At 47.2% G+C, this 72089-nt stretch overlaps 1 protein-coding gene across 1 annotated transcript; it reads left to right on the top strand.

Moving 5' to 3' along the window:
- Positions 1-35102: 35102 nt before the first annotated feature.
- Positions 35103-59162, top strand: rabif (RAB interacting factor). The gene is made up of 3 exons (XM_056274588.1): positions 35103-35183; positions 35685-35845; positions 57977-59162. Exons 2-3 carry the CDS (start codon positions 35693-35695, stop codon positions 58223-58225), a joined length of 402 nt encoding a protein of 133 aa, XP_056130563.1. The 5' UTR covers positions 35103-35183; positions 35685-35692; the 3' UTR covers positions 58226-59162.
- The last annotated feature ends 12927 nt before the right edge of the window (positions 59163-72089 follow it).

Here is a 72089-nt window from a genome sequence, read left to right as displayed (position 1 = left end):
TTCATTCCTACTGCTTCAGCTGAGACCAACATAGTAGTTCACACCTGCTGCTCCAGCTGAGACCAACATAGTAGTTCACTCCTACTGCTCAAGCTGAGACCAACATAGTAGTTCACACCTACTGCTCCAGCTGAGACCAACATAGTAGTTCACACCTACTGCTCCAGCTGAGACCAACATGGTAGTTCACTCCTACTGCTGCAGCTGAGACCAACATGGTAGTTCACTCCTGCAGCTCCAGCTGAGGCCAACATAGTAGTTCACACCTACTGCTCCAGCTGAGGCCAACATAGTAGTTCACACCTACTGCTCCAGCTGAGAGCAACATAGTAGTTCACTCCTACTGCTCCAGCTGAGACCAACATAGTAGTTCACTCCTGCTGCTCCAGCTGAGACCAACATAGTAGTTCACACCTACTGCTCCAGCTGAGGCCAACATAGTAGTTCACACCTACTGCTCCAGCTGAGACCAACATAGTAGTTCACACCTACTGCTCCAGCTGAGACCAACATGGTAGGTCACTCCTACTGCTGCAGCTGAGACCAACATGGTAGTTCACTCCTGCAGCTCCAGCTGAGACCAACATAGTAGTTCACACCTACTGCTCCAGCTGAGGCCAACATAGTAGTTCACTCCTGCTGCTCCAGCTGAGACCAACATAGTAGTTCACTCCTACTGCTGCAGTCAAGACCAACATAGTAGTTCACTCCTACTACTGCTCCAGCTGAGACCAACATAGTAGTTCACTCCTACTGCTGCAGTCAAGACCAACATAGTAGTTCACTCCTACTACTGCTCCAGCTGAGGCCAACATAGTAGTTCACACCTGCTGCTACAGCTGAGACCAACATAGTAGTTCACTCCTGCTGATCCAGCTGAGGCCAACATAGTACTGCTCCAGCTGAGACCAACATAGTAGTTCACTCCTATTGCTGCAGCTGAGACCAACATAGTAGTTCACTCCTACTGCTCCAGCTGAGACCAACACAGTACTTCTCTCCTGCTGCTCCAGCTAAGGCCAACATAGTCCTGCTCCAGCTGAGACCAACATAGTAGTTCACACCTACTGCTCCAGCTGAGGCCAACATAGTAGTTCACACCTACTGCTCCAGCTTAGACCAACATAGTAGTTCACACCTACTGCTCCAGCTGAGACCAACATGGTAGTTCATTCCTACTGCTCCAGCTGAGACCAACATGGTAGTTCACTCCTGCAGCTCCAGCTGAGACCAACATAGTAGTTCACACCTACTGCTCCAGCTGAGACCAACACAGTAGTTCTCTCCTGCTGCTCCAGCTAAGGCCAACATAGTCCTGCTCCAGCTGAGACCAACATAGTAGTTCACTCCTACTGCTCAAGTGGAGACCGACATAGCAGTTCACTCCCACTGTTCCAGCTGAGACCAACATAGTAGTTGACTCCTACTGCAGCAGCTGAGACCAACATAGTAGTTCACCCCTGCTGCTCCAGCTGAGACCAACATAGTAGTTCACACCTACTGCTCCAGCTGAGACCACCATAGTAGTTCACTCCTGCTGCTCCAGCTGAGACCACCATAGTAGTTCACTCCTGCTGCTCCAGCTTAGACCAACATAGTAGTTTACTCCTACTGCTCCAGCTGAGGCCAACATAGTAGTTCACACCTACTGCTCCAGCTGAGGCCAACATAGTAGTTCACTCCTGCTGCTCCAGCTGAGGCCAATATAGTACTGCTCCAGCTGAGACCAACATAGTAGTTCACTCCTACTGCTCCAGCTGAGACCAACATAGTAGTTCACTCCTACATCTCCAGCTGAGACCAACATAGTAGTTCACTCCTACTGCTCCAGCTGAGGCCAACATAGTAGTTCACTCCTGTGCTTCAGCTGAGGCCAATATAGTACTGCTCCAGCTGAGACCAACATAGTAGTTCACTCCTACTGCTCCAGCTGAGACCAACATAGTAGTTCACTCCTACTGCTCCAGCTGAGACCAACATAGTAGTTCACTCCTGCTATTCCAGCTCAGGCCAACATAGTACTTCTCCAGCTGAGACCAACATAGTATTTCACTCCTACTGCTCCAGCTGAGACAAACATAGTAGTTCACTCCTGCTGCTCCAGCTGAGACCAACATAGTAGTTCACACCTACTGCTCCAGCTGAGGCCAAGATAGTAGTTCACACCTACTGCTCCAGCTGAGACCAACATAGTAGTTCACACCTACTGCTCCAGCTAAGACCAACATGGTAGTTCACTCCTACTGCTCCAGCTGAGACCAACATAGTAGTTCACTCATACTGCTGCAGCTGAGACCAACATAGTAGTTCACTCCTGCTGCTCCAGCTGAGACCAACATAGTAGTTCACACCTACTGCTCCAGCTGAGACCACCATAGTAGTTCACTCCTGCTGCTCCAGCTGAGACCACCATAGTAGTTCACTCCTGCTGCTCCAGCTTAGACCGACATAGTAGTTTACTCCTACTGCTCCAGCTGAGGCCAACATAGTAGTTCACACCTACTGTTCCAGCTGAGGCCAACATAGTAGTTCACTCCTGCTGCTCTAGCTGAGGACAATATAGTACTGCTTCAGCTGAGACCAACATAGTAGTTCACTCCTACATCTCCAGCTGAGACCAACATAGTAGTTCACTCCTACATCTCCAGCTGAGACCAACATAGTAGTTCACTCCTACTGCTCCAGCTGAGGCCAACATAGTAGTTCACTCCTGCTGCTCCAGCTGAGACCAACATAGTAGTTCACTCCTACTTGTCCAGCTGAGGCCAACATAGTAGTTCACTCCTACTGCTCCAGCTGAGGCCAACGTAGTAGTTCACTCCTGCTGCTCCAGCTGCGACCAACATAGTAGTTCACACCTACTGCTCCAGCTGAGGCCAACATAGTAGTTCACACCTACTGCTCCAGCTTAGACCAACATAGTAGTTCACACCTACTGCTCCAGCTGAGACCAACATGGTAGTTCATTCCTATTGCTCCAGCTGAGACCAACATGGTAGTTCACTCCTGCAGCTCCAGCTGAGACCAACATAGTAGTTCACACCTACTGCTCCAGCTGAGACCAACACAGTAGTTCTCTCCTGCTGCTCCAGCTAAGGCCAACATAGTCCTGCTCCAGCTGAGACGAACATAGTAGTTCACTCCTACTGCTCAAGTGGAGACCGACATAGCAGTTCACTCCCACTGCTCCAGCTGAGACCAACATAGTAGTTCACTCCTACTGCTGCAGCTGAGACCAACATAGTAGTTCACCCCTGCTGCTCCAGCTGAGACCAATATAGTAGTTCACACCTACTGCTCCAGCTGAGACCACCATAGTAGTTCACTCCTGCTGCTCCAGCTGAGACCACCATAGTAGTTCACTCCTGCTGCTCCAGCTTAGACCAACATAGTAGTTTACTCCTACTGCTCCAGCTGAGGCCAACATAGTAGTTCACACCTACTGCTCCAGCTGAGGCCAACATAGTAGTTCACTCCTGCTGCTCCAGCTGAGGCCAATATAGTACTGCTCCAGCTGAGACCAACATAGTAGTTCACTCCTACTGCTCCAGCTGAGACCAACATAGTAGTTCACTCCTACATCTCCAGCTGAGACCAACATAGTAGTTCACTCCTACTGCTCCAGCTGAGGCCAACATAGTAGTTCACTCCTGCTGCTTCAGCTGAGGCCAATATAGTACTGCTCCAGCTGAGACCAACATAGTAGTTCACTCCTACTGCTCCAGCTGAGACCAACATAGTAGTTCACTCCTACTGCTCCAGCTGAGACCAACATAGTAGTTCACTCCTTCTGCTCCAGCTGAGACCAACATAGTAGTTCACACCTACTGCTCCAGGTGAGACCACCATAGTAGTTAACTCCTGCTGCTCCAGCTTAGACCACCATAGTAGTTCACTCCTGCTGCTCAAGCTGAGACCAACATAGTAGTTTACTCCTGCTACTTCAGCTGTGACCAACATAGTAGTTCACTCCTACTGCTGTCAGCCAAGTCCAACATAGTAGTTCATACCTACTGCTACAGCTGAGAACAACATAGTAGTTCACTCCTACTGCTCCAGCTGAGACCAACATAGTAGTTCACTCCTGCTGCTCCAGCTGAGACCAACATAGTAGTTACCTCCTACTGCTCCAGCTGGGACCAACATAGTAGTTCATACCTACTGCTACAGCTGAGACCAACATAGTAGTTCACTCCTGCTGCTCCAGCTGAGACCAACATAGTAGTTCACACCTAATGCTCCAGCTGAGACCAACATAGTATTTCAACCCTACTGCTCCAGCTGAGACAAACATAGTAGTTCACTCCTGCTGCTCCAGCTGAGACCAACATAGTAGTTCACACCTACTGCTCCAGCTGAGACCAACATAGTAGTTCACTCCTGCTATTCCAGCTCAGGCCAACATAGTACTTCTCCAGCTGAGACCAACATAGTATTTCACTCCTACTGCTCCAGCTGAGACCAACATAGTAGTTCACTCCTACTGCTCCAGCTGAGACCAACATAGTAGTTCACTCCTAGTGCTGCAACTGAGACCAACATAGTAGTTCACTCCTTCTGCTCCAGCTGAGACCAACATAGTAGTTCACACCTACTGCTCCAGGTGAGACCACCATAGTAGTTAACTCCTGCTGCTCCAGCTTAGACCACCATAGTAGTTCACTCCTGCTGCTCAAGCTGAGACCAACATAGTAGTTTACTCCTGCTACTTCAGCTGTGACCAACATAGTAGTTCACTCCTACTGCTGCAGCCAAGTCCAACATAGTAGTTCATACCTACTGCTACAGCTGAGAACAACATAGTAGTTCACTCCTACTGCTCCAGCTGAGACCAACATAGTAGTTCACTCCTGCTGCTCCAGCTGAGACCAACATAGTAGTTACCTCCTACTGCTCCAGCTGGGACCAACATAGTAGTTCATACCTACTGCTACAGCTGAGACCAACATAGTAGTTCACTCCTGCTGCTCCAGCTGAGACCAACATAGTAGTTCACACCTAATGCTCCAGCTGAGACCAACATAGTATTTCAACCCTACTGCTCCAGCTGAGACAAACATAGTAGTTCACTCCTGCTGCTCCAGCTGAGACCAACATAGTAGTTCACACCTACTGCTCCAGCTGAGGCCAAGATAGTAGTTCACACCTACTGCTCCAGCTGAGACCAACATAGTAGTTCACACCTACTGCTCCAGCTAAGACCAACATGGTAGTTCACTCCTACTGCTCCAGCTGAGACCAACATAGTAGTTCACTCATACTGCTGCAGCTGAGACCAACATAGTAGTTCACTCCTGCTGCTCCAGCTGAGACCAACATAGTAGTTCACACCTACTGCTCCAGCTGAGACCACCATAGTAGTTCACTCCTGCTGCTCCAGCTGAGACCACCATAGTAGTTCACTCCTGCTGCTCCAGCTTAGACCGACATAGTAGTTTACTCCTACTGCTCCAGCTGAGGCCAACATAGTAGTTCACACCTACTGTTCCAGCTGAGGCCAACATAGTAGTTCACTCCTGCTGCTCTAGCTGAGGACAATATAGTACTGCTTCAGCTGAGACCAACATAGTAGTTCACTCCTACATCTCCAGCTGAGACCAACATAGTAGTTCACTCCTACATCTCCAGCTGAGACCAACATAGTAGTTCACTCCTACTGCTCCAGCTGAGGCCAACATAGTAGTTCACTCCTGCTGCTCCAGCTGAGACCAACATAGTAGTTCACTCCTACTTGTCCAGCTGAGGCCAACATAGTAGTTCACTCCTACTGCTCCAGCTGAGGCCAACGTAGTAGTTCACTCCTGCTGCTCCAGCTGCGACCAACATAGTAGTTCACACCTACTGCTCCAGCTGAGGCCAACATAGTAGTTCACACCTACTGCTCCAGCTTAGACCAACATAGTAGTTCACACCTACTGCTCCAGCTGAGACCAACATGGTAGTTCATTCCTATTGCTCCAGCTGAGACCAACATGGTAGTTCACTCCTGCAGCTCCAGCTGAGACCAACATAGTAGTTCACACCTACTGCTCCAGCTGAGACCAACACAGTAGTTCTCTCCTGCTGCTCCAGCTAAGGCCAACATAGTCCTGCTCCAGCTGAGACGAACATAGTAGTTCACTCCTACTGCTCAAGTGGAGACCGACATAGCAGTTCACTCCCACTGCTGCAGCTGAGACCAACATAGTAGTTCACCCCTGCTGCTCCAGCTGAGACCAATATAGTAGTTCACACCTACTGCTCCAGCTGAGACCACCATAGTAGTTCACTCCTGCTGCTCCAGCTGAGACCACCATAGTAGTTCACTCCTGCTGCTCCAGCTTAGACCAACATAGTAGTTTACTCCTACTGCTCCAGCTGAGGCCAACATAGTAGTTCACACCTACTGCTCCAGCTGAGGCCAACATAGTAGTTCACTCCTGCTGCTCCAGCTGAGGCCAATATAGTACTGCTCCAGCTGAGACCAACATAGTAGTTCACTCCTACTGCTCCAGCTGAGACCAACATAGTAGTTCACTCCTACATCTCCAGCTGAGACCAACATAGTAGTTCACTCCTACTGCTCCAGCTGAGGCCAACATAGTAGTTCACTCCTGCTGCTTCAGCTGAGGCCAATATAGTACTGCTCCAGCTGAGACCAACATAGTAGTTCACTCCTACTGCTCCAGCTGAGACCAACATAGTAGTTCACTCCTACTGCTCCAGCTGAGACCAACATAGTAGTTCACTCCTTCTGCTCCAGCTGAGACCAACATAGTAGTTCACACCTACTGCTCCAGGTGAGACCACCATAGTAGTTAACTCCTGCTGCTCCAGCTTAGACCACCATAGTAGTTCACTCCTGCTGCTCAAGCTGAGACCAACATAGTAGTTTACTCCTGCTACTTCAGCTGTGACCAACATAGTAGTTCACTCCTACTGCTGCAGCCAAGTCCAACATAGTAGTTCATACCTACTGCTACAGCTGAGAACAACATAGTAGTTCACTCCTACTGCTCCAGCTGAGACCAACATAGTAGTTCACTCCTGCTGCTCCAGCTGAGACCAACATAGTAGTTACCTCCTACTGCTCCAGCTGGGACCAACATAGTAGTTCATACCTACTGCTACAGCTGAGACCAACATAGTAGTTCACTCCTGCTGCTCCAGCTGAGACCAACATAGTAGTTCACACCTAATGCTCCAGCTGAGACCAACATAGTATTTCAACCCTACTGCTCCAGCTGAGACAAACATAGTAGTTCACTCCTGCTGCTCCAGCTGAGACCAACATAGTAGTTCACACCTACTGCTCCAGCTGAGGCCAACATAGTAGTTCACACCTACTGCTCCAGCTGAGACCAACATAGTAGTTCACACCTACTGCTCCAGCTAAGACCAACATGGTAGTTCACTCCTACTGCTCCAGCTGAGACCAACATAGTAGTTCACTCATACTGCTGCAGCTGAGACCAACATAGTAGTTCACTCCTGCTGCTCCAGCTGAGACCAACATAGTAGTTCACACCTACTGCTCCAGCTGAGACCACCATAGTAGTTCACTCCTGCTGCTCCAGCTGAGACCACCATAGTAGTTCACTCCTGCTGCTCCAGCTTAGACCGACATAGTAGTTTACTCCTACTGCTCCAGCTGAGGCCAACATAGTAGTTCACACCTACTGTTCCAGCTGAGGCCAACATAGTAGTTCACTCCTGCTGCTCCAGCTGAGGACAATATAGTACTGCTTCAGCTGAGACCAACATAGTAGTTCACTCCTACATCTCCAGCTGAGACCAACATAGTAGTTCACTCCTACATCTCCAGCTGAGACCAACATAGTAGTTCACTCCTACTGCTCCAGCTGAGGCCAACATAGTAGTTCACTCCTGCTGCTCCAGCTGAGACCAACATAGTAGTTCACTCCTACTTGTCCAGCTGAGGCCAACATAGTAGTTCACTCCTACTGCTCCAGCTGAGGCCAACGTAGTAGTTCACTCCTGCTGCTCCAGCTGCGACCAACATAGTAGTTCACTCCTGCTGCTCCAGCTGAGACCAACATAGTAGTTCATTCCTACTGCTCCAGCTGAGACCAACATAGTAGTTCACACCTGCTGCTCCAGCTGAGACCAACATAGTAGTTCACTCCTACTGCTCAAGCTGAGACCAACATAGTAGTTCACACCTACTGCTCCAGCTGAGACCAACACAGTAGTTCACACCTACTGCTCCAGCTGAGAGCAACATAGTAGTTCACTCCTACTGCTCCAGCTGAGACCAACATAGTAGTTCACTCCTGCTGCTCCAGCTGAGACCAACATAGTAGTTCACACCTACTGCTCCAGCTGAGGCCAACATAGTAGTTCATACCTACTGCTCCAGCTGAGACCAACATAGTAGTTCACACCTACTGCTCCAGCTGAGACCAACATGGTAGTTCACTCCTACTGCTCCAGCTGAGACCAACATGGTAGTTCACTCCTGCAGCTCCAGCTGAGACCAACATAGTAGTTCACACCTACTGCTCCAGCTGAGACCAACATAGTAGTTCACTCCTGCTGCTCCAGCTGAGACCAACATAGTAGTTCACTCCTACTGCTGCAGTCAAGACCAACATAGTAGTTCACTCCTACTACTGCTCCAGCTGAGGCCAACATAGTAGTTCACACCTGCAGCTCCAGCTGAGACCAACATAGTACTTCTCTCCTGCTGCTCCAGCTAAGGCCAACATAGTCCTGCTCCAGCTGAGACCAACATAGTAGTTCACTCCTACTGCTCCAGCGGAGACCGACATAGCAGATCACTCCTACTGCTCCAGCTGAGACCAACATAGTAGTTCACACCTACTGCTCCAGCTGAGGCCAACATAGTAGTTCACACCTACTGCTCCAGCTTAGACCAATATAGTAGTTCACACCTACTGCTCCAGCTGAGACCAACATGGTAGTTCATTCCTACTGCTCCAGCTGAGACCAACATGGTAGTTCACTCCTGCAGCTCCAGCTGAGACCAACATAGTAGTTCACACCTACTGCTCCAGCTGAGGCCAACATAGTAGTTCACTCCTGCTGCTCCAGCTGAGACCAACATAGTAGTTCACTCCTACTGCTGCAGCTGAGACCAACATAGTAGTTCACTCCTACTGCTCCAGCTGAGACCAACACAGTAGTTCTCTCCTGCTGCTCCAGCTAAGGCCAACATAGTCCTGCTCCAGCTGAGACCAACATAGTAGTTCACTCCTACTGCTCAAGTGGAGACCGACATAGCAGTTCACTCCCACTGCTCCAGCTGAGACCAACATAGTAGTTCACTCCTACTGCTGCAGCTGAGACCAACATAGTACTTCACTCCTGCTGCTCCAGCTGAGACCAACATAGTAGTTCACACCTACTGCTCCAGCTGAGACCACCATAGTAGTTCACTCCTGCTGCTCCAGCTGAGACCACCATAGTAGTTCACTCCTGCTGCTCCAGCTTAGACCAACATAGTAGTTTACTCCTACTGCTCCAGCTGAGGCCAACATAGTAGTTCACACCTACTGCTCCAGCTGAGGCCAACATAGTAGTTCACTCCATCTGCTCCAGCTGAGGCCAATATAGTACTGCTCCAGCTGAGACCAACATAGTAGTTCACTCCTACTGCTGCAGCTGAGACCAACATAGTAGTTCACTCCTACTGCTCCAGCTGAGACCAACACAGTAGTTCTCTCCTGCTGCTCCAGCTAAGGCCAACATAGTCCTGCTCCAGCTGAGACCAACATAGTAGTTCACTCCTACTGCTCAAGTGGAGACCGACATAGCAGTTCACTCCCACTGCTCCAGCTGAGGCCAACATAGTAGTTCACACCTACTGCTCCAGCTGAGGCCAACATAGTAGTTCACTCCATCTGCTCCAGCTGAGGCCAATATAGTACTGCTCCAGCTGAGACCAACATAGTAGTTCACTCCTACTGCTGCAGCTGAGACCAACATAGTAGTTCACTCCTACTGCTCCAGCTGAGACCAACACAGTAGTTCTCTCCTGCTGCTCCAGCTAAGGCCAACATAGTCCTGCTCCAGCTGAGACCAACATAGTAGTTCACTCCTACTTCTCAAGTGGAGACCGACATAGCAGTTAACTCCCACTGCTCCAGCTGAGACCAACATAGTAGTTCACTCCTACTGCTGCAGCTGAGACCAACATAGTAGTTCACTCCTGCTGCTCCAGCTGAGACCAACATAGTAGTTCACACCTACTGCTCCAGCTGAGACCACCATAGTAGTTCACTCCTGCTGCTCCAGCTGAGACCACCATAGTAGTTCACTCCTGCTGCTCCAGCTTAGACCAACATAGTAGTTTACTCCTACTGCTCCAGCTGAGGCCAACATAGTAGTTCACACCTACTGCTCCAGCTGAGGCCAACATAGTAGTTCACTCCTGCTGCTCCAGCTGAGGCCAATATAGTACTGCTCCAGCTGAGACCAACATAGTAGTTCACTCCTACTGCTCCAGCTGAGACCAACATAGTAGTTCACTCCTACATCTCCAGCTGAGACCAACATAGTAGTTCACTCCTACTGCTCCAGCTGAGGCCAACATAGTAGTTCACTCCTGCTGCTTCAGCTGAGGCCAATATAGTACTGCTCCAGCTGAGACCAACATAGTAGTTCACTCCTACTGCTCCACCTGAGACCAACATAGTAGTTCACTCCTACTGCTCCAGCTGAGACCAACATAGTAGTTCACTCCTGCTGATCCAGCTGAGGCCAACATAGTACTTCTCCAGCTGAGACCAACATAGTATTTCACTCCTACTGCTCCAGCTGAGACCAACATAGTAGTTCACTCCTACTGCTCCAGCTGAGACCAACATAGTAGTTCACTCCTAGTGCTGCAACTGAGACCAACATAGTAGTTCACTCCTTCTGCTCCAGCTGAGACCAACATAGTAGTTCACACCTACTGCTCCAGGTGAGACCACCATTGTAGTTCACTCCTGCTGCTCTAGCTTAGACCACCATAGTAGTTCACTCCTGCTGCTCAAGCTGAGACCAACATAGTAATTTACTCCTGCTACTTCAGCTGTGACCAACATAGTAGTTCACTCCTACTGCTGCAGCCAAGTCCAACATAGTAGTTCCTACCTACTGCTACAGCTGAGAACAACATAGTAGTTCACTCCTACTGCTCCAGCTGAGACCAACATAGTAGTTCACTCCTGCTGCTCCAGATGAGACCAACATAGTAGTTACCTCCTACTGCTCCAGCTGGGACCAACATAGTAGTTCACTCCTACTGCTGCAGCTGAGACCAACATAGTAGTTTACTCCTGCTACTTCAGCTGTGACCAACATAGTAGTTCACTCCTACTGCTGCAGCCAAGTCCAACATAGTAGTTCACTCCTGCTGCTCCAGCTGAGACCACCATAGTAGTTCACTCCTGCTGCTCCAGCTGAGGCCAACATAGTAGTTCACACCTACTGCTCCAGCTGAGGCCAACATAGTAGTTCACACCTACTGCTCCAGCTGAGGCCAACATAGTAGTGCACTCCTGCTGCTCCAGCTGAGGCCAATATAGTACTGCTCCAGCTGAGACCAACATAGTAGTTCACTCCTACTGCTCCAGCTGAGACCAACATAGTAGTTCACTCCTACATCTCCAGCTGAGACCAACATAGTAGTTCACTCCTACTGCTCCAGCTGAGGCCAACATAGTAGTTCACTCCTGCTGCTTCAGCTGAGGCCAATATAGTACTGCTCCAGCTGAGACCAACATAGTAGTTCACTCCTACTGCTCCAGCTGAGACCAACATAGTAGTTCACTCCTACTGCTCCAGCTGAGACCAACATAGTAGTTCACTCCTGCTGATCCAGCTCAGGCCAACATAGTACTTCTCCAGCTGAGACCAACATAGTATTTCACTCCTACTGCTCCAGCTGAGACCAACATAGTAGTTTACTCCTACTGCTCCAGCTGAGACCAACATAGTAGTTCACTCCTAGTGCTGCAACTGAGACCAACATAGTAGTTCACTCCTTCTGCTCCAGCTGAGACCAACATAGTAGTTCACACCTACTGCTCCAGGTGAGACCACCATAGTAGTTCACTCCTGCTGCTCCAGCTTAGACCACCATAGTAGTTCACTCCTGCTGCTCAAGCTGAGACCAACATAGTAGTTTACTCTTGCTACTTCAGCTGTGACCAACATAGTAGTTCACTCCTACTGCTGCAGCCAAGTCCAACATAGTAGTTCATACCTACTGCTACAGCTGAGAACAACATAGTAGTTCACTCCTACTGCTCCAGCTGAGACCAACATAGTAGTTCACTCCTGCTGCTCCAGCTGAGACCAACATAGTAGTTACCTCCTACTGCTCCAGCTGGGACCAACATAGTAGTTCATACCTACTGCTACAGCTGAGACCAACATAGTAGTTCACTCCTGCTGCTCCAGCTGAGACCAACATAGTAGTTCACACCAACTGCTCCAGCTGAGACCAACATAGTATTTCAACCCTACTGCTCCAGCTGAGACCAACATAGTAGTTCACTCCTGCTGCTCCAGCTGAGACCAACATAGTAGTTACCTCCTACTGCTCCAGCTGGGACCAACATAGTAGTTCATACCTACTGCTACAGCTGAGACCAACATAGTAGTTCACTCCTGCTGCTCCAGCTGAGACCAACATAGTAGTTCACACCAACTGCTCCAGCTGAGACCAACATAGTATTTCAACCCTACTGCTCCAGCTGAGACAAACATAGTAGTTCACTCCTGCTGCTCCAGCTGAGACCAACATAGTAGTTCACACCTACTGCTCCAGCTGAGACCAACATAGTAGTTCACTCCTGCTGATCCAGCTGAGGCCAACATAGTACTGCTCCAGCTGAGACCAACATAGTAGTTCACTCCTACTGCTGCAGCTGAGACCAACATAGTAGTTCACTCCTACTGCTCCAGCTGAGACCAACACAGTACTTCTCTCCTGCTGCTCCAGCTAAGGCCAACATAGTCCTGCTCCAGCTGGGACCAACATAGTAGTTCACTCCTACTGCTCCAGCGGAGACCGACATAGCAGTTCACTCCTACTGCTGCAGCCAAGTCCAACATAGTAGTTCCTACCTACTGCTACAGCTGAGAACAACATAGTAGTTCACTCCTACTGCTCCAGCTGAGACCAACATAGTAGTTCACTCCTGCTGCTCCAGATGAGACCAACATAGTAGTTACCTCCTACTGCTCCAGCTGGGACCAACATAGTAGTTCACTCCTACTGCTGCAGCTGAGACCAACATAGTAGTTTACTCCTGCTACTTCAGCTGTGACCAACATAGTAGTTCACTCCTACTGCTGCAGCCAAGTCCAACATAGTAGTTCACTCCTGCTGCTCCAGCTGAGACCACCATAGTAGTTCACTCCTGCTGCTCCAGCTGAGGCCAACATAGTAGTTCACACCTACTGCTCCAGCTGAGGCCAACATAGTAGTTCACACCTACTGCTCCAGCTGAGGCCAACATAGTAGTGCACTCCTGCTGCTCCAGCTGAGGCCAATATAGTACTGCTCCAGCTGAGACCAACATAGTAGTTCACTCCTACTGCTCCAGCTGAGACCAACATAGTAGTTCACTCCTACATCTCCAGCTGAGACCAACATAGTAGTTCACTCCTACTGCTCCAGCTGAGGCCAACATAGTAGTTCACTCCTGCTGCTTCAGCTGAGGCCAATATAGTACTGCTCCAGCTGAGACCAACATAGTAGTTCACTCCTACTGCTCCAGCTGAGACCAACATAGTAGTTCACTCCTACTGCTCCAGCTGAGACCAACATAGTAGTTCACTCCTGCTGATCCAGCTCAGGCCAACATAGTACTTCTCCAGCTGAGACCAACATAGTATTTCACTCCTACTGCTCCAGCTGAGACCAACATAGTAGTTCACTCCTACTGCTCCAGCTGAGACCAACATAGTAGTTCACTCCTAGTGCTGCAACTGAGACCAACATAGTAGTTCACTCCTTCTGCTCCAGCTGAGACCAACATAGTAGTTCACACCTACTGCTCCAGGTGAGACCACCATAGTAGTTCACTCCTGCTGCTCCAGCTTAGACCACCATAGTAGTTCACTCCTGCTGCTCAAGCTGAGACCAACATAGTAGTTTACTCTTGCTACTTCAGCTGTGACCAACATAGTAGTTCACTCCTACTGCTGCAGCCAAGTCCAACATAGTAGTTCATACCTACTGCTACAGCTGAGAACAACATAGTAGTTCACTTCTACTGCTCCAGCTGAGACCAACATAGTAGTTCACTCCTGCTGCTCCAGCTGAGACCAACATAGTAGTTACCTCCTACTGCTCCAGCTGGGACCAACATAGTAGTTCATACCTACTGCTACAGCTGAGACCAACATAGTAGTTCACTCCTGCTGCTCCAGCTGAGACCAACATAGTAGTTCACACCAACTGCTCCAGCTGAGACCAACATAGTATTTCAACCCTACTGCTCCAGCTGAGACCAACATAGTAGTTCACTCCTGCTGCTCCAGCTGAGACCAACATAGTAGTTACCTCCTACTGCTCCAGCTGGGACCAACATAGTAGTTCATACCTACTGCTACAGCTGAGACCAACATAGTAGTTCACACCAACTGCTCCAGCTGAGACCAACATAGTAGTTCACACCAACTGCTCCAGCTGAGACCAACATAGTATTTCAACCCTACTGCTCCAGCTGAGACAAACATAGTAGTTCACTCCTGCTGCTCCAGCTGAGACCAACATAGTAGTTCACACCTACTGCTCCAGCTGAGACCAACATAGTAGTTCACTCCTGCTGATCCAGCTGAGGCCAACATAGTACTGCTCCAGCTGAGACCAACATAGTAGTTCACTCCTACTGCTGCAGCTGAGACCAACATAGTAGTTCACTCCTACTGCTCCAGCTGAGACCAACACAGTACTTCTCTCCTGCTGCTCCAGCTAAGGCCAACATAGTCCTGCTCCAGCTGGGACCAACATAGTAGTTCACTCCTACTGCTCCAGCGGAGACCGACATAGCAGTTCACTCCTACTGCTCCAGCTGAGACCAACATAGTAGTTCACACCTACTGCTCCAGCTGAGGCCAACATAGTAGTTCACACCTACTGCTCCAGCTTAGACCAACATAGTAGTTCACACCTACTGCTCCAGCTGAGACCAACATGGTAGTTCATTCCTACTGCTCCAGCTGAGACCAACATGGTAGTTCACTCCTGCAGCTCCAGCTGAGACCAACATAGTACTTCACACCTACTGCTCCAGCTGAGGCCAACATAGCAGTTCACTCCTGCTGCTCCATCTGACACCAACATAGTAGTTCACTCCTACTGCTGCAGCTGAGACCAACATAGTAGTTCACTCCTACTGCTCCAGCTGAGACCAACACCGTAGTTCTCTCCTGCTGCTCCAGCTAAGGCCAACATAGTCCTGCTCCAGCTGAGACCAACATAGTAGTTCACTCCTACTGCTCAAGTGGAGACCGACATAGCAGTTCACTCCTACTGCTCCAGCTGAGACCAACATAGTAGTTCACTCCTACTGCTGCAGCTGAGACCAACATAGTAGTTCCCTCCTGCTGCTCCAGCTGAGACCAACATAGTAGTTCTCACCTACTGCTCCAGCTGAGACCACCATAGTAGTTCACTCCTGCTGCTCCAGCTGAGACCACCATAGTAGTTCACTCCTGCTGCTCCAGCTTAGACCAACATAGTAGTTTACTCCTACTGCTCCACCTGAGGCCAACATAGTAGTTCACACCTACTGCTCCAGCTGAGGCCAACATAGTAGTTCACTCCTACTGCTCCAGCTGAGGCCAATATAGTACTGCTCCAGCTGAGACCAACATAGTAGTTCACTCCTACTGCTCCAGCTGAGACCAACATAGTAGTTCACTCCTACTGCTCCAGCTGAGACCAACATAGTAGTTCACTCCTACTGCTCCAGCTGAGGCCAACATAGTATTTCACTCCTGCTGCTCCAGCTGAGGCCAACATAGTACTGCTCCAGCTTAGACCAACATAGTAGTTCACTCCTACTGCTGCAGCTGAGACCAACACAGTAGTTCACTCCTACTGCTCCAGCTGAGACCAACATAGTAGTTCACTCCTGCTGATCCAGCTGAGGCCAACATAGTACTGCTCCAGCTGAGGCCAACATAGTAGTTCACTCCTGCTGCTCCAGCTGAGACCAACATAGTAGTTCACTCCTGCTGCTCTAGCTGAGACCAACATAGTAGTTCACTCCTGCTGCTCCAGCTGAGACCAACATAGTAGTTCACTCCTGCTGCTCCAGCTGAGGCCAACATAGTAGTTCACTCCTACTACTGCTCCAGCTGAGGCCAACATAGTAGTTCACACCTGCTACTCCAGCTGAGACCAACATAGTAGTTCACTCCTGCTGCTCCAGCTGAGACCAACATAGGAGTTCACTCCTACTGCTCCAGCTGAGACCAACATAGTAGTTCACTCCTACTGCTCCAGCTGAGGCCAACATAGTAGTTCACTCCTGCCGCTCCAGCTGAGACCAACATAGTAGTTCACTCCTACTGCTGCAGCCAAGACCAACATAGTAGTTCACTCGTACTGCTGCTCCAGCTGAGACCAACATAGTAGTTCACACCTCCTGCTACAGCCGAGACCAACATAGTAGTTCACTCCTGCTGCTCCAGCTGATACCAACATAGTAGTTCACTGCTGCTGCTCCAGCTGATACCAACATAGTAGTTCACTGCTGCTGCTCCAGCTGAGGCCAACATAGTAGTTCACTCCTACTGCTCCAGCTGAGACCAATATAGTAGTTCACTCCTACTGCTCCAGCTGAGGCCAACATAGTAGTTCACACCTACTGCTCCAGCTGAGACCAACATAGTAGTTCACACCTACTGCTCCAGCTAAGACCAACATGGTAGTTCACTCCTACTGCTCCAGCTGAGACCAACATAGTAGTTCACTCCTACTGCTGCAGCTGAGACCAACATAGTAGTTCACTCCTGCTGCTCCAGCTGAGACCAACATAGTAGTTCACACCTATTGCTCCAGCTGAGACCACCATAGTAGTTCACTCCTGCTGCTCCAGCTGAGACCACCATAGTAGTTCACTCCTGCTGCTCCAGCTTAGACCGACATAGTAGTTTACTCCTACTGCTCCAGCTGAGGCCAACATAGTAGTTCACACCTACTGCTCCAGCTGAGGCCAACATAGTAGTTCACTCCTGCTGCTCCAGCTGAGGCCAATATAGTACTGCTTCAGCTGAGACCAACATAGTAGTTCACTCCTACTGCTCTAGCTGAGACCAACATAGTAGTTCACTCCTACATCTCCAGCTGAGACCAACATAGTAGTTCACTCCTACTGCTCCAGCTGAGGCCAACATAGTAGTTCACTCCTGCTGCTCCAGCTGAGACCAACATAGTAGTTCACTCCTACTTGTCCAGCTGAGGCCAACATAGTAGTTCACTCCTACTGCTCCAGCTGAGGCCAACGTAGTAGTTCACTCCTGCTGCTCCAGCTGCGACCAACATAGTAGTTCACTCCTGCTGCTCCAGCTGAGACCAACATAGCAGTTCATTCCTACTGCTCCAGCTGAGACCAACATAGTAGTTCACACCTGCTGCTCCAGCTGAGACCAACATAGTAGTTCACTCCTACTGCTCAAGCTGAGACCAACATAGTATTTCACTCCTGCTGCTCCAGCTGAGACCAACATAGTAGTTCACACCTACTGCTCCAGCTGAGACCACCATAGTAGTTCACTCCTGCTGCTCCAGCTGAGACCACCATAGTAGTTCACTCCTGCTGCTCCAGCTTAGACCAACATAGTAGTTTACTCCTACTGCTCCAGCTAAGGCCAACATAGTAGTTCACACCTACTGCTCCAGCTGAGGCCAACATAGTAGTTCACTCCTGCTGCTCCAGCTGAGGCCAATATAGTACTGCTCCAACTTAGACCAACATAGTAGTTCACTCCTACTGCTCCAGCTGAGACCAACATAGTAGTTCACTCCTACATCTCCAGCTGAGACCAACATAGTAGTTCACTCCTACTGCTCCAGCTGAGGCCAACATAGTAGTTCACTCCTGCTGCTTCAGCTGAGGCCAATATAGTACTGCTCCAGCTGAGACCAACATAGTAGTTCACTCCTACTGCTCCAGCTGAGACCAACATAGTAGTTCACTCCTACTGCTCCAGCTGAGACCAACATAGTAGTTCACTCCTGCTGATCCAGCTCAGGCCAACATAGTACTTCTCCAGCTGAGACCAACATAGTATTTCACTCCTACTGCTCCAGCTGAGACCAACATAGTAGTTCACTCCTACTGCTGCAGCTGAGACCAACATAGTAGTTCACTCCTACTGCTCCAGCTGAGACCAACACAGTAGTTCTCTCCTGCTGCTCCAGCTAAGGCCAACATAGTCCTGCTCCAGCTGAGACCAACATAGTAGTTCACTCCTACTGCTCATGTGGAGACCGACATAGCAGTTCACTCCTACTGCTCCAGCTGAGACCAACATAGTAGTTCACTCCTACTGCTGCAGCTGAGACCAACATAGTAATTCACTCCTGCTGCTCCAGCTGAGACCAACATAGTAGTTCACACCTACTGCTCCAGCTGAGACCACCATAGTAGTTCACTCCTGCTGCTCCAGCTGAGACCACCATAGTAGTTCACTCCTGCTGCTTCAGCTGAGGCCAATATAGTACTGCTCCAGCTGAGACCAACATAGTAGTTCACTCCTACTGCTCCAGCTGAGACCAACATAGTAGTTCACTCCTACTGCTCCAGCTGAGACCAACATAGTAGTTCACTCCTGCTGATCCAGCTCAGGCCAACATAGTACTTCTCCAGCTGAGACCAACATAGTATTTCACTCCTACTGCTCCAGCTGAGACCAACATAGTAGTTCACTCCTACTGCTCCAGCTGAGACCAACATAGTAGTTCACTCCTGCTGCTCCAGCTGAGACCAACATAGTAGTTCACTCCTGCTGCTCAAGCTGAGACCAACATAGTAGTTACCTCCTACTGCTCCAGCTGGGACCAACATAGTAGTTCATACCTACTGCTACAGCTGAGACCAACATAGTAGTTCACTCCTGCTGCTCCAGCTGAGACCAACATAGTAGTTCACACCTAATGCTCCAGCTGAGACCAACATAGTATTTCAACCCTACTGCTCCAGCTGAGACAAACATAGTAGTTCACTCCTGCTGCTCCAGCTGAGACCAACATAGTAGTTCACACCTACTGCTCCAGCTGAGGCCAACATAGTAGTTCACACCTACTGCACCAGCTGAGACCAACATAGTAGTTCACACCTACTGCTCCAGCTAAGACCAACATGGTAGTTCACTCCTACTGCTCCAGCTGAGACCAACATGGTAGTTCACTCCTGCAGCTCCAGCTGAGACCAACATAGTAGTTCACACCTACTGCTCCAGCTGAGGCCAACATAGTAGTTCACTCCTGCTGCTCCAGCTGAGACCAACATAGTAGTTCACTCCTACTGCTGCAGTCAAGACCAACATATTAGTTCACTCCTACTACTGCTCCAGCTGAGGCCAACATAGTAGTTCACACCTGCTGCTCCAGCTGAGACCAACATAGTAGTTCACTCCTGCTGATCCAGCTGAGGCCAACATAGTACTGCTCCAGCTGAGACCAACATAGTAGTTCACTCCTACTGCTGCAGCTGAGACCAACATAGTAGTTCACTCCTATTGCTCCAGCTGAGACCAACACCGTACTTCTCTCCTGCTGCTCCAGTTAAGGCCAACATAGTCCTGCTCCAGCTGAGACCAACATAGTAGTTCACTCCTACTGCTCCAGCGGAGACCGACATAGCAGTTCACTCCTACTGCTCCAGCTGAGACCAACATAGTAGTTCACACCTACTGCTCCAGCTGAGGCCAACATAGTAGTTCACACCTACTGCTCCAGCTTAGACCAACATAGTAGTTCACACCTACTGCTCCAGCTGAGACCAACATGGTAGTTCATTCCTACTGCTCCAGCTGAGACCAACATGGTAGTTCACTCCTGCAGCTCCAGCTGAGACCAACATAGTAGTTCACACCTACTGCTCCAGCTGAGGCCAACATAGCAGTTCACTCCTGCTGCTCCATCTGAGACCAACATAGTAGTTCACTCCTACTGCTGCAGCTGAGACCAACATAGTAGTTCACTCCTACTGCTCCAGCTGAGACCAACACAGTAGTTCTCTCCTGCTGCTCCAGCTAAGGCCAACATAGTCCTGCTCCAGCTGAGACCAACATAGTAGTTCACTCCTACTGCTCATGTGGAGACCGACATAGCAGTTCACTCCTACTGCTCCAGCTGAGACCAACATAGTAGTTCACTCCTACTGCTGCAGCTGAGACCAACATAGTAATTCACTCCTGCTGCTCCAGCTGAGACCAACATAGTAGTTCACACCTACTGCTCCAGCTGAGACCACCATAGTAGTTCACTCCTGCTGCTCCAGCTGAGACCACCATAGTAGTTCACTCCTGCTGCTCCAGCTTAGACCAACATAGTAGTTTACTCCTACTGCTCCACCTGAGGCCAACATAGTAGTTCACACCTACTGCTCCAGCTGAGGCCAACATAGTAGTTCACTCCTACTGCTCCAGCTGAGGCCAATATAGTACTGCTCCAGCTGAGACCAACATAGTAGTTCACTCCTACTGCTCCAGCTGAGACCAACATAGTAGTTCACTCCTACTGCTCCAGCTGAGACCAACATAGTAGTTCACTCCTACTGCTCCAGCTGAGGCCAACATAGTAGTTCACTCCTGCTGCTCCAGCTGAGGCCAACATAGTACTGCTCCAGCTTAGACCAACATAGTAGTTCACTCCTACTGCTCCAGCTGAGACCAACACAGTAGTTCACTCCTACTGCTCCAGCTGAGACCAACATAGTAGTTCACTCCTGCTGATCCAGCTGAGGCCAACATAGTACTGCTCCAGCTGAGACGAACATAGTAGTTCACTCCTTCTGCTCCAGCTGAGACCAACATAGTAGTTCACTCCTGCTGCTCTAGCTGAGACCAACATAGTAGTTCACTCCTGCTGCTCCAGCTGAGACTAACATAGTAGTTCACTCCTGCTGCTCCAGCTGAGGCCAACATAGTAGTTCACTCCTACTACTGCTCCAGCTGAGGCCAACATAGTAGTTCACACCTGCTACTCCAGCTGAGACCAACATAGTAGTTCACTCCTGCTGCTCCAGCTGAGACCAACATAGTAGTTCACTCCTACTGCTCCAGCTGAGACCAACATAGTAGTTCACTCCTACTGCTCCAGCTGAGGCCAACATAGTAGTTCACTCCTTCCGCTCCAGCTGAGACCAACATAGTAGTTCACTCCTACTGCTGCAGCCAAGACCAACATAGTAGTTCACTCGTACTGCTGCTCCAGCTGAGACCAACATAGTATTTCACACCTCCTGCTACATCCGAGACCAACATGGTAGTTCACTCCTGCTGCTCCAGCTGATACCAACATAGTAGTTCACACCTATTGCTCCAGCTGAGACCACCATAGTAGTTCACTCCTGCTGCTCCAGCTGAGACCACCATAGTAGTTCACTCCTGCTGCTCCAGCTTAGACCGACATAGTAGTTTACTCCTACTGCTCCAGCTGAGACCAACATAGTAGTTCACACCTATTGCTCCAGCTGAGACCACCATAGTAGTTCACTCCTGCTGCTCCAGCTGAGACCACCATAGTAGTTCACTCCTGCTGCTCCAGCTTAGACCGACATAGTAGTTTACTCCTACTGCTCCAGCTGAGGCCAACATAGTAGTTCAAACCTACTGCTCCAGCTGAGGCCAACATAGTAGTTCACTCCTGCTGCTCCAGCTGAGGCCAATATAGTACTGCTTCAGCTGAGACCAACATAGTAGTTCACTCCTACTGCTCTAGCTGAGACCAACATAGTAGTTCACTCCTACATCTCCAGCTGAGACCAACATAGTAGTTCACTCCTACTGCTCCAGCTGAGGCCAACATAGTAGTTCACTCCTGCTGCTCCAGCTGAGACCAACATAGTAGTTCACTCCTACTTGTCCAGCTGAGGCCAACATAGTAGTTCACTCCTACTGCTCCAGCTGAGGCCAACGTAGTAGTTCACTCCTGCTGCTCCAGCTGCGACCAACATAGTAGTTCACTCCTGCTGCTCCAGCTGAGACCAACATAGCAGTTCATTCCTACTGCTCCAGCTGAGACCAACATAGTAGTTCACACCTGCTGCTCCAGCTGAGACCAACATAGTAGTTCACTCCTACTGCTCAAGCTGAGACCAACATAGTATTTCACTCCTGCTGCTCCAGCTGAGACCAACATAGTAGTTCACACCTACTGCTCCAGCTGAGACCACCATAGTAGTTCACTCCTGCTGCTCCAGCTGAGACCACCATAGTAGTTCACTCCTGCTGCTCCAGCTTAGACCAACATAGTAGTTTACTCCTACTGCTCCAGCTAAGGCCAACATAGTAGTTCACACCTACTGCTCCAGCTGAGGCCAACATAGTAGTTCACTCCTGCTGCTCCAGCTGAGGCCAATATAGTACTGCTCCAACTTAGACCAACATAGTAGTTCACTCCTACTGCTCCAGCTGAGACCAACATAGTAGTTCACTCCTACATCTCCAGCTGAGACCAACATAGTAGTTCACTCCTACTGCTCCAGCTGAGGCCAACATAGTAGTTCACTCCTGCTGCTTCAGCTGAGGCCAATATAGTACTGCTCCAGCTGAGACCAACATAGTAGTTCACTCCTACTGCTCCAGCTGAGACCAACATAGTAGTTCACTCCTACTGCTCCAGCTGAGACCAACATAGTAGTTCACTCCTGCTGATCCAGCTCAGGCCAACATAGTACTTCTCCAGCTGAGACCAACATAGTATTTCACTCCTACTGCTCCAGCTGAGACCAACATAGTAGTTCACTCCTACTGCTGCAGCTGAGACCAACATAGTAGTTCACTCCTACTGCTCCAGCTGAGACCAACACAGTAGTTCTCTCCTGCTGCTCCAGCTAAGGCCAACATAGTCCTGCTCCAGCTGAGACCAACATAGTAGTTCACTCCTACTGCTCATGTGGAGACCGACATAGCAGTTCACTCCTACTGCTCCAGCTGAGACCAACATAGTAGTTCACTCCTACTGCTGCAGCTGAGACCAACATAGTAATTCACTCCTGCTGCTCCAGCTGAGACCAACATAGTAGTTCACACCTACTGCTCCAGCTGAGACCACCATAGTAGTTCACTCCTGCTGCTCCAGCTGAGACCACCATAGTAGTTCACTCCTGCTGCTTCAGCTGAGGCCAATATAGTACTGCTCCAGCTGAGACCAACATAGTAGTTCACTCCTACTGCTCCAGCTGAGACCAACATAGTAGTTCACTCCTACTGCTCCAGCTGAAACCAACATAGTAGTTCACTCCTGCTGATCCAGCTCAGGCCAACATAGTACTTCTCCAGCTGAGACCAACATAGTAGTTCACTCCTACTGCTCAAGCTGAGACCAACATAGTAGTTACCTCCTACTGCTCCAGCTGGGACCAACATAGTAGTTCATACCTACTGCTACAGCTGAGACCAACATAGTAGTTCACTCCTGCTGCTCCAGCTGAGACCAACATAGTAGTTCACACCTAATGCTCCAGCTGAGACCAACATAGTATTTCAACCCTACTGCTCCAGCTGAGACAAACATAGTAGTTCACTCCTGCTGCTCCAGCTGAGACCAACATAGTAGTTCACACCTACTGCTCCAGCTGAGGCCAACATAGTAGTTCACACCTACTGCACCAGCTGAGACCAACATAGTAGTTCACACCTACTGCTCCAGCTAAGACCAACATGGTAGTTCACTCCTACTGCTCCAGCTGAGACCAACATGGTAGTTCACTCCTGCAGCTCCAGCTGAGACCAACATAGTAGTTCACACCTACTGCTCCAGCTGAGGCCAACATAGTAGTTCACTCCTGCTGCTCCAGCTGAGACCAACATAGTAGTTCACTCCTACTGCTGCAGTCAAGACCAACATATTAGTTCACTCCTACTACTGCTCCAGCTGAGGCCAACATAGTAGTTCACACCTGCTGCTCCAGCTGAGACCAACATAGTAGTTCACTCCTGCTGATCCAGCTGAGGCCAACATAGTACTGCTCCAGCTGAGACCAACATAGTAGTTCACTCCTACTGCTGCAGCTGAGACCAACATAGTAGTTCACTCCTATTGCTCCAGCTGAGACCAACACCGTACTTCTCTCCTGCTGCTCCAGTTAAGGCCAACATAGTCCTGCTCCAGCTGAGACCAACATAGTAGTTCACTCCTACTGCTCCAGCGGAGACCGACATAGCAGTTCACTCCTACTGCTCCAGCTGAGACCAACATAGTAGTTCACACCTACTGCTCCAGCTGAGGCCAACATAGTAGTTCACACCTACTGCTCCAGCTTAGACCAACATAGTAGTTCACACCTACTGCTCCAGCTGAGACCAACATGGTAGTTCATTCCTACTGCTCCAGCTGAGACCAACATGGTAGTTCACTCCTGCAGCTCCAGCTGAGACCAACATAGTAGTTCACACCTACTGCTCCAGCTGAGGCCAACATAGCAGTTCACTCCTGCTGCTCCATCTGAGACCAACATAGTAGTTCACTCCTACTGCTGCAGCTGAGACCAACATAGTAGTTCACTCCTACTGCTCCAGCTGAGACCAACACAGTAGTTCTCTCCTGCTGCTCCAGCTAAGGCCAACATAGTCCTGCTCCAGCTGAGACCAACATAGTAGTTCACTCCTACTGCTCATGTGGAGACCGACATAGCAGTTCACTCCTACTGCTCCAGCTGAGACCAACATAGTAGTTCACTCCTACTGCTGCAGCTGAGACCAACATAGTAATTCACTCCTGCTGCTCCAGCTGAGACCAACATAGTAGTTCACACCTACTGCTCCAGCTGAGACCACCATAGTAGTTCACTCCTGCTGCTCCAGCTGAGACCACCATAGTAGTTCACTCCTGCTGCTCCAGCTTAGACCAACATAGTAGTTTACTCCTACTGCTCCACCTGAGGCCAACATAGTAGTTCACACCTACTGCTCCAGCTGAGGCCAACATAGTAGTTCACTCCTACTGCTCCAGCTGAGGCCAATATAGTACTGCTCCAGCTGAGACCAACATAGTAGTTCACTCCTACTGCTCCAGCTGAGACCAACATAGTAGTTCACTCCTACTGCTCCAGCTGAGACCAACATAGTAGTTCACTCCTACTGCTCCAGCTGAGGCCAACATAGTAGTTCACTCCTGCTGCTCCAGCTGAGGCCAACATAGTACTGCTCCAGCTTAGACCAACATAGTAGTTCACTCCTACTGCTCCAGCTGAGACCAACACAGTAGTTCACTCCTACTGCTCCAGCTGAGACCAACATAGTAGTTCACTCCTGCTGATCCAGCTGAGGCCAACATAGTACTGCTCCAGCTGAGACCAACATAGTAGTTCACTCCTGCTGCTCCAGCTGAGACCAACATAGTAGTTCACTCCTGCTGCTCTAGCTGAGACCAACATAGTAGTTCACTCCTGCTGCTCCAGCTGAGACTAACATAGTAGTTCACTCCTGCTGCTCCAGCTGAGGCCAACATAGTAGTTCACTCCTACTACTGCTCCAGCTGAGGCCAACATAGTAGTTCACACCTGCTACTCCAGCTGAGACCAACATAGTAGTTCACTCCTGCTGCTCCAGCTGAGACCAACATAGTAGTTCACTCCTACTGCTCCAGCTGAGACCAACATAGTAGTTCACTCCTACTGCTCCAGCTGAGGCCAACATAGTAGTTCACTCCTTCCGCTCCAGCTGAGACCAACATAGTAGTTCACTCCTACTGCTGCAGCCAAGACCAACATAGTAGTTCACTCGTACTGCTGCTCCAGCTGAGACCAACATAGTATTTCACACCTCCTGCTACATCCGAGACCAACATGGTAGTTCACTCCTGCTGCTCCAGCTGATACCAACATAGTAGTTCACACCTATTGCTCCAGCTGAGACCACCATAGTAGTTCACTCCTGCTGCTCCAGCTGAGACCACCATAGTAGTTCACTCCTGCTGCTCCAGCTTAGACCGACATAGTAGTTTACTCCTACTGCTCCAGCTGAGGCCAACATAGTAGTTCACACCTACTGCTCCAGCTGAGGCCAACATAGTAGTTCACTCCTGCTGCTCCAGCTGAGGCCAATATAGTACTGCTTCAGCTGAGACCAACATAGTAGTTCACTCCTACTGCTCTAGCTGAGACCAACATAGTAGTTCACTCCTACATCTCCAGCTGAGACCAACATAGTAGTTCACTCCTACTGCTGCAGTCAAGACCAACATATTAGTTCACTCCTACTACTGCTCCAGCTGAGGCCAACATAGTAGTTCACACCTGCTGCTCCAGCTGAGACCAACATAGTAGTTCACTCCTGCTGATCCAGCTGAGGCCAACATAGTACTGCTCCAGCTGAGACCAACATAGTAGTTCACTCCTACTGCTGCAGCTGAGACCAACATAGTAGTTCACTCCTATTGCTCCAGCTGAGACCAACACCGTACTTCTCTCCTGCTGCTCCAGTTAAGGCCAACATAGTCCTGCTCCAGCTGAGACCAACATAGTAGTTCACTCCTACTGCTCCAGCGGAGACCGACATAGCAGTTCACTCCTACTGCTCCAGCTGAGACCAACATAGTAGTTCACACCTACTGCTCCAGCTGAGGCCAACATAGTAGTTCACACCTACTGCTCCAGCTTAGACCAACATAGTAGTTCACACCTACTGCTCCAGCTGAGACCAACATGGTAGTTCATTCCTACTGCTCCAGCTGAGACCAACATGGTAGTTCACTCCTGCAGCTCCAGCTGAGACCAACATAGTAGTTCACACCTACTGCTCCAGCTGAGGCCAACATAGCAGTTCACTCCTGCTGCTCCATCTGAGACCAACATAGTAGTTCACTCCTACTGCTGCAGCTGAGACCAACATAGTAGTTCACTCCTACTGCTCCAGCTGAGACCAACACAGTAGTTCTCTCCTGCTGCTCCAGCTAAGGCCAACATAGTCCTGCTCCAGCTGAGACCAACATAGTAGTTCACTCCTACTGCTCATGTGGAGACCGACATAGCAGTTCACTCCTACTGCTCCAGCTGAGACCAACATAGTAGTTCACTCCTACTGCTGCAGCTGAGACCAACATAGTAATTCACTCCTGCTGCTCCAGCTGAGACCAACATAGTAGTTCACACCTACTGCTCCAGCTGAGACCACCATAGTAGTTCACTCCTGCTGCTCCAGCTGAGACCACCATAGTAGTTCACTCCTGCTGCTCCAGCTTAGACCAACATAGTAGTTTACTCCTACTGCTCCACCTGAGGCCAACATAGTAGTTCACACCTACTGCTCCAGCTGAGGCCAACATAGTAGTTCACTCCTACTGCTCCAGCTGAGGCCAATATAGTACTGCTCCAGCTGAGACCAACATAGTAGTTCACTCCTACTGCTCCAGCTGAGACCAACATAGTAGTTCACTCCTACTGCTCCAGCTGAGACCAACATAGTAGTTCACTCCTACTGCTCCAGCTGAGGCCAACATAGTAGTTCACTCCTGCTGCTCCAGCTGAGGCCAACATAGTACTGCTCCAGCTTAGACCAACATAGTAGTTCACTCCTACTGCTCCAGCTGAGACCAACACAGTAGTTCACTCCTACTGCTCCAGCTGAGACCAACATAGTAGTTCACTCCTGCTGATCCAGCTGAGGCCAACATAGTACTGCTCCAGCTGAGACCAACATAGTAGTTCACTCCTGCTGCTCCAGCTGAGACCAACATAGTAGTTCACTCCTGCTGCTCTAGCTGAGACCAACATAGTAGTTCACTCCTGCTGCTCCAGCTGAGACTAACATAGTAGTTCACTCCTGCTGCTCCAGCTGAGGCCAACATAGTAGTTCACTCCTACTACTGCTCCAGCTGAGGCCAACATAGTAGTTCACACCTGCTACTCCAGCTGAGACCAACATAGTAGTTCACTCCTGCTGCTCCAGCTGAGACCAACATAGTAGTTCACTCCTACTGCTCCAGCTGAGACCAACATAGTAGTTCACTCCTACTGCTCCAGCTGAGGCCAACATAGTAGTTCACTCCTTCCGCTCCAGCTGAGACCAACATAGTAGTTCACTCCTACTGCTGCAGCCAAGACCAACATAGTAGTTCACTCGTACTGCTGCTCCAGCTGAGACCAACATAGTATTTCACACCTCCTGCTACATCCGAGACCAACATGGTAGTTCACTCCTGCTGCTCCAGCTGATACCAACATAGTAGTTCACACCTATTGCTCCAGCTGAGACCACCATAGTAGTTCACTCCTGCTGCTCCAGCTGAGACCACCATAGTAGTTCACACCTGCTGCTCCAGCTTAGACCGACATAGTAGTTTACTCCTACTGCTCCAGCTGAGGCCAACATAGTAGTTCACACCTACTGCTCCAGCTGAGGCCAACATAGTAGTTCACTCCTGCTGCTCCAGCTGAGGCCAATATAGTACTGCTTCAGCTGAGACCAACATAGTAGTTCACTCCTACTGCTCTAGCTGAGACCAACATAGTAGTTCACTCCTACATCTCCAGCTGAGACCAACATAGTAGTTCACTCCTACTGCTCCAGCTGAGGCCAACATAGTAGTTCACTCCTGCTGCTCCAGCTGAGACCAACATAGTAGTTCACTCCTACTTGTCCAGCTGAGGCCAACATAGTAGTTCACTCCTACTGCTCCAGCTGAGGCCAACGTAGTAGTTCACTCCTGCTGCTCCAGCTGCGACCAACATAGTAGTTCACTCCTGCTGCTCCAGCTGAGACCAACATAGCAGTTCATTCCTACTGCTCCAGCTGAGACCAACATAGTAGTTCACACCTGCTGCTCCAGCTGAGACCAACATAGTAGTTCACTCCTACTGCTCAAGCTGAGACCAACATAGTATTTCACTCCTGCTGCTCCAGCTGAGACCAACATAGTAGTTCACACCTACTGCTCCAGCTGAGACCACCATAGTAGTTCACTCCTGCTGCTCCAGCTGAGACCACCATAGTAGTTCACTCCTGCTGCTCCAGCTTAGACCAACATAGTAGTTTACTCCTACTGCTCCAGCTAAGGCCAACATAGTAGTTCACACCTACTGCTCCAGCTGAGGCCAACATAGTAGTTCACTCCTGCTGCTCCAGCTGAGGCCAATATAGTACTGCTCCAACTTAGACCAACATAGTAGTTCACTCCTACTGCTCCAGCTGAGACCAACATAGTAGTTCACTCCTACATCTCCAGCTGAGACCAACATAGTAGTTCACTCCTACTGCTCCAGCTGAGGCCAACATAGTAGTTCACTCCTGCTGCTTCAGCTGAGGCCAATATAGTACTGCTCCAGCTGAGACCAACATAGTAGTTCACTCCTACTGCTCCAGCTGAGACCAACATAGTAGTTCACTCCTACTGCTCCAGCTGAGACCAACATAGTAGTTCACTCCTGCTGATCCAGCTCAGGCCAACATAGTACTTCTCCAGCTGAGACCAACATAGTATTTCACTCCTACTGCTCCAGCTGAGACCAACATAGTAGTTCACTCCTACTGCTGCAGCTGAGACCAACATAGTAGTTCACTCCTACTGCTCCAGCTGAGACCAACACAGTAGTTCTCTCCTGCTGCTCCAGCTAAGGCCAACATAGTCCTGCTCCAGCTGAGACCAACATAGTAGTTCACTCCTACTGCTCATGTGGAGACCGACATAGCAGTTCACTCCTACTGCTCCAGCTGAGACCAACATAGTAGTTCACTCCTACTGCTGCAGCTGAGACCAACATAGTAATTCACTCCTGCTGCTCCAGCTGAGACCAACATAGTAGTTCACACCTACTGCTCCAGCTGAGACCACCATAGTAGTTCACTCCTGCTGCTCCAGCTGAGACCACCATAGTAGTTCACTCCTGCTGCTTCAGCTGAGGCCAATATAGTACTGCTCCAGCTGAGACCAACATAGTAGTTCACTCCTACTGCTCCAGCTGAGACCAACATAGTAGTTCACTCCTACTGCTCCAGCTGAGACCAACATAGTAGTTCACTCCTGCTGATCCAGCTCAGGCCAACATAGTACTTCTCCAGCTGAGACCAACATAGTATTTCACTCCTACTGCTCCAGCTGAGACCAACATAGTAGTTCACTCCTACTGCTCCAGCTGAGACCAACATAGTAGTTCACTCCTGCTGCTCCAGCTGAGACCAACATAGTAGTTCACTCCTGCTGCTCAAGCTGAGACCAACATAGTAGTTACCTCCTACTGCTCCAGCTGGGACCAACATAGTAGTTCATACCTACTGCTACAGCTGAGACCAACATAGTAGTTCACTCCTGCTGCTCCAGCTGAGACCAACATAGTAGTTCACACCTAATGCTCCAGCTGAGACCAACATAGTATTTCAACCCTACTGCTCCAGCTGAGACAAACATAGTAGTTCACTCCTGCTGCTCCAGCTGAGACCAACATAGTAGTTCACACCTACTGCTCCAGCTGAGGCCAACATAGTAGTTCACACCTACTGCACCAGCTGAGACCAACATAGTAGTTCACACCTACTGCTCCAGCTAAGACCAACATGGTAGTTCACTCCTACTGCTCCAGCTGAGACCAACATGGTAGTTCACTCCTGCAGCTCCAGCTGAGACCAACATAGTAGTTCACACCTACTGCTCCAGCTGAGGCCAACATAGTAGTTCACTCCTGCTGCTCCAGCTGAGACCAACATAGTTGTTCACTCCTACTGCTGCAGTCAAGACCAACATATTAGTTCACTCCTACTACTGCTCCAGCTGAGGCCAACATAGTAGTTCACACCTGCTGCTCCAGCTGAGACCAACATAGTAGTTCACTCCTGCTGATCCAGCTGAGGCCAACATAGTACTGCTCCAGCTGAGACCAACATAGTAGTTCACTCCTACTGCTGCAGCTGAGACCAACATAGTAGTTCACTCCTATTGCTCCAGCTGAGACCAACACCGTACTTCTCTCCTGCTGCTCCAGTTAAGGCCAACATAGTCCTGCTCCAGCTGAGACCAACATAGTAGTTCACTCCTACTGCTCCAGCGGAGACCGACATAGCAGTTCACTCCTACTGCTCCAGCTGAGACCAACATAGTAGTTCACACCTACTGCTCCAGCTGAGGCCAACATAGTAGTTCACACCTACTGCTCCAGCTTAGACCAACATAGTAGTTCACACCTACTGCTCCAGCTGAGACCAACATGGTAGTTCATTCCTACTGCTCCAGCTGAGACCAACATGGTAGTTCACTCCTGCAGCTCCAGCTGAGACCAACATAGTAGTTCACACCTACTGCTCCAGCTGAGGCCAACATAGCAGTTCACTCCTGCTGCTCCATCTGAGACCAACATAGTAGTTCACTCCTACTGCTGCAGCTGAGACCAACATAGTAGTTCACTCCTACTGCTCCAGCTGAGACCAACACAGTAGTTCTCTCCTGCTGCTCCAGCTAAGGCCAACATAGTCCTGCTCCAGCTGAGACCAACATAGTAGTTCACTCCTACTGCTCATGTGGAGACCGACATAGCAGTTCACTCCTACTGCTCCAGCTGAGACCAACATAGTAGTTCACTCCTACTGCTGCAGCTGAGACCAACATAGTAATTCACTCCTGCTGCTCCAGCTGAGACCAACATAGTAGTTCACACCTACTGCTCCAGCTGAGACCACCATAGTAGTTCACTCCTGCTGCTCCAGCTGAGACCACCATAGTAGTTCACTCCTGCTGCTCCAGCTTAGACCAACATAGTAGTTTACTCCTACTGCTCCACCTGAGGCCAACATAGTAGTTCACACCTACTGCTCCAGCTGAGGCCAACATAGTAGTTCACTCCTACTGCTCCAGCTGAGGCCAATATAGTACTGCTCCAGCTGAGACCAACATAGTAGTTCACTCCTACTGCTCCAGCTGAGACCAACATAGTAGTTCACTCCTACTGCTCCAGCTGAGACCAACATAGTAGTTCACTCCTACTGCTCCAGCTGAGGCCAACATAGTAGTTCACTCCTGCTGCTCCAGCTGAGGCCAACATAGTACTGCTCCAGCTTAGACCAACATAGTAGTTCACTCCTACTGCTCCAGCTGAGACCAACACAGTAGTTCACTCCTACTGCTCCAGCTGAGACCAACATAGTAGTTCACTCCTGCTGATCCAGCTGAGGCCAACATAGTACTGCTCCAGCTGAGACCAACATAGTAGTTCACTCCTGCTGCTCCAGCTGAGACCAACATAGTAGTTCACTCCTGCTGCTCTAGCTGAGACCAACATAGTAGTTCACTCCTGCTGCTCCAGCTGAGACTAACATAGTAGTTCACTCCTGCTGCTCCAGCTGAGGCCAACATAGTAGTTCACTCCTACTACTGCTCCAGCTGAGGCCAACATAGTAGTTCACACCTGCTACTCCAGCTGAGACCAACATAGTAGTTCACTCCTGCTGCTCCAGCTGAGACCAACATAGTAGTTCACTCCTACTGCTCCAGCTGAGACCAACATAGTAGTTCACTCCTACTGCTCCAGCTGAGGCCAACATAGTAGTTCACTCCTTCCGCTCCAGCTGAGACCAACATAGTAGTTCACTCCTACTGCTGCAGCCAAGACCAACATAGTAGTTCACTCGTACTGCTGCTCCAGCTGAGACCAACATAGTATTTCACACCTCCTGCTACATCCGAGACCAACATGGTAGTTCACTCCTGCTGCTCCAGCTGATACCAACATAGTAGTTCACTGCTGCTGCTCCAGCTGATACCAACATAGTAGTTCACTGCTGCTGCTCCAGCTGAGGCCAACATAGTAGTTCACTCCTACTGCTCCAGCTGAGACCAACATAGTAGTTCACTCCTACTGCTCCAGCTGAGACCAACATAGTAGTTCACACCTGCTGCTCCAGCTGAGACCAACATAGTAGTTCACTCCTGCTGCTCCAGCTGAGACCAACATAATAGTTCACTCCTGCTGCTCCAGCTGAGACCAACATAGTAGTTCACACCTGCTGCTCCAGCTGAGACCAACATAGTAGTTCACTCCTACTGCTGCAGCTGAGACCAACATAGTAGTTCACTCCTACTACTGCTCCAGCTGAGGCCAAAATAGTATTTCACACCTGCTACTCCAGCTGAGACCAACATAGTAGTTCTCTCCTGCTGCTCCAGCTGAGGCCAACATAGTCCTGCTCCAGCTGAGACCAACATAGTAGTTCACTCCTACTGCTCCAGCTGAGACCAACATAGTAGTTCACTCCTACCGCTGCAGCTGAGACCAACATAGTAGTTCACTCCTACTGCTCCAGCTGAGACCAACATAGTAGTTCACACCTACTGCTCCAGCTGAGACCACCATAGTAGTTCACTCCTGCTGCTCCAGCTGAGACCACCATAGTAGTTCACTCCTGCTGCTCCAGCTGAGACCAACATAGTAGTTCACTCCTACTGCTCAAGCTGAGGCCAACATAGTAGTTCACACCTACTGCTCCAGCTGAGGCCAACATAGTAGTTCACTCCTGCTGCTCTAGCTGAGACCAACATAGTAGTTCACTCCTACTGCTGCAGCCAAGAGCAACATAGTAGTTCACTCGTACTGCTGCTCCAGCTGAGACCAACATAGTAGTTCACACCTACTGCTACAGCTGAGACCAACATAGTAGTTCACTCCTACTGCTCCAGCTGAGACCAACATAGTAGTTCACTCCTGCTGCTCCAGCTGAGACCAACATAGTAGTTCACTGCTGCTGCTCCAGCTGAGGCCAACATAGTAGTTCACTCCTACTGCTCCAGCTGAGACCAACATAGTAGTTCACTCCTGCTGCTCCAGCTGAGGCCAACATAGTAGTTCACTCCTGCTGCTCCAGCTGAGACCATTGCTCCAGCTGAGACCAACATAGTAGTTCACTCCTATTGCTCCAGCTGAGACCGACATAGTAGTTCACACCTACTGCTCCAGCTGAGACCAACATAGTAGTTCACTCCCACTGCTCCAGCTGAGACCAACATAGTAGTTCACTCCTGCTGCTCCATCTGAGACCAACATAGTAGTTCACACCTACTGCTCCAGCTGAGACTACTGCTCCAGCTGAGACCAACATAGTAGTTCACTCCTACTGCTCCAGCTGAGACCAACATAGTAGTTCACTCCTACTGCTCCAGCTGAGACCAACATAGTAGTTCACTCCTACTGCTCCAGCTGAGGCCAACATAGTAGTTCACACCTACTGCTCCAGCTGAGACCAACATAGTAGTTCACTCCTACTGCTCCAGCTGAGACCAACATAGTAGTTCACACCTGCTGCTCCAGCTGAGACCAACATTGTAGTTCACTCCTGCTGCTCCACCTGATACCAACATAGTAGTTCACACCTGCTGCTCCAGCTGAGACCAACATAGTAGTTCACACCTACTGCTCCAGCTGAGACCAACATAGTAGTTCACACCTACTGCTCCAGCTGAGACCAACATAGTAGTTCACTCCTACTGCTCCAGCTAAGACCAACATAGTAGTTCACACCTGCTGCTCCAGCTGAGGACAACATAGTAGTTCAACAGTGGTTGTACCGCAGTGCTTGTAAAGATGACCGGACATGTGTGAAAAGGCGTCTCTAGAAAACAATGACCCAGCTTTGTTTAATTTCCCATGTTGAAAACAACTAAAAACTTGCAGGTGTACAGGACTTTTCCAACCTTCTACGAAATGATCAATTAGGTTCGCATATGCGCTTATCTCATTCAAAGAATAGGCTATAATTCCTTCAAGTCGTTTGTTTTCTACAATTAAGTAAGCACACCTGGTGAAAACTGCTTGAAAGTGTTTTCTATGCACAACGTGGTTTTTTGATGACGACTGCTGGCGTTTGTGTTTCTGGTTTATCGTCGTGTCTCTTCCAGGCGCAAGACCGCGTTGTTACTGGGAACTGATTCATGGTCGTGTGTTTCCGGACGTGTTCGTTACGGGGTTACTAAATATGGCGACCAAATTTAAACGTCGAACGGTATTTAACAGACCGGGTCGGTCGTGTCGTGTCCAGATGTGCGAGCTTTTCGTGGTTCTAGTCGGGTGCGTATTTGTCTTCTGCTCAATTTTGTTTAACTAGGAGTTTCGGCTTAAATAATGATGCGCGCGCCAAGATGGCGAGAGCCGGGGCTTCCGTCTAGGAGCGTCTTATAAATAATAAGTCCGCTATTGCACATAACGAGCGTCCGCGGTCCACACACGTCCTTACACATAACTCGGCGTGGGACGGTGATACGGGTCAGCGCCGCCATCAAACGCATGACTTTATAATATTCGTACGTGATTTTAGCTGCCACGGGCTTTGGTGTTTGGTGCACTTCCGGACTACAAACGTCCCATAAACCCGCTCGTAGTTCCTGAAAGCCGTCTCCTGTGCGCTGCCTCCGGGGACAGCTCGCGCGCTAGTCAAGCTAATTTATCGTTTGCACGTTGGATTTAAGGGGTGGCACTTCGGCCCACGAGCCAGTCCAGTTTTTTCGTGAGGAATATTTCCAGCTAGCCGCTGCTGTGCATGTGTATTGAAGCTAATTTGCCATACGTCAGGGTTCGAGATGGACAACAACGGACAGAGCTCTCTCTCAAAAGAATCCACTGACCGACCCAGCCTTGTGTCTGAGGATGGAAAAAACATTAAGTCGGTTCTGTGTCAACGCTGTGGGTCCAAAGTGCTGTGCCCAGGGATGGCTGTGTTTGCAGAGAAAGAGGTAAGATAATGCCATAGCGCTTTTGAAGTCGGTGTGAGAGCAATTCATATATGAGGTTTGCTTACTTTAAATGTTTCACCGTGTATGACGTATACCATGTTTAACTTGATTTTACATTGCTTAGATAGATGCTTAAAGTCCATGTGTAACAGAACAAAGGTAGTCTCATCAGGTGTCCTCACCAGCTGCACAAATAGAGCCTCACTGAGTGTAGCAAGTCTGTACACACTAATTGGAGAAATGGCCTTGGTGGGATGAGAGCTGGGAGACATGAGATAAGGAGGGGAAGAACAGACAATTACCCCATAAGAGAGACTGTACTGTATTGATCGGGGCGCATTCAAGCATCTGGGCTTGAGTGCATCTGTTCATTGGACATATATTAAAATCGTGTGACAATACTGTTAAGAGATTTTTTTCTCGCTTCTCACTGAATGTCAGAGTGGAATTAAATAATTGCCGCGACAATTTGGAGGCTCGCCCGGGAAGCTTTTAAGTGGGCTAATATGGAATGTGTAGTTTGAGAGAACAGAAGGATACACCACCTGATATATGAGTGCAATATGGGGTAGGCTGGAATGCAATTAGTGACATTCGTTTGAATCGAGTGCCTCATGTTTTGATATGATTTGATCTACTTTGAACGTGTAAAGAAACAGTCAACAAAACAGATAAAAACAAAATAAAAATTAATTGAAATGAACAGTAAATCTATACAACAAACAAATAAATTCTCATAAACACCACAAATTAAATATTACATTTTTAAAAAGGAATAGGAGGAAGTATGCACTTCAGTCTCTTTAAAAGCTTATGTCTCACTACCTACATCAGGGTCAATGAATATGCTTGTCTCCTGCATATATCAGAAACTTCTTATTAGCCAAGCAATTTAGCACATACAAGGGATTGGAATAGTCATATAAAGAAGGAGTTCGGTGAGGCTATGGAGGAGGTCTTTTGGTTGGCCTCATGGAAGTTCTGGCAAACCATCCGGTGACTCAGGAAGGGGAATCAGGGCTTGACTCAGGCTGTGTTCAGCCGGGGAGGGGAACTGTTGACCCAAACTGGGGATGTTGTCGAGTGGTGGAAAGAACACTTTGAGGAGCTCCTGAACCTGGCTAACACATCCTCAGTGGAGGAGGTAGAGTCTGAAGACTCGGGGAAGCCCCGCCAATATCGCTGGCAGAGGTCTCTGAGGTAATTAAAAAGCTCCTCGGTGGCAAGGTGCCAGGTGTGAATGAGATTCGCCCTGAGATGTTGAAGGCTGTGGACATTGTTGGGCTGTCTTGGTTGACATGCCTCTTCAGTGTCACTTGGAGGTCAGGGACAGTACCTGTAGAGTGGCAGACTGGGGTTGTGGTTTCCATATTAAAAAGGGGGACCAGAGGGTGTGCTCCAATTATTGGGGCATCACATTGCTCAGTCTACCCTGAGAAAGTCTACTCTAGGGTGCTGGAAAGGAGGCTCCGACCAATTGTCAAACCTCGGATCCAAGAGGAACGATGCAGATTGCGTCCTGGCCATGGAACAACTGACCAACTCTTTACCCTTGTGGAAGTGCTGAGGGGGACATGTGAGTTTGACCAGCCAGTCTACATGTGTTTTGCGGACTTGGAGAAGGCTCATGACCGTGTACCCCAGGGCACTCTGTGGGGGGTACTGCAGGAGTATGGGGTACCGGGGCAGTTGCTACAAGCCATCCGGTCCTTGTATAACCAAAGTGAGAGCTGTGTCCGCATTCTCATCACAAAGTCAAACACGTTTTTGGTGGGTGGCAGACTCCGCCAAGGTTGTCCCTTGTCTCCGATTCTGTTTGTAATATTCATCGACGGGATCTCAAGGCGCAGCCAAGGTGAGGAGTGTGTCCGTTTTGGGATGCCTCAGATTTGCATCGCTGCGCTTCCCAGATGATGTGGTTTTGTTGGCTTCATTAGAACGCACTGGGGCGATTTGCAGCTGAGTGTGAAATGGCCGGGATGAGAGTCAGCACCTCCAAGTCTGAGACCATGGTTCTCTACAGGAAAATTGTGGATTGCTCCCTCTTGGTTGGGGATGAGTTGTTGCCTCAAGTGAAGGAGTTCCTCAAGTGAAGGAGTTGCCTCAAGTGAAGGAATTTTGGGGTCTTGTTCATGAGTGAAGGTAGGATGGAACAGGAGATTGACAGGCGGATTGGTGCAGCATCAGGGGTAATGCGGCCGTTGTACCGGACTGTTGTGGTGAAGAGGGAGCTGAGCTGGAAGGCAAAGCTCTCAATTTGCCAGTCAATCGTCGTTCCAACCCTCACCTATGGTCATGAGCTTTGGGTAGTGGCCGAAAGGGTGAGATCGTGGATACAAGTGGCTGAAATGAGTTTCATCCGTAGGGTGTCTGGGCTCAGCTTTAGAGATAGAGTGAGGAGCTCGGACATCCGGAGGGAGCTTGGAGTAGAGCCGCTGCTCCTACGCATCGAAAGGAGCCAGTTGAGGTGGTTCGGGCATCTGATTAGGATGCCTCCTGGGCACCTTCGTTTGGAGGTTTACCGGGCACGTCCAACTGGGGTAGACCCAGAACTCGCTGGAGGGACTACATGTCCAATCTGGCATGGGAATGCCTTGGTATCCCCCAGGAGAAGCTGGAGGGCGTTGCTGGGGAGAGGGACATCTGGAGTGCCCTACGTAGCTTGTTGCCACCGCAACCCTACCCTGGAGAAGCGGCTGAAGATGAATGAATGAATGAATGAATATAAAGAGGAAGCGTCATAAAATACAATATGTGTAGAATATCTACGATTGTCAGGGAGTGGGGTGAAGAAAATCATGTAATTTCTATGTAATGGCAAAAGCAAAACTAACAATCTCACAGTCAGGAAAACTCTGTTTGAGTGAAGTGGTGGCCAGGGTGAAAGAGGTCAGCAGTGATCTTGCCCATGTACCTTTTGGACCTGAAGTTCCAGAGATATAAAAATGGGCTGCTATTGGCTGTCAGGTTGACATTCTGCAACTGCCAAAGGAGGTACATCCTCTGCTTGTATTTTTGATTATGACAGCAGTGTTCTCTTTAAGCCATTTCGGACACTTTTAAAGCCTAAAATAGTAACATTAAGCCACTCAGTATAAATGTACCCTGCCCCATTCTCATCCTTGAAAAATGCTGAGAAGTAAGAATTTTATTGGAGGGAGTCTGTGCTTCCAGTTTAGACGAGTAATGCAGATTGGTTGGTTGTAGAGGTGGACAGTATGGCTAAAATCTGTGGTCACGGCATATGTAATTATATATTGCAGTAGCTGCATATATCACAACATGAAAATTTTCTAGAAATTCAGTTAAAAAATGATTTATTGCGTCATTTTAAGTGATAAGATAAGCAGCTCATATTTCCGCCTAACCATTTTTCCTAGAATGGCGAAGGAAGATCATAAATAAATCATGAGCGTGAGTGACATCCATTCACAGAGCACCGAGCATTTACAAACTAACTAATCACTGGGTTTAGGGTTAAGTTTAGGTAGTGGATAAGTTTTGGGTGAAGGTTGGTGTTGTGTTTATGGTTAAAGTTGTCACTGTGTTAAACAACGGCACTCGCACTCATGAATAATTCATGAACAGTCCTTCGCCATCCTTTGGGGAAAAAACTCCCCACCAGCAACTGTGGTGCTACACACTTTGCAGAGTAAATTTTTCTGTTCGGTGTTGGATTTTCTAATCCCGAACCATGTCCACAACGACAGGGTCACACCCCATTTGATAGCGACTTCTTCTCCATCATCTTGTGTTTTTTAGGCGATGCCCCATTTTAGCATTTACAACTTTGCTCTCCTCCATGTAGCTGTCACGTGGAAATCACATAAAGCAGTCACATACTAAGGGGAAAGGCCTATGTGGTGGAAATGACGGAGTCTAATTTCTACCATCACACGATATATACCATATACCGCCCAACCCTAGTTGGTTGGGATCAGACTCTGATCAGTATGGGGCGGTATCATTCTTACAGTTTTTACACATGTTACCTGACTGCGGACCAATGAACCTGGACATTTGGTACTGCATACTTGTTGAACCAGCAGGGGCTTAAAGTTGGCAAATGTATTGAAGGAAATAAAGATGTCGTATTTGCAAACAAACGTTGAGATATTATCATGACTGATGTGTCATGGAAACAAAGCCATGTATTTCAATTTGTCACTCAAACAAAACCATTTACGTGCATTCACTCATTAAAGCTGTCAGATGGTGTTTTGGACCGCTGGTGGCACCACAGAGGGACAAGCAGGTCCCCATATTGTTTGTATCACGTGTTGTTCCAGCACGTGGCAAGGACTCACATGCACCCTGCCAGCACAAGTGATGTGTTATACATTTCTGCAGACATAAAATGCAAAGAACCAGATTACTGATTACCCATAGCTTTATAAAGATTAGTTTTGACAAATTTACTGGGTGATAGCTAATGTTACTAAATGATGTTTTCAGCGTTTAACTTGAGCTGTCTCCGTGCTGAGGTTTTAATACACATTTTGCTGTAAAAATGAATATCAGTTGCACTAAAATGGCTAACCTATGAACAATAAATATCAGCTGGCGCTGGCTAATGTGTGTTGTAGGAGCTGTATGTGATCACTAACATTTGTATGATATTACCTGTGGCGAAAACATCTTGCTGTGAACTACATGCCAGATTGCCCGATGAGCAGGTACAAAAGAAAGCGGTGGTTTATCTCCAGGACTCGGCGTGTTTATCAGAGGAAGGGGTGAAAATAGCTGAACAGTGTTTTACACTTGTGTCACTCAAGCAGTTTGGCAGTTCGTAGTGATAATGTCGTTCAATAAAAAGAGAAGAAGATCGCAAGCCAATGTAAACAACCCAGTTTACAAAACATCCCCCAAAAATACTTTGCAAAACCCAGCCACGACAAAATGTTCCAGTCTCTTTCCTCTTGTCATCATTACTTTGCTACATTCAGTGTTCCCTGTGGTGTTCAACAAGAGGTTTGCCGTGAGGGCAATGTGAACCAGCGGGGGTGGGGGTACTACTGAAAAAAAATGCAGCCGTCGTTGTTTTACATGGGTGGTGCAGTGGTTAGTGCAGTCACCTCACAGCGAGAAGGTCCTGGGTTCGAGCCCCGAGGTAGTCCAACCTTGGGGGTCGTCCTCTGTGTGGAGTTTGCATGTTCTCCCCGTGTCTGCGTGGGTTTCCTCCAGGGACTCTGGTTTCCTCCTACAGTCCAAAGACATGTAGGTCAGGTGACACAGCCGTACTAAATTGTCCTTAGGTGTGTGTGTGTGTCTGTGTGTGGGCCCTGTGATGGCCTGGCGGCCTGTCCAGGGTGTCTCCAAGCCTGCTGCCTAGTGACTGCAGGGATAGGAATCCCCGCGACCCTGAGAGCAGGATAAGTGGTTCGGATAATGGATGGATGTTTCATGTAGGAGGAATTCAACATGTTTGTCAGGCCTTGGGCGGACGTGCAATCTGTTTTGATGAGGAACTTTGAACGTAAACAAAACCAAGTTGTTTACAAGGCAAATCCCAATGGATCCCTTTAAGCTGCAGGGAGGTATTCCAGAAAGTGGCATTGACAAGGTAGCCAGATATGGTAAACCCGAAATTCACAGAAATCTGGAATTTTCTGTTCCAGCCAGACACAGAGCTCAGCTTGAGCACAAATCACTTTGGCAACTGGTGCTCTGAAGCTGAGCTGCTTCTGGCACATTTCCTCCAGTTAAACTCAATAAGACTGCAGCATTTAGCAAACGGACAACTAGATACTCCATGTCTGGATCACAGCGTGTCGTTTTCTGGAAGACCTCGAGGTCATGGAAGCTTGACTCATCCACTCAGTTTTGTGTGGCAAGGGAGGAATTATAGCTTGATTACATATTTTGTCATTTCCAAGAAGGATCTCTGCTTTACAGGTTTTCAGCACAAGTTATCTCAGTAGTCTTAAACCTCACATCTAATGTTACTCATAGATTTTCCCCCACTTCACAAAAATGTCTCTGCATTGCAAATTTTTTTTTACCATTGGACGATTTTTGCATAATATTGCAGGATAAGAACATATTAGGAAATTGAATGTACATGGCTTTTAGTAAATAAAGCATTTTTTCAGACTTTTGTTGTGCAGGGAGTCTCCGGGTTACGAACGAGTTCTGTTTTATGAGTCTGTTCTTATGTCGAGTTTGTTTTAAGTCAGAACAGTATATGACAGTAATATACTCGTCCCTAATCTTGTCCTCCTTCGTCACTCCCAGTGAAAATCTTAGCATCTTCACCTCTGCCACCTCCAGCTCCACCTCCTGTCTTTTCGTCAGTGCCACTGTCTCCAAACCATACAACATAGCTGGTCTCACTACCATCCTGTAAACCTTCCCTTTAACTCTTGCTGGTACCCTTCTGTCACAAATCACTCCTGACGCACTTCTCCACCCACTCCACCCTGCCTGCACTCTCTTCTTCAACTCTCTACTGCACTCCCCGTTACTTTGGACATTTGACCCCAAGTACACTGCTCAAAAAAATAAAGGGAACAACTAAAAACACAATATAGACCTCGATGAATGAAATATTTCAGCTGAAAATCTTTATTTATTAGACAGAGGAATGTGTTTAGAGCAAAATAACCTAAGAATGATCAATGGAAATCAAAATCATTAGCCCATTAAGGTCTGGATTCAGAATCATACTCAAAATCAAAGTGGAAAATGAGAACATAGGCTGATCCAACTTCTGTGGAAATTCTTCAAGACGATTCAAAATGAGGCTCAGTAGTGTGTGTGGCCTCCACGTGCCTGTATGCACTCCCTACAACGTCTGGGCATGCTCCTGATGAGACGACGGATGGTCTCCTGAGGGATCTCCTCCCAGACCTGGATCAGGGCATCGGTCAACTCCTGGACAGTCTGTGGTGTGACATCGCGTTGGCGAATGGTACGAGACATGATGTCCCAGAGGTGCTCGATTGGATTCAGGTCTGGGGAACGTGCAGGCCAGTCCATAGCATCAATGCCCTCGACATACAGGAACTGCTGACACACTCTGGCCACATGAGGACGAGCATTGTCATGCATGAGCAGGAACCCAGGGCCCACTGCACCAGCATATGGTCTGACAATGGGTCTGAGGATCTCATCCCGGTACCTAATGGCAGTCATGGTTAGACAATTTACCAACAGGTGAAATTGATTCACAAATCAGTGTTGCTTCCTAACTGGACAGGTTGATATCTCAAAAGTGTGATTGACTTGGAGCTACATTGCATTGCTTATGTGTTCCCTTTATTTTTTTGAGCAGTGTATTTAAACTCATACGCCTTCGTCACCTCTACTCCTTCCATCCTGACCATTCCACTGTCCTCCCTCTCATTCATGCATGGGTATTCCGTCTTGCTCCTACTGACTTTCATTCCTCTCCTCTCCAGTGCATACCTCCACCTCTCCCGGGTCTCCTCCACCTGCACCCTACTCTCACTACAGATCACAATTTCATCCGCAAACATCATAGTCCACGGAGATTCCTGCCTGATCTCGTACGTCAACCTGTCCATCACCATTGCAAACAAGAAAGGGCTCGGAGCCGATCCTTGATGTAACCCCACCTCCACCTTGAACCCATCTGTCATTCCAACCACACACCTCACCATAGTCACACTGCCCTCATACATATCCTGCACCACTCCTACATACTTCTCTGCCACTCCTGACTTCCTCATACAATACCACACCTCCTCTCTGGGCACCCTGTCTCTAAATCCACAAAGACACAATGTAACTCCTTTCTGTGGTGTTCTTTCGTGGCATGAAACCATACTGCTGCTCACTGATCGTCACCTCTCCTCTTAACCTAGCTTCTATTACTCTTTCCCATATCTTCATGCTGTGGCTGATCAACTTTATACCTCTGTAGTTGCTACAGTTCTGCACATACATAATAATACATAATAATAAATCTGCAGTACAGTATTTATAATTCAGAGAGAGAATGTGTGTATAAGTATAAAAAAATTAGTCAAATGTTTGTCATAGTATATAGTATCTATTGTAGCGTTCACCGCTATTAAAAAACACACTTCAAAACTTACAACTGAGCGTTGCTTTATTCGCGGCTGTTGTTGGCCACAGCCACGCGGTACAAACCGCCATCAAACCCGACTCACAGGTCGTCTCTCTCTCTCCAAAGACCCAACCCACTAACCCTTGACCCAGCAACAGTGTACCAACCCCCCCTCCCCCAGAACAGCAAAACATCTCCCCCAACTATGTACAACTAATACTTGTACCCCCCTGGTGAAAACATTTTACCTAAAACATCATGAACATAATAATGCAGTAATAATAATACATGTAACTACAGTACAGTATGTATAATTGAGAGAGTGAGTGTGTGTAAAGGTATAAAAACATTAAAGAAACATTTCTTACATTTCAAACCTGCCACTGTCCCGAAGCGGGTCGTGACCGGCGGAGGCCGTTTGGTGCCAGAAACGAGAGCCCGCTCGGGCTCGCCTCCCGCTTCACCGGGTAAGTGACAAAATGATAAGAGCGTTTCACCTCTCTCTGAACACTTTATTATTTCCACTGTCGTTTGTGGTCATTTTCCTTTTCCTCGGTGCATCACCATCACTTGCATCAGATTTACGCTTTGAAGCCAGGATTGCAAGAGTAAACACATGAAACATTGAGGTGAGGACACAACCCAAACAACAGCGTTTACATGATCCCACTTAAAATGGCGACGACGGCATGGCGTTGTTCTCCCTCGGGCTGATGAACTGCGTAAAACACAGTGTTTTGAGCATCGTGCAAAGTAGTCCATCCGTTCATTAGTACGAACCACTGTGTGTAACCCGATTGTTTAAAATGGCAGCTTTTACGGAGGTCGGTTTGTAAGTACGGGTGTTCATAACCCAGGGACTACCTGTACTTGTAAAATCGTAAATGAGAATTATGTAAAAGAAATTGTACAGAAACACAGGTTGACAAAAGTCAGTTAACTAAACATCTGTGTTAAGGCATGAGGTTTGGATATTTACTACTTAAAATAGGTACTTATAATACCTACTGTTCCCTGTCTCCCACTTACTCTTCTCACTATGGTCACATACACAAGATTTGTGTTGCCATGTGACCATAGGTTAATCTGACGGCGTTCTTCTTGGGGACAGAGGCTCTGATGACCTCTGACCCCCTGATCCTGTAAACAAGAACCAGAGTGGAGAGCAGAATCAGCTCATTCCAGTCCAGTGTCTGTTGTGGTTTCAGGGTTACTCTAGAGGCCATGGCACATTATTGTAGCACGTGATACTATGTAATATTGTATATTGTAAAATGTAATACTATGTCATATTGTGTAATGTAGCATTTGATACTATGGAATATTGTGTATTTTAGCATGTGATACTATGTAATATTGTAGCTTGTGATACTATAATATTGTGTATTGTAGCATTTAATACTATGTAATATTGTAGCATGTGATACTATGTAATATTGTGTATTGTAGCATGTAATATTATATGTAATATTGCCACAAGGAGGGAAGAGAGATGTGCTCCTGTGCCAAACTGTGACCCTGAAGAAGAAACTCCCCTCCACCTCCACACCCAGAGTTGGTGGTTCTACAGGACACCATCTGCAACAATCTTTAACAGCTCAAAATCACCTCCACCCCCCTTATTTTTTTGCCATTGTACAAAAAAAAATGCAATTTTATTTGTACTTTGATTCTTTGTTTCCTTTTTATTCAATGCAAATACAAATGATAGAGGACATGCTTCATTTTTTTATCAAGGTTTTAATTTATTTTTCAAATATACAACAAAAGACGATACTAAATTGTCTCTAGGTGTGAATGTGTGTGTTAGGGGTGTAAGAAAATATCAATACACTCAAGTATTGCGATATTATCTTCTGTGATACTGTATCGATTCTCAAAAACACTATATCGATTTTTAATTGTTTACATGTAAAGTTTCCTGGCAAACATTTTGTGTTGTGTGTAACCCCACGACTGCAAGATAGCAGTGTTGTCATCTATCTTCAACCATTTGAGTCTTCCACTCCAACCCAACAACGTAAACTGGGACAGGAAGTAGCATAACACAAAGAACACAGGCCTATAAAACCACAATATATCACCTTGCTTACAGTATCACAATATATCGCAATACATTGAATCGTAACCCTGTATCGTGGATACGTATCGTATCACTAGATTCTTGCCAGTACACAGCCCAAGTGTGTGTGTGTCAGGGCCTAGCAGCCTGTCCAGGTTGTCTCCCCCCTGAGAGCAGGCTAAGCGGTTTGGATAATGAAGGGATGGATGGAGAACAAAAGACAAATACAACTTGAACGTAGGACAATTAAGTCAAGTTCCTGTCACCTCCCCCCCCCCAGTTCCCCCGTCTCCCAAGTACTGGACCATTAGTACGTTTGCACACAGTCAGACATCCATACAAAAATATACCTATATTAATACATTCATAATACAGTCATATGTTAACACATTCACATAGCAATAGTAATGAGAACAATTAAGAAAGGGAAACACATAGGTGACAGTTATGCTGGTAGCTGCCATGCCTTCAGCACAGGATATTAATGGTTGCCAAGTGGCATAGAATGTTCTGGTGGACCCTCTAATAATAGATCTGACGTTGTCTAGGTGGACATGACAGACAACCTCTCTAACCCACTGGCCTCATTTTGGAGGAAGAGAATCCTTCCATTTGAATGGAATAAGCCTTTTGGCCAGCAGGGGGCAAATGGCAGTCATGTTCATACTACAAACAGTATATACATACTACACACAGTATATGCATACTACACACAGTATATACACAGTACACACAGTGAGAGGGATGTCCACTGGGCCACACCACACGGTCACGTTAGTGGAGATGGGTCTACTGTTCTTCCACATATTTCAAAAAGATGGATTGTCAAAATCTAGACAGCTGGGGACATGAGCCGAACATCTGTAGCAGTGTGGCAGGAGCTTGTGTACATCGATCACATGTAGGGTCAAAGCCCATCTTGCATAATCTGTTGTTAGACCAATGAAAGACAGTGTAGTTTCAAACTGAAATAATATGTGCCTACCGCATATTGAGGAGGGTAAATTCTCTATATCATTTCTTGCCAATTTGCCTCTGAGATTATTTCACCTAGATCTGTTTCCCATTTATTTTTGAGAGTCCAACCTGGTCAGTTTATGTGTGTTGAGCAATGTATAAATTCTGATTATAATTTGTTTTGTGTCACTTAACATTTAAAAAGTCCAGCAGAGATACAGGATAGGGGTCGACCAATGTGGTTTTTTCAGGGCCGATGCTGATTTTTAGGAAGTCGTGGAGGCTGATATTTGGGGCCGATATTCGGTTGCAGTAAATGTAAAAAATGTTGTGCCAAAATTTACAGCAACACAAACCCCAACACAAGGCTGCCTTTAAATGAACATGTCTGGCTGAATTTTGTATAAAACAGAAAATATTAAAAAAAAAAGTATGATGTTCAAGGTAATGGATAACAAACAAGTGGAATTATTTTTTTTCGTTAAAAATAAAAAACTTCCAAAACATGAAAATGGAATGAATTAAACTGCATGGACAGCAGGAAGTAAACTGTGATCAAACTGAATAATTATAATATTAAAATAACACCACATAAATTGGTTAACGTGCTCCCAGCAGGCTTTGACTGAACTGAATGGAAAAATGTACATTAGTGTCATCATGTTCCCTTTCTCTTATCTTTAGTTCGGCTTTCCTGAAGTGGGATTGTATGAGGTATTTATTAATGGTCAGTGTATTACCTAATAATAATAATCGTAGTAATAATAATAATACTAAATCAAACATATATAGCGCTTTTTTAACAGTCAAAGTGGCTTTACAATAAACGAGGTGAAACAAGACAACAGATAAACACAACACAGACATACAGGGGTGGGTGGGAAGGGGGGCTACGAGAGGGAGAAGCGGCAGCCACACACGACGCCAGCAGTACTCGGCACTTAAACACATACAAAAGGGAAGAAAAACAACAAACGGCATCTACCTGCAGTAGATGGGAGTGTGAGCGCTCCCAGGTTGGAGGTTCGGCAGGAGAAGCCGGCACGGAAGTAGAGGAATGTACTGCTGCAGACGGGGACACGGACAAAACGCATTTTAGCCACTTAAGAAAAGGCTCACCTAAAAAAATAAAGTCCGTTTAAGTGTACACTATGTTTTGAATATTTTCACTGCTTTGTCTTGCCGTCAGATGGAACTACATTCTCTCAACCGCAGAACGTCCGTATTCCTGCGCATAACCTATGCAGCGCACGTTATTACGTGCAGATCAGCAGAATCAGACGGACGTTCTGCAGTTGAGAGAATGTAGTTCCACATGAAAGGGCCGTCTGACATGTTCATGCACAATGTCTTATTCATTGATATGGTATAATGAATGAGGCAGTTTACTCAAATTGTTTGTCTTTAATGAACCCCTTCGGGGCATCCCCATGACATCCCTCACCTCAAGTACTTCCGTACGTCATATGTCATATCCTGTTGTATCAACTGTAACGTGATAGGTTACAGGAATACTACATCTCCCTTATTAAAATAAAATGCCTTCATAACATACAACACATTTGGCATCAATCACATTTCTACTGCCCCAGTCAGTAAACCATGTTATGACATAAGTGCATTATTCTAAACATGCATATTTTTTAAAACACTAAATATTTCAAGGCAACAGTGAAAACATAACAATGCTATTTTTTGTCAGCATATGATAAACAAAACACTCGAACGAGGTATACCCTTTAGATAAGTTGGTAGGATAAAGAGGTAAGTATCGTATTCAAAACTTGCATTTAGTATGGTCAGTGCAATTCAAAAAATGTAACATTCAACATAATGATTATACATGTCTTTTTTTTTTTTGACAATGTCCATAGGGCATCGATCCGCCTACACCCTTTACATTTACAGGTCAATGACCTTTCTTGGGTTAACTGCACGTCCAAACCTGGTAGTGTACGTGTATGAAGATGTAGTGTCCGGTGTTGACGTCCCTTGTTCTGTACCATCATTTGGTTCTGGCTGTACTTCACAGCTTGTGTGTGTAGTGTTGTCCTTTGGCTGTAGCAGGTGACTATGATTGCGATGATAGGCATGACCCTCATCAGTGTGGACGTTGTAGGATCTCTGTGTCTGCATGCTCTGTCACAGTGGCAGGTTTCCAACGTCCGTTTGGCTGTTGGATGTGGACTGTGTCACCACACTTTAGTGTTGACAGTGGTCTTGCACTGAGGTCATAGTATTGCTTTTGTCTGTGCTGACACTGTACTCTCCTGGCATGCACAGCCTTTTGACAGACAACTTGTGGCTGGAGTTGTTTACCTGTGGTGGGAAGTACTGACCTCAGTTGTCGACTCATTAGCAGCTGGGCTGGTGACTTCAGGCCGTCGACTGGAGTGTTGCGGTACTCCAGCAAACTGAGGTATGGATCCTTTCTTTCTGCTCTGGCTTTGTCCAGTATCATCTTGGCTGTCTGGACGGTCCTCTCTGCAAGGCCGTTACTCTGTGCATAGTGGAGGCTAGAAGTGATGTGGATAAACTCCCATGCTTCTGCAAAGCTCTTGAACTCCCTGGAGCTGTAACAAGGACCATTATCACTGATAACTCTCAGGTATTCCTTGTCTTGCAAATATGACCTTCATTTTGTGGATGACTATAGGCGAAGTAGTGTGATGTAGTCTTTTGATCTCAAAGTATCTACTGTTGTAATCTACAACTATTGTGTAGTCTTGCCCTTCAGAAGTGAACAAGTCCGTACCTACAACCTGCCGTGATCTCTCAGGAATAGGATTTGAGATCATTGGTTCTGTCATGTTTGAGCTGCGGCGCTCTATGCATATGGGACATCTCTCCACTACATATTCTATCTGTGCATTCATGTCAGGCCAAAATAGAATGTCTCTAGCCCTTTGTTTACCCTTTTCTACTCCCATGTGTCCTGTGTGTATGCGTCTTAGCATTTCTTCCCATAGTGTGTGCGGAACGACGATTTTCTCACCTTTGAACAACATACCTTTGATTTCTGTGGTCTCGTCCCTGTGATTCCAATATTCGGCAACACTGGGTGGACATTTCTTTCTTGATTCAGGCCAGCCGGCCTGAATTACCTGTTTCAACACGGTGAGCTGCGCATCTTGGGATGTAGCTGCCTGGATTTCCGTAAGCTTGCTGTCGCTCACAGATACATTACTCATGAGCATGTGTACTTGGGCATCCATGCCTTCACTCAGATTGGTCTCGTCAGTGACAGTTGACTTCCTGGACAATGTGTCTGCGACTGGAATGTCTTTTCCGGGGTGGTGCATGATAATGATGTCATATCTTTGCAGTTGCAGTATCATGCGTTGAAGTCTGGCTGGTGCTGCTATGAGGGGTTTCCTCAGTATCGATTCGAGAGGCTTGTGGTCAGTTTCGATGACTACGTGGCAACCATACACGTATTGGTGAAAGCACTTACACCCAAAGAGGACCACGTAGAGCTCCTTCTCAATTTGAGCAGATTTTTCTTCAGACTGATTTAGTGACTCTGAGGCATATGCAACTAGCCTACCTTCCTGTAGGAGCACTGCCCCGAAGCCACTCTTGGATGCATCAACTTGTAGTGTCAGTTCCTTTTCTGGATCAAAGTACGTGAGGACTGGACATGGTTCCTGTACAATGAGATCTTTCGTGTTCTGGAACGCCGTGTCGTGTGTTGCATCCCATACAAACTCACTGCTTTCCTTCAGTAGTTGACGTAGTGGTGCATTCACCTCTGACAATCTGGATGCGAGTCTGGCCAGGTAGTTGGTCATCGACAGTATTGTCTAAAGCTCTGCCTTGTTCTGAGGTCGCTCCATATCTCTGATGGCTTCCACCTCTGGGTCTGGTTTGATGCCTTCCTGACTCAGCCTGTGCCCGAAGTATTTGACCTCTGGAACACAGATGACACATTTATCTGGGTTTAACTTTACCCCTCTTTCCTTCCTTCTCTGCAGCATGGCCCGTAGGTTTGCGTCGTGCTCCTCTTTTGTGCTGCCATGCACCAGAATGTCATCAACGATGGCTGCAACTGTTGTATGTCGGAAAGGAACCAGTGCAGGGGTCCGGCAGGGTCAAGCCCGTAGGCACGTTTATTCCTATTCAGGGAAGGGAAATGCGGGATGTGTATGGTGCAACTAGAGTCCTGGATGTGGGGTGTGTAAAAGACTATGTGTTTGTGTGCAGGGCGAGTGTGGTGCGTGTGTGCAGGAATGTAAATGACTGGACGGTGTTTGTGCGTGTGCGTGCTGGTGAAGCGCAAGTCCGGGAGTAGGGGTTCTGCGGGAGGCAGCGTGGGAGCACAAGGGAGGGGTCCGAGGAATACAAGGGATGCGAGGAAGACAGAGCCCGAGAAGCACCAGCGGTTCTGGGAGGACGGGGGGAGAGAGACACAGAATTAGACTCAGGAATCACGACATAGGAATTGCAGGAGGAAACACAGCCAAAGAGTCTAGCAATCTACTGGGTAACTACCGTACTAGATGGCACAATCTGGCAACGACTGCATGTCAGCGTCCTCTCTTATAGCTGGCTGCAGATTGGCTTCAGGTGCGCTGATCACCGATGAGCCTCTGGTGCATAGCTGCGCTCTCAACGAGTGCGCTGATTGAACCCTGCCGGTAGACTCAGGCAGAGACGCGTCTTGCGTCTGGACCACAACAGCAACGCCACTGAGGCCCTTGTAGGTCTCATCGATCCTCCTCTGGAACTTGTCCTGTGCTGAGATAACACCAAAAGTAAGGCAGAGAAACCTGTACTGGCCAACCACAGTGTTAAAAGTTGTCAACATTGAAGACTCTTCTGTTAGTTTGATCGCCCAGTACCCTGACTGTGCATCAAGCACACTGAAATATTTTGCTCCAGCCAGCTTTGGTGTGATGTCATCTAATGGAGGCTTGGGTAATGTGGTCTTTGTATTATCTGATTCAGGTCTTTGGGACAAGGCATATTCTCAGTCTGCCAGTGCTGGGTTTTTCAACAACCACCAGTGCATTTACCCATTCTGTAGGTCTGTTACCTTCTGGATGACTCCAGCTCTTTCCATCTCATCCAGCTCGTCTTTCAAATGGTTGCAGAGCTTTTGTGGAATCCATCGTGGAGGGTACACCACAGGTACTGCATCCGATTTCAGGTGGATTGTGCATTCTCCTGGGAACTGTCCAGTGCCCTTAAACACATCAGAGTACTCAGCCATAATGTTAGTAGGTTCATTTTGTGCAACATCAACAGATAGAACCAGTTTGACTAAACCTGTGTCTAGGCAGGCTTGCAGGCCTAGGACAGGTGGGCCCTGTGTACTCACTATGTAGAACTCTCGCATGACAGCAGTGCCTTTGTACTTGAATTCTAGGTCACACATCCCTGTCACATGCAGTACTTGACCACCATATGCACTGAGTTTTATTTCTGCTGGTCTTAGATCTACATCTCAAAAGTCCCTGTCAAAAATGTCTCTCGGTATTGTGTTTACATCAGCACCTGTGTCCAGTTTAAACTTCAGTGTGCCTTTGTGGTCCCAACTCCAGTTCAGCAAATGCTTGCGTTTTGTCATTATTACTGGGATTCTTAGTAACTGTGTCTATGAAGAATTCATCCTCGGTCAGTCATCTTCTACTATGCCATGCACTTTTCCTGTGTATCTTTGTCATTGTGGTCCTGTCCTGCAAGTTTTAGCAAAGTGATTACATTTCTTACGCTTACTACACTGTTTTCATTTTGCTGGACAGACCTCATTGCCATTGTGTTCCCATGCACAATATCCACACTTCTCGTTTCTGTATTGTTTGTAGTCATCATTTCCTTTGACATATCGCCCTGTCTGTGGCTAACTGTTTCATTCCTGTTGGGCTTCTTATTTACAGCATGTACAGCCGCATCGCTACTGGCGAGGCTGCCAACCACACCATGATCTGTTCCTGTGCTAACTCATGCGATCTAGCGATTTCGATGGCTTTCTTTAAGGTCAAATCTGGTCCGTGGGTAAGCAGTTTCTCACGCACTCTTGGTGAGCTGGTTGCAAAAACAATCCTATCCCGGACCATTTCATCATTGTTACCATAGTTACAGTCTTTAACGGGTAACTTTAGCTCTGTTACAAAATTCTCAAAGGACTCTCCCACGTTCTGCATCTTTTCACGAAACTTGTACCTAGCAAAAATCAGGTTAGCTTTAGGAATCACATATTCCTCATATCTATCAATACGTTTTCAGTAACTTAGCTTCATCAGCTGTCAGTGTCCATGTGTTGAAGACGTCGCGTCCTTTTTCTCCCACCCATAGTAGAAGATAACTGCACTTTGCTTCTTCGTTTTGTAAATGTAGTGGGCCTGGGAACATTAGCTCAACATGCTGTCGGAACTTTCTCCATGCGTCCGGCAGGTTCGTCGAATCCCAGTCCATCCTAGGGCTCGGAATGCCGTGGTAATCTATCTTCTCTCTTTTTGACGTGAGTTCGATCAACTACTCTGACACCATGTCGTATTCATTGATATGGTATAATGAATGAGGCAGTTTACTCAAATTTTTTGTCTTTAATGAACTCCTTCGGGGCATCCCCATGACATCTCTGACCTCCAGTATGTCCGTACATCATATGTCATATCCTGTCTTATGAACTGTAACGTGATAGGTTACAGGATTACTACACGCAACACTGACAGTAACACTGTGCATGTAACTAAAATATCACACACTAGCTTATTTCTTTTAGTCTGGTTACATTTGAAGATTAAGCACAGCAGTGGAACCTGTTGTCGAGTTCATGTCCTACCGACATTATGGTCTTTGGTGTGTGTGTGTGTGTGTGGGAGGGGGGAAAGTCGAATAAACGGAGTGAGTTTTGTTACTAACGTTATGGCATGCTATTCTTACAACCAATTGGGCTTTATGGCATCTGGCATGCTCCTCTTACCTTAGAAAAGTGGTCTGACTCCTCGATGCTTCTCTTCTGTGTTTGTGTTGTTGGAGTGAGTGTCGTGCTATGCTACGGGAGAGTGAAGGCTACGTCGGAAGCGTGCTTGTTGCACAACAGGCCTTTTTTATTCGGCTGGCCGATAAAAATATGCCGATAACGATAATATGAAAAATGATGAATATCTAAGCGGCCATATCGAATATTGGCGGATAATCGGCCATACCGATAATTGGTCGATCCCTGATACAGGAGGATATAATGGGAAGCAGTCTATATTGGATGCTACAACATCTCTTGAGCTGTACATACCTGTAGAAATAGCGGTGTAGGCTCTAGAGTTCTTTTAATTTAATCTGTTCAGGTACAAATATTAGGAGAAACTTGAATACCTCTTCTTACCGTGCTGAGATGCCCGCTGGAAGTGGATGTGGACGACCCCACATGCAGGGAAAGGGGGGAGCAGGTGTTTGAGGATAACAAGCATGATATAAATCTGAGGGCAAATTAAATTAAAAATTACCCCATTCAATATGTAATAGCCTCTGCGGGCCTTTTTGAACATGCTGCAGAGAGGGTGTCTCTTCATCTTCATCCTGTATAATCAAATGTAACAAATAATTAGCCGAGTCCTATATATTTACAATTGAGAAAACCATTTAGCTGTAAAGCTGATGAAACAGTTTTGGATTGTTTTTCTGCTTGACTTTCATTCACTGCCAAGTGTGTACATGCAGCTTAAATGCACGTTACATGTAAAGAAAACATGTGAAACAAGAGTAGCATAGGCTACTTGAGTATTACAATGTAATCTACAGGAAAAACAAATTTAAAACATTAAGTTGACATAAAATTCAAGATAAGTAGGCCTGCAATGACTGCTGGGATAGGTTCCAGCATCCCCGCGACCCTGAGAGCAGGGTAAGCGGTTCGTATGATGGATGGATGTAAACTCACATATCAACTCTCAGAATTTATGGCATGTCAACACCCTATACTTTTTTATTTTTTAGATTATGCTGATTATTCAGACTCGCATAAGAACTTTTTTTTTTTCCACCCCCTTTTCTCCCAAATTTTACTTGGCCAATTACCCCACTCTTCCGAGCCGTCCCGGTCGCTGTTCCACCTCTTCTGCTGATCCGGGGAGGGCTGCCGACTACCACATGCCTCCTCCAATACGTGTGGAGTCACCAGCCGCTTCGTTTCACCAGCATGTGGGAGGATCACACTATTCCCCCCAATTCCCCCTCCCCTCCGAACAGGCGCCCTGACCGACCAGAGGAGGCGCTAGTGCAGCGACCAGGACACATACCCACATCCGGCTTCCCATCCGCAGACACGGCCAATTGTGTCTGTAGGGATGCCTGACCAAGCCGGAGGTAACACGGGGATTCAAACCGGGATCCCCATGTTTGTAGGCGACGGAATAGACCGCCACACTACCCAGACGCCCGCATAAGAATTTTTTGTCCGGTGTGAAATAAGACCACCACTCTTTCTTGTCCACTATGATCGCATTTTTCGTGCTCAGTTGAAGATGACCTTTTAAGTAAGTGCACGTAGTTCAGTCTTGGCCTGTCCACAGTTGAATGACCTTCATCTGCAAAACTGAAGTCAGCCATGTCAGAGCCATTAATTCTGGATATGCCGTGTTTGGCTCACTCAAGTCACAAGTCAAGTTTAGGTTTAGAATTTAAATTCAATTCAATTTATTGTCATTAAAAACAATGTGCAGGCACATGTTAAAAATGAAATGAGGGCTGTGGCTTCACCAAACAGTTCTAGACAGACACAGACAAACACAGCAAACACAATATAAGATATACACACATGACCAAAAGCTAAAAATAAGTTAAAAGAGAGCTGGAGTACAACATATTTAAAAATATCTACAGACATTCAGTGGGTAGCCAGGTTCAGGTGGGCAACAGCTTGTGGAAAGAAGTTGTTTTTGAGCCTGGTAGTGTGGGCTCTGAGGCTCCTGTAGTGCCTCCCAGAGCGCAGGGGGGAGAACAGTCCATGGTTGGGGTGGGTGGGATCTCTGCTGATGCTCAGACCCCTTCGAAGGCAGCGTTTGTGATAAATGTCTTTTATGGCTGGGAGCTGGGTACCGGTGATATGCTGGGCCACTTTGACGACCCGCTGCAGAGCTTTCTGGTCTACTGAGGCGCAGTTGCCGTACCACACTGAGATGCAGCTGGTCAGGATGCTCTCTACGGTGCAGTGGTAGAAGTTGGTGAGAATTTTGGGGGGTAGACGGGCGCTCCTCAGCCTCCTCAGGAAATGCAGGCATTGTTGGGCCTTTTTCACAAGGGCGTGGTTGTTTAATGTCCACGAAAGGTCCTCGCTGATGTGGACTCCAAGGAATTTAAAGCTGGAAACACGCTCCACTTCCACCCCGTTGATGTGTATGGGGGAGTGGCTGCAGCTTCTGGACCTCCTGAAGTCTACAATCAGCTCCCTTGTCTTCTGCACATTAAGGACAAGATTGGTGGTAGTACACCATGATGTGAGGTGCTCAATCTCATCCCTGTAGGCCATCTCGTCATTGTTGGTGATACGGCCAATGACTGTGGTGTCATCTGCAAACTTAACTATAACATTTGAGGGGTGAGTTGGCAGGCAGTCGTGGGTAAAGAGGGAGAAAAGGAGGGGGCTCAGAACACAGCCTTGATGGGCACCTGTGCTGAGGGTCAGGGTGGAGGAGGTGTGGTCACCTAACCTAACAGACTGAGGTCTGTTGGTCAGGAAGTCCAGGATCCAGTTACAGAGGGAGGGATTGAGGCCAAGGGAGAGGAGTTTGGTGGTTAGTTTGGCGGGGATGATAGTGTTGAAGGTAGAGCTGTAATCTGTAAACAGCATCCGGATGTATGTGTTGTTAAGTTCAAGGTGGGTCAGAGCAACGTGCAGGGCAGTGGCAATGGCATCCTCAGTAGACCTTTTGGGATGGAAGGCGAACAGATGTGGGTTGAATGTGGGGGGGATAATGTTTTTGATGTGAGCCAGAACCAGTTTCTCAAAGCACTTCATGGCAATTCAATTTTTCGAGCCGTATGTCTGGAAGAAGCCCCAGATAATGATATGTAGACCAGGAACCTGCGGGACACCATCTGCATGCTCACTCACTGCCTTTGCACTTGAGCCCAGTCAGCAGTGTGTCTTTGGCAAACTTGAGGGATAGAAACAGAGGAGTAGCCTCACAGCCTGCTGCACGTCAGACGTATTGGTCATCATGTGTTCTGCCACACAGATGGGAGACCGGGCCTGAAAGGAAAGAGCTGTGTCATGAGGTTCTTGATAAAGAGTTGTGTTGTGTCACAAATGGTATCATGACATGCAGCAAAGTTACAATCCACATTGCTGTACTGTATGTCAGTTTGGTCCTACAACCACACGGTCACCCAAAAAGAATTTTCATAATTTTAACAAGTTTTATGGTTTAATAAGTTTTATGGTGTGGTTTTTGGCACATGCGTTGTTGTTTAGTTGTTTTCGGAGAATGTAATTTGAATGTAAAGGCCCCCCAAGACAATAACTGTGATTTAGGGGGGTGTCTGGGTAGCGTAGTGGTCTGTTCTGTTGCCTACCAACATGGGGATCGCCGAATCGAATCCCCGTGTTGCCTCCGGCTTGGTCGGGCGTCCCTACAGACACAATTAACCGTGTCTGCGGATGGGAAGCCGGATGTGCGTATGTTTCCTGGTCACTGCACTAGCGCCTCCTCTGGACGGTCGGGGTGCCTGTTCAGGAGGGAGAACTGGGGGTAATAGTGTGATCCTCAGACGCACTACGCCCCCCTGGTGAAACTCCTCACTGTCAGGTGAAAAGAAGCGGCTGGTGACTCCACATGTATGGGAGGAGACATGTGGTAGTCTGCAGCCCTCCCCGGATCAGCAGAGGGGGTGGAGCAGAGACTGGAACAGCTTGGGAGAGTGGGGTAATTGGCCGGATACAATTTGGGAGACAAAAGGGGGGGGGGAACCAAACCAAAACAAAAAACTGTGATTTAGGGCTGTACAAATAAACTTGGCAATGGTTGACTGGGTTTGCAAAAAATGTGCCGCATATTGATGCTGAAAATGTATAGTTGATTTGAGGTCAACTGACGAATATATTGCCATACATCATGATATCCTGTTTTTTTCTCAGCTGTTCCTGCCATCGATGAGGAAGAAGAACACCGTCGGCACATCAGATGGCTCTGTGGATGGAGACACTCTCACTGCCCACTGGGTGGTTGATGACATATACACGTTTGAGAATGTGGGCTTCACCAACAACGTGGGGAGAATCAAGTACCTCATCTGTGCCGACTGTGAGATTGGACCCATTGGCTGGCACTGTTTGGACGACAAAAAAAGTTTCTACGTTGCTGTGGAAAGGGTCGATCACGCATAATGAGATGACTCAATCCAGACAGGATTTTTAACTGTGTTGGCATGCTATGCATCCTGTAATGAATTAGATATTTCTGTGACTTGATTAAACCTGCCCCCCCCACCATCCTCTTACACCTTACACACCTAACCAGGCCTGGATATTATCTCATTTGTACAGTGATGGCTTTGTTGATGATGACGGGACTGTGGCCATACCTTTTCCTTTGTTATCCTGATGGCAAGAGTGTACTGTGTGTTCTAATAAATCTTTGGAAAGCGGATGTTAAATAGCTTCCTGAAATATAGTATTTCTTGGGTGAAATGTTTTCAATTCTGTCAAATCAATGTCTTTTACCTGTGCAGTATATACTGTTGTTTACATCCTTTTAAGATACTCACTACTAAATTATTATTTTAATTAGATAATCATGTTTCTAATGTGTGCAATCATTTCACGAGGTGGTGTTCTATCCAACTAGATGTCGACCCGACTACTCCACTGTGGCAAGAACAATCCACTTTCCTCTTGTGTGGGCTCACATCACAGAAAAAAACATGTGTTGTTACCACTTGCACAATGTGCCATCATGTGCCATCAAGTGCCATGCATGTGCCATGCATGTGCCATCTGCAAAACAGATGACACAGCACAACTACAGCTGGCTCAACATTTTTTGAACCTTATTTTTTTTATCTGAGAGTTTATCCTTAAATGTGCTCTTTTAAAGAGCAAGAGCGCTCAAAATGTTTAGAAGAATTTTAAATGAGTCGGATACGCCTGAATTATTCTACAAGAGCCCCGAGACAAATATTTACTGTTAATAGGATTCTACTCTTCTGGTGTGCTAATAACCTCAAGGCACCGTTTAATAAAGTGCTTCATTTAACATGATCTTCAGTGCTGGAGGGAGGTTAAGACTTGGTCTTTTCCTTATGAACACTGCTCGTCGATGCAGTGCCGCCTCAGAAAAATGAATGAATAAATAAATAAATCAAGTATGGAATCTGTACTGTGTTGCAAATACATGTGGCATAGTCGAGGCAATTGGGAGCGGTTCCAGAGAGTTTACCTCCAAGTTGTGATGAAGAGTTGTCTCAGCAGGTACTGCATGTGTCCACACCAGTTGTGCAAAGTTGCATCACTCCATGACATTCAGCTATACTCATAATATACTTAAAATATACTTATAACATGCTTATAACATGACAAGACTCCCCTAAAAATTGGGTTTCATCATGTTATATTCCATTAGACAATTAGGCAATCAGTTGTATCAGAAATATTGGTTTATTCATTATCCGTTACTTGCTAATCATATATTTGTGCTTAAACAGTACTCATATATTCTGTACATGGAGACGCTTGTTGTCCACAGGTGAATCCTCATAGGCATGTGTCGACTTGCAGTAAGGTGATAAGGAGAAGATACGACAGTGGGAGTAGGTACACCCTGCACAACTCCAGTACAGAATTCCTTTTGTGATGTTATTTGGCAGTCAAGCACAACGGGTTTGAGAGCAAACCTCCAGCTCTGTAATCCAAAAATATTTCACTGCAAGCAAAAAGTAGTTTGGTGATCAAATATTACTCAACTGAAAGCAAAACACTGACAACAAAAGGTTCCCAAATGTATTTGGATTGTAAAGAAAAGATTGGAGGCCAAATATTTGAAAGCAAAACTATTTGCTTATTTCAAAAAATTTCCTGATTTTGGTCAATTTAATCTTGTTTTAAGAAAAAAAGATTAACATTTTCTTAAAACAAAAGTGGACCAAAATCAAGAAAAAACTTGAAATAAGAAAACTTACCTGCCAGTGGAATAAGATAATTCAAGATAATTCTACTCAATACTGGACTTATTGTACCAAATACAAGATATTTTCTCTTGATAAGATTTCATTTTTTTGCAGTGTATTTGGTAGCCAACTAACTCATTAATCTTAATTTATAGATACTATTTGGTAGCCAACACACTCATTAACAGTAAGTCACAATAAATGACCACTAATGGAGGTCAACTAAGTTGTTTTCATGCTGGCTTTTTGGAAATAGTTTTGGTGAGCCGTGTTGAGCTAAACCGCAATCTCTCAACCTATCTGGAATCTCATCAGTCTTTCAGAGATTGATGAGATTCCAGATGCGTTGATGTGATGAGTTATGTACAGTATGTATTCTCTCTCTACATGCTAAGAGCTCAGCTGATCTTCTGGATAGAATCCATTTTTTGACATAGTTTGTTGGATCCCAACAACCAACTGGTGGACCTACTAAGTTGACAAACATTAGAGCAGATACATTATCAACCTTGAGTTGAGTGCACAACGACGTAACAACATGATTCATTTCTGAAAACCCTCACTCACACCCTGCACTACTGACAGCAATGGTTTTAACAGCTTGTTGAAGTTTGCACAAACCCTGCTTCATGGGGATTTCTGGAAGCTCTTTATAATCACTGTAGTCCTGCTTCACACTGGAAAATCCTATTTTAAAAAGGTTACAGAGCTCTCTAACTTCCTTCTCCCCATAAAGCAGTGGTAGATCCAATGGAGCACCAGTGCAGGTGGATGTTGGCCATGCTTTTGGCTCTAGTACATTAACTTTATCAAAGAGTGACATTTCATCCTCTGTGAGCATCCTTGTTTTCATACTCTCACCAAGTCCCCATAGAAATTTTGAGGATCAATCAGCTTTTGCTGGGCATCTACCCTCACTGGTACTCCACTGAATGTTCCAGTTCTTACAGCCTCACAGGGAATGTTGTAGCATGGACCAGGATTAACTGATCTGGCAATAAATACATTTACTTGGCATTTTACCAGATTAATTGAACTGGATAAGCTGATGTCCCTTGACTGCAAGGTTTCTGATGAGTAGTTTAGCTCCTCTAGAGCATCCAGCATGAGACCCATGTTCTTAATGAAAGTACAGAAGTGATTGTACAATGTGCTGTACATTGTCCAAACTGCTTGTACTGTTCTGTATGATGAAGCCACCCACCTTACCCCAAAGATCCAACCTATCATTCTCAAGTGGACACCTACTTCTGAGGCTGCAGCATCAAGTTCCCTCATGTTTTTTGGTGACTGATGGTAAAGACAGTATAGCTTATCTAAAAAACTAGAGAAGTGATTTGTCTCTGTGCAAACTTTTACTCTATCCCCAACAGACAATCCAACCTATGGTTCAGACAATGCCAACCAATAAGATCAGGAAACTTGCTTTTTAGCTTTGCATAGACCCCAGCCTTCCTGCCCAACATTACGGAAGCCCCATCTGAGCAAAACCCAACTATACTTAGCACAAAAAGTAAGGAAATGTGTGTTTGGTAGATTATTTCTTTGTGGTAACAATGCTTCTTGGCAATAAATCTTATAGCGTTGGAAAGCCTGTTTATTTCCCTTTTAAATGGCGCCACATTTGTAAGGAACATGCATTTGTGGGACGAGCAGCAGAGCTGAGTATGTGGGTTGCGCCCATGAAAAATGTGCCAAATCTTCTCTACCAATGCCAAACAGCTTATTTTGCTGTTGCTATCGACTCATGTTTTGAGCTTCTGGTACCCCAGGTGCTGACAATCAGCTGCCTGATAGAAGATTTATTGCCAAGAAGCATTGTTACAACAAAGACATCATCTACCAAACACACATTGCCTTACATTTTGTGCTAAGTTCAGATAGTCATTCAGAAAGGCATCATCAAGCCCATACTTTAGCAGGCAGTTCAGTAATGCATCAGTGATGCCTTCTTCATTCCCAGACTGTACTTCTATAAGAGTTCTATAAGATCAAGGAAAAAGGTTAATGGCTCAGAGTCTTTTATTGATGCTCTGAGATAGACTATCAAGCAAGACTTTTTGCTGAGAGTCATACTCTCATCTTTATGCACAGTTACCTTTGGTCGAGTAGATTTAGTACTTGCCATTAATGCCTCCCTCATTTCTTTGGATACGAACTGCACAATTTCTGTACAGGTTACATTAGAGTGGGGTACTCTTCCCACATTTACCCCATTCGACTTCTTCAGGTCTATCAGTCCTGGGTGATCCGTATATGGTCGATCTCTTTATTTTTTTTTGCTATACAGTATGCTGTTCTAAAAACAGTTTTAATAGAAGAGAGATGCTCCCCCTGTAACCTTAAGAAACTGGCATCTAACTCATTTCTGCTCTTTTTGTGACAATCTCCTCTGCTAGCTTGTGGCTCTAGGAATCATTGTGTTCGTATATTTTCTTTCATAACGACCTTTGTTGTTTTTTCCCCCTTGTGTTACCATATGAAATTTTACAATTTTGCCATTCACAACAAAATTAGTATCTTTGGGACCCTGTTCTATACACCAAGGGACACTGCATCTCTGCATATCTTGCATCCCACTTTTTTATTACTGATCATGGGGAATGGAAATGCTTTTTTGAAGTACTCTAATTGATTATTGTTCCAACATTCTGGTAGGTTTTCCAAACCTGGTTATCTGCAGCTGTGCTGCTCTGAGTCTGTGCTGCTCTCCTGCTGTGCTGTTCAGGGGCTCTGCTGCTATGCTGCTCTGGGACTCTGTTGCTGTGCTGCTCTGGGACTCTGTTGCTGTGCTGCTCTGGGTCTGTGCTGCTCTCCTGCTGTGCTGTTCTGGGGCTCTGCTGCTGTGCTGCTCTGGGACTCTGTTGTTGTACTGCTCTCCTGCTGTGCTGTTCTGGGGCTCTGCTACTGTGCTGCTCTGGGACTCTGTTGCTGTGCTGCTCTGGGACTCTGTTGCTGTGCTGCTCTGAGTCTGTGCTGCTCTCCTGCTGTGCTGCTGTGCTGTTCTGGGGCTGTGTTGTTCTGGGGCTGTGCTGCTGTGCTGCTCTGGGGCTGTGCTGCTGTGCTGTTCTGGGGCTGTGCTGCTCTGGGGCTCTGCTGTGTTGTATTCTTAAAAACAGGAGAGAAAAGAGGTAATGTAACACTATTAAATCAAGGGGATATATGATGCTGCAGGGTTTACCTAGCTTGTGGTAGTAAAATGAATAACATGCTCCTGTAACCTTAAGAAACTCAAATCTAACTAATTGTCTGCTCTTTGTGTGTTTGTGTATTTTTTTTTCTTAACGACCTTGGATGTTTTTACAAATACTAGAAAATGAGTAATCTTTGGGATCCTGTTCTATACACTCCAAGGGACAGTGCATCTTTGCATGACTTGCATCCCAATTTTTTTTTATTACTAACCGTGAGGAATGGAAATGCTTTTTTTAAAGTGCTCTAATTGATTGTTCCAACAGTCTGGTAGGTTTACCAAACCTGGGTTATCTGTGGCTACTGTGCTGCTCTGCTGTTGTGCTACTCTGCTGCTCAGAGTCTGTGCTGCTCTGCTGTTGTGCTGCTCTGGGGCTCTGCTGTGTGATATTCTTAAAAACAGGAGAGAAAAGAGGTAATTTAACTGTATTAAATCAAGGGGATACATGATGCTGCAGGGTTTACCTAGCTTGTTCGAGCCCCGGGGTAGTCCAATCTTGGGGGTTGTCCTGGGTCGTCCTCTGTGTGGAGTTTGCATGTTCTCCCCGTGTCTACGTGGGTTTCCCCTGGGGGCTCCGGTTTCCTCCCACAGTCCAAAGACATGTAGGTCAGGTGAATTGGCCGTACTAGATTGTCCTTAAGAAGTCCGCGGTGGCGTAGCGGTCTAAGCATCGGCTTGGTGTCGATGCAGTTGCCCACTGGGGACTGGGGTTCGCGCCCCGGTCTCGTCAGATCCGACTATGGCCGGACTCGATGAGGCAGCAATCATTGGCAACGCTGTCTTCGGGAGGGGGGCGGAGTCGGCTTGTGTTCGTCATGTGAATGCGTCTCTGTGTGTGTCGGAAAAACAGTGATTCGGCTTGGATTCGCCTTGTCACGAAAGTGGGGAGGCGCTTTCCTTCGAGACTGCCGGCCGGAGAGATGCAGTTGGCGAACGCATGCAATACGAGGGTGGGTGTTTGAATTAAAATAGGGATCAATTGGCCACTAAATTGGGAGAAAAAAGGGGAAAATCAGAAATAAATAAATAAAAAATTGTCCTTGTGTGTGTGTGTGTGTGTGTGTGTGTGTGTGTGTGTGTGTGTGTGTGTGTGTGTGTGTGTGTGTGTGTGTGTGTGTGTGTGTGGGCGGGCGGGCCCTGTGATGGCCTGGCGGCCTGTCCAGGGTGTCTCCCCGCCTGCCGCGCAATGACTGCTGGGATAGGCTGCAGCATCCCCGCGACCCTGAGAGCAGGATAAGCGGTTCAGATAATGGATGGATAATCTACAGACATATTTTTTGCTATAGTATTGAACCGTCTGGATGCTAGATCTAGCTAGCAAGTTAAATAACCTATCATTTACCTCAGTCAGTGCACGGTCATGTGCTCTACTCTGCTGCTCGCTTCTGGATTCTGAGCTCACTGTGGTGCGCTTGCTGCTTGCCGTCTCCAGATCGCATCCAGACACGAAACACAGCGAACCAGTGATGATGCAGCTTGAGTCTGCATGCAGATGTCAGTGTGGCCCATTATTCATCAACACCAGAGCACTCTCTATACGGCACTGGGTATAGCCCAGCCAACCACATTACTTTAGACTTACTATGAAGCGATCAATATTCTTTTCAATCTAACAATTACAATATATTTTTACGCCGATCTAAGGTGCCGGAGCTGAGATCCGCTTGGTTCCAATTTTGATCCTAGGTGCCGAATCTCAGATCCGGAAAGATCCGGCCCAGTTTAACCCCTGAACACAGCAGGTCATAGTTCAGAGATTCCGAACAGGAAATGCTTTAGTGGATCATCGCATGTGGTCAGCTTGTGGCTCCAGCTATCTTACCCTCTCACTCCTGTGCTTGTGCCTTGGAAAGCATTGCTTTTTTACAAAGTTATCCTTTCATGAGAATGACGACAACAGTAAAGAGCATTCAACTTTACTCCAGCCTCCAGCTTTCTCTTGAAGCCTTTTAGCTATCTGCCAGTTTGCGTACAGACACACACTGAGGACAGAATACTGTACATGTCAGTAAACTCACGAAAATGGTCTAGGGTTTGGTTACTCTTTAAACACTCCTCCCAAATATTTGATTCTTTTCAAAATCACAATGCTGTAGGTGACGGGTATGCTTGAATCTATAGCCAGAAACTAGAATTAGGGGAGGTAGACTATGTATATCATAGCTAAATAATAATTCCCCCAGCTGTGACGGTCTAGCTTTATGACATTTTAACTAAACCTCAGTAAATTTGCATTGGCTGTGAACACAGAGGCTATTGAAATAAGCTGCGTTTACAAGGAGCCCGATATTCCAATTACTATATTATGAAGCCCAAACAGAATAACAACGCTTGCTATTGTAGCGAATTCGGGGGGCAGCCCGGCCGAACCGTCACAGCCGGGACACGAACTCGTGTATTCCGTACCACGGGCAACTACGTTAACCAGTCGACTAAAGGGTCCGACCTGCTAGCCAAGGGCTACCGAGCTGATTCATCCGTGATCATTACATTGCCCCCTTCCTTCGAGAAGCGCGTCCCCGGACGGACCGTCACAGCCTCGTGTCAGGATCCGTGTCAGGATGGCCAAGCTGCCCCCCAATTCGCTACATTGGTGTCCGAAGTGGGATAGTGAGATTGTGAAGGACCATGAGGCCATCGGAAGCGTTTCTCGAAGGGGGGGGGGGCGTAGTGTAACATACATGAATAAGTAGACACGTTAGCTGACTGATTAACATTGTCGCCCGCGGTGTGGGAGATCCAAGTTCGCGTCCCGGCTGTCCGTCTGGGCTGCCCCATCGGGATAAACAGGCCCAGGGCTTGAACTGGAATCAGAAAGGTGCTGGTGCTCTGAATCTGCCACTGCTCGGCACACACGCTTGTGGCTGTCGCGGGTACCATGTGTTTCGGGCCTGGTTAAACCCTGTAATGGTTGCTTAGATAAACCACATTTCAGACATTTCCCAGTAAAGAATAAGAATAATAATGAGTAAAAAAAACTTCAAACTTCAGCTTCAAATGTATTTAGTTCATATTCTTGTACATGAAAAGAGGGCTTGTCTAAATTGATACAATGTATCAATGAGTTGGCAACTGTGTGTGGTTTTATTGTAGCTACTTGCTTTCTGCTGGCTTGTTTGTTCTGTCTCTCAGGTTGCTTGCCCTGGTCCCAGCTCTGTCATCTCTGACTGAAGTAGCATATCTGCAAATTACACACCAACAATTAGAACAGAGGTGTGTGTGTGTGTGTGTGTGTGTGTGTGTGTGTGTGTGTGTGTGTGTGTGTGTGTGTGTGTGTGTGAGAGAGAGAGAGAGAGAGAGAGAGAGAGAGAGAGAGAGAGAGAGAGAGAGAGAGAGAGAGAGAGAGAGAGAGAGAGAGGTGACCACTTGATTATACAAGTGTGTTGGAATAAAGATATCACAACCTAGATGCTCACTCTTGAGTTTATCTGTCTAGTCCTCTCCATCCAGAGAGGGGGACCAGTTTTCTTTTTCCATTTCTGCTCCCTCTACATACATAGAAATACTGTTTAACCAATCACTCAAACCAATTCTGTGACGGTCAAGATGGCTCAAAAATGAAGTGTTGGGGTACATATTATAAATGTGTGAATAAGAGCACAATTTTAACATACAATTTATATTTTTAAACATTTCAGTGAGAACTTTAGAAGCACCTTATGAGAACTTGTAATTATCTGCTTATATAAGTACACATCATATAATGACATATGAAGTGTTTCCAGACCTTTATACAGTTTAAAGCATTTTTAATCATGAAAAAAAAACTGGTTTAAGCAGGTGGTTTTAATGTTGTGGCTGATCGGTAGGTATTCATTATATATACCTTTCCAAGATTAGTATGTATTGTTTTATACTCACATTCTTAAAAAGGCCCCAGAATGCCTTGGGAACAGCAGCATCAGGGGCTGGAGCTGGACAGGCTCTTTCATCAGCACTTCTCCTCCCCGTTGCCAGCCGCGACCTCACATAGTGCTCTGGATTGAACTGTCCTAGCGGGGGTCCATTACATTTTAGGAAAACCAGACTGGACAGTCGGCTGACAGAGGGTGCATCCTTTTGCAGTAAGGAATCATCCATGCTGCTGAAGCCCGCTCACACTCACTAGTGGACACAGCGATGGTTCGGACTGCTTTTAGTAGAGGCTCCATGGCAGCAGGTGTACGGGATGCCCTGATTTCCTTGTATTCATGAAAGCCCTGAACAGTCTCTCTTCTGTCCACTTTCAGCACTTCGCACAGACGTAGCACCTCTGCGTCCCGATACTGTAGGTCTAACTCCTCTTTGGGCCAACTACCAGCATGGAGAACTTTCATGTCCTGTATTAGCTGACTGTCCCGGCCATGTAATGAACCTTCTCTTGTGCTGACATGAGAGGAGGTTGTGGAAGTCATTCTGTGTCTCATATTGTCTACCATACTGTGGAAGAACGGACCTGCAGGACTCTGTACAAGCCTGCCAGTGTCATGCAGGGCAACACCCTGCCTGATAGTTCATATAGCTAGAGCTCTATGAACTGTCGTCATATGTGGGCCAGGAATGGAGACCATGGATTCAAAAACTCGTATTTCTCGGGTTAGCAGCCTATCTACTTCAGGCAGTGTCATCTCTCTTTTTTGAAGTTGCCGAGAGAGGTCGCTGAGCTCTGTAAGCGCATCATCCATCCATCCATCTTAACCGCTTATCCTGCTCTCAGGGTCGCGGGGATGCTGGAGCCTATTCCACCAGTCATTGGGCGGCAGGCGGGGAGACGCCCTGGACGGGCCGCCAGGCCATCACAGGGCCAACACACACACACACACACACACACACACACACACACACACACACACACACACACACACACACACACACACACACACACACACACACACACACACACACACACATACCTAGAGACAATTTAGCACGGCCGATTCACCTGACCTACATGTCTTTGGTCTGTGGGAGGAAACCGGAGCCCCCGGAGGAAACCCACGCAGACACGGGGAGAACATGCAAACTCCACACAGAGAACGACCCAGGATGACCCACCTAGTTTGGACTACCCCGGGGCTCGAACCCAGGACCTTCTTGCTGTGAGGCGACCGTGCTAACCACTGCGCCACCGTGCTGACAAACGGTGCAGAAGTCAGCACATCATCAAGGCCCTTGTATCTTGATCGGTCTCTGGAATCCCTGCTTGTGTCGTTTGCAGCATTTGAAAAGTGATCATGCAGCACTTTGTAGTTTTCCCAGACTGCTCAGACGCTCTGTTCGGTTGAAGCTACCCAGCGGATCGACAAAACACGCCCGATCACCAGGGGACGCTGTCCGACTTCTTGTGCACACTACCTGCCTCTGATTTTTGGGGGAGGCATGAAACAATGAGTAAAGTTTGTCAAAAAAAATGAAAATGATTGAGCCCTGAGACCTCCTTGACCACATCCCCAAATGCCAGCTCTTTCAGTCCTTGTCCAGTGTGTATTCCCAAAGATCTGACCTCTTTACATATCCCACATCCCAGCTTTTTGTCTTTAACAACGAGCCATTCGTTGGTCTTGCAAACATATTCCACCTGGTCCCTAGTCCAGCAGCCAGGTGCGTCGCTGTGCCCGGTGTCAGTTGTGGCAGTTGCGCCGGCAGCAGCTAACGACGTTAGCGGGAGAGAAGGCTCTGTGGAGCCACTGAACTTGGAGCAGGAGGACCGACCAGAGAAGGCTCCCAGTCACACAAAGTTTCTTAACACAGCGTTTCTGTATCTGCAGGTGCACCAGTATTAACTGGAGTTTCTTTCGGCTCCTTGTCTGGCGACAGCCACTGTCTTTTCACACCATTAAGCCAGGCCAACATTGTCAACATAACGTTATGGTAGCTAGCGAAGTTAGCTACATTTTCAGTGACAAAGCACCTTCAGAGCGCTCCATGCACGTCTAGACCACTGATCTAAAAAAAAAGACTGGATCGTGCAAACCCATAATTCCGTGCCACCAATTTATGAAGGCCAATTGAACTTGATCGGCGCCATCTTAGGTAGAGCAAAAAACGATCACATTGTATTAGAATTGAGATGCATCTGGCTGCAGAAAAAATGGCGGACCTCCGCAAGAGGCACCTCCGCAGTTGACAGGAAATCACGTGACCTCCGCAGTTGACAGGAAACCGGACGTTGGTGTTCTTCGTGTTGTTTTTAAGATTGCAATCCGCCATAAAACGGAGAGAAGAAGTAGAAGATACTGCGACAGCGGTAAGAAGATACTTTAAACGGTTAGTTGTCTTTTCTAAGGTTTTATTCAATGTTGTCTATCAAACTTAATGTATCGAAGAATCCAACGAGCGTGGGTATAACTGTTACCGATATGGAGAAAATACATTCGAAATGTCAAGTGGCTCTAAGCATTTAGCTAACGTTAGCTAGCGATGTTTAGTTGCGTAGTTGTTGCGTAGTTGTTGCAGGTCATGTAGCTAGCTAAGCACTTATTAAAATATTCGTGTAAATGAATTAGTTTAATTGAGTTTAAAATGGATACTGTTTTAGTACAAACTGTTTAAATCACTTCTCCACTAATGGGCAGCGGCTGTAGTTAGCTGGTGGGCTGCTCAGCCTGGCTAACTCCCAGAGCGTGCAGTGTAGCACGCAGTTAACGTTACTAGCCTGACAGCCAAGGTTAGCGGGCTACTACTAGCTGGCGAGTAGCCTGTTGTATGATTACATTCATTTTATTTAGTGTATTTAAGAAAAATGTAATGCACAGCAATAACCTTTATAAGGCATTTGTTGAGAGTTTTATATGGGCATGCGCAGAACTGGTAAGTGCCCCGACGGCTTTGTGTGTATTACTGGTTAAAGTCACTTTAAAATAACAATCTAGAATGGCCCAAAATAATAATAATAATAATAAAAACTACACTGTTTTCCAGATGCACCCATCCATAATCTAGCCTGAAAGCCAGTTAGGACGCACAACCCACGGGTTACAGTTGGGTTGTCCTCTGTGGGACACACGTCCTCCCGCAGCATCAGTCGAGAGTGTAGACCCTTCGTTCACAGGTCCTCCCTCAGCATCAGTAGAGTGTAGAGTTGCCATCTTCACGTGTGACAAATCTAAAGTCAGTGAAGTGCCCTCACTGCTCTGTTGTTCATTACAAAAAGAACTTGTTCGTACACATAGAAAGAAAACATGCAAGGCCAAAAGACATTACAGCTGAATCTCACCTTCAAAGCGTATGTGTTGAGCAAACTCGTGGCCTTTTTGCCATCCTTAAAGGTACTCATGGGTTCATTGTGCCCATACATGTACAACGTAAAACATGGGGCAAACAACATGTGACGAAGTGTGAATTGGAGGACTGTCGTCAATATCAGTTGCTTGCACAACAAAGTGGCCTCAGGCACAGTCTGTGTGAGCATATCCGGTCACTCGATTACTGCAGCAAGACTGTTACTGAGGAACCACTTAAACATGAGGTCCTTGGAGAAATGGTGGAATGCAAGTTTTTTGGAGATTCCAAGGTGGCCGCTTGCAAAAAACAGCAGAGGAAGCTCATGCACCATTGTCTGTATTGATGGAAGTTGGAGGTTCTCCAAACCAGATTTGTCTCTCCATACACGAGCCCAAAATCTACCACTACTGTTGTCCAGAGGGGGGTAAGTGACATTTGACAAACTTTACAGGACAGCCACAACAAAAAATGACCATACATTGTCATTGCGTGTTGTGTTTATTACGATATTTTAAGGTCTGCCAATGAAAGATTGGTGGACTTCATCACGAAGCTGAAGGGGTCGGACAAACGGCTACTGGTATGATACCAATAATAATAATGCTTATACATAAAAACATTTCTAATAGCAAAAAAGATGATCAAAGCCTGATCTTCTGCAGTGCATTTATTTGACATGGTCTTTGTTTCTATAGGAAATAATCACAGGTGAAGGCAGCTCCAAGTGGCTGGTGAATTTCAGGTCTGCGAAACCAGACAGGGTCTTCACCTACCTGGAAGAAGACGACCAAATTGATGAAGTTTTTAAGCACATCAACTTGGTCCTCAAAGGAGCCACAAAATGTGCACCTTATGTCCCAACGACAGAGTTCCAGAGAGTCAGCTTCGTGTTGGATGTGCTGATGCCTGAGGTAAGGTTTAACTCAACTTTGGGTTCGCGAAACGAACCCTAGTTATATGAAAAACGACAAAATGGCTGAGAGGGTTATTGCATTGTGACATCATCCACAATAGCTCGCTGGAAAAAAGAAAAACGATGGAGGTGCATTCCCCGTGCCAATCCCGGACAATATGACCCCCTGTGGTCATATGTCCTCTCACCGACCCCGTATTGGCACGCCCACCGGAAGCGCTATTCCTCTTTGTAAGTCGAACCATCTCCAACTAAATGAGCGCCACACCTGTGGCCCGGGTAGGAGGAGAACGGCTCTATTCTCAGCCATTTTGGAGTTCGTGAAATGTAACTTCGGGTTCGCTTCGCGAACCCTAGTTATATGAACAACGACAAAATGGCTGAGAGGGTTATTGCATTGAACAACGACAGGATTCGTGCCTCCGTTCCCTAGCCGTCCAATGAACCCTTCAAACCCCTGGTGGGAAGGGGTACGCGTTCTGATGAGAGCATCCTAAGAGGCCTGCTCCAGAACAGCGTCGGCAACCGACCGCACCTTAACGTGCCGGTAATAATGCCGTAAGAAAGTGGTCTCACCACTCCAAACCGCCGCCTGGCGGATGACCTCCCAGTCGATACCTGACAACACAGCTACCGACGTAGCAGTCCCTCGGGTAGAATGCGCCTTCAGCTTAGGAGCTGTTTTACCCGCTTTGGTATACGCCTCCGTAATACCATCCACCAGCCAGTGTGCTAGCCTCTGGGTGGAAAGGGCATAACCTGGTTTGCTCACTCTGT

This window comes from Lampris incognitus, chromosome 2 (genome assembly GCF_029633865.1).
Source record: "Lampris incognitus isolate fLamInc1 chromosome 2, fLamInc1.hap2, whole genome shotgun sequence".
In the NCBI taxonomy this organism is placed as follows: domain Eukaryota; kingdom Metazoa; phylum Chordata; class Actinopteri; order Lampriformes; family Lampridae; genus Lampris; species Lampris incognitus.
This window is presented reverse-complemented; position numbering and strand designations above follow the sequence as displayed.

Bases quoted from the DNA above. Each gene is read 5' to 3' on its own strand.
- rabif (XM_056274588.1), top strand. From the start codon at position 35,693: ATGGACAACAACGGACAGAGCTCTCTCTCAAAAGAATCCACTGACCGA. The intron at 35,846-57,976 runs GTAAGATAATGC...TTTTTTTCTCAG, and splicing joins CTGTGTTTGCAGAGAAAGAG to CTGTTCCTGCCATCGATGAG.